Here is a 60,948-nt window from a genome sequence, read left to right on the forward strand (position 1 = left end):
AGGCTTCTTTATGGCCACCTATTTGCAAGCTGGACCTGTTGGAGAGGGGATACCAGTTCACACACGCCTACCCGTGTTTACAAGCTCAGGAACTCTACACACATCTCCCAAGGTTCTCGCCGTTTTCTTCTCATGGAGATCTGATTTTTCAGGTTTAATTCTGCCCGATCTGAAAGGGAGAGTGGCAGGGGCATGAGGCCCGATCCAGGCGAGACGACCCGCCACCTCAGACGGCGGGAGCCGCTTGCTTCTTGTTGCATCAGACCCGTCGCCGCCTCGTCCACTCCACTCGCAAGCTCTTCCCGCCGATCTCCCTGCTTCCTTCAAGCCTCTACCCGCCAGCCTCTCGCGCTTAAGCAGGAGCGGCCTGCTGGCTGGGTCCAGGCTGCCGGAAGCCCGAGAGAGTGTGGCCAGGGACGAGGGGGGGGGGGGAGGCAGCGGGAGAGGAAACCGAAGAAGGAACGGAAGTGAGACAGAGCCTGGGGCCTCCGGCGCTGCCTTTGTAGACATCAGGAACGTGGGCGCAGGAAGCATCGGATTAATCTCGCAGCTGTGATTAGGCTGTTTTACAGTATTGTTTAAGCGGTAACTGGGAACCTGTTATTGGCAAAGCATGGTGTGCTGTCTGTGTTAGTGAGTGAGTGAATACATGTCGCACAGACTGCTGTAGCAGCTCCTTGTGATGTAACGTCTATTTGAGTGACAGTTGTCATTGCACCCAACCCCCTCCCGCCCGCCAGAAACCCAACACCCGGCCCGCTCGAGTGCATTGCACACAAGCTCGACAAACACTTAATATTTAAAAACTGACTGGAGGTGATCTGTTTAATGAACAGGGGTCCGCGGTGGTAATCGACCATCAGAATAGGATAGGGGACATCGTCGCTGAGGAGCTGCAGCCTTTAATGAACTGCAGATGCATGCAAGGCCCGGCCGTGTCGCGTCAGGGGGTCCGATTATACCCTCTGGGGTCCTGTTGGGTCCTGCGTGAAAGACCTAACGGTCTTTATCCCTGAGAAAAGAGACTTACTAAACTTCAGCAGCCATTATAGGAAATCTTGAGTGATCTTTTCTTTTCTTTTAAGTTTCGGTCAGTATTGTTTCTCGGGTTTGGGTTTCGACAGGCTTAACAGTGTTATTGCTCAGCCATTCATAATGGAAGGTGTTTTCCAGTCCAGCTGCTCATACCCTTCGCGTAAAATTATTATTTTTTCTGTTTTGGTTGTTACAACAAAAACACACATGGATCCTCATCAAGTGATGTGCATGTGACAGGAATTGTGAGATATTTTGGGCTTTTAGGTAAAGATGGGGACTTTTTCTTAGCGCGGGCGTCGACCCAGACTTCCCTAAAACACGAAGCGGAAATGAAAAGTGAGGAAGTGCATTGGTGACTCCCGCTTGCTGCTGGATGACAGGATGTCTGCTCGTTTTCACCGCTCCGCTCCGCACAGCTCAGCTTAGCCCATCGCCGGGGTAAACGCTCACTCCACCTGCACTGGAAAACCGGCCTCGCAGTTCCTTTCTCTTCCTCCCACTGCAAGCAAACATCTTATGCATCCTTTCGCCTTTCGCTCAGGCTAAAAATAGACCCTCCATACCATCCTCCACCGTATCAATCTTGGCTGCAGTCCTAGGACGTCTCATTCGCCAGCGGTGAGGATGGAGATCCGGAATCTCCTGTCTTCCGCAGTCTCCCTTTTGCCAGGGGTTCTGAGCGAGTGATTCGGATGCTAAATCAAGCATTTGCCGTGCCTACAGATGAGGTCTGCATAGCATAGACGCCCAGGGCGAGTCAACGTTCATTTAGCCAATTGTTTATGTCATAATTTCTGATATCTATGACCAGATCAGTTACTTTAGGCGAGAAAGATCCAATCACACTTTAGACAAACAAATCAATGGTCTTTTAGTCACCACAGAGGCAGATTTGTGTTGGGGATCGAGATTTTATAGAACCTTGGGCGGAAAATGTTCATGTTTACATCTCTGTCTGCAGGAAATGGTATTGGAGCCTCGTTCTCTAAGGTGCCCCCCAGGAGGATGGCTGATACGATGAGTGTGGGGGGGGGGGGGGGGGGGGGGGGCTTTAGGGAGGCTTCATCGCTGTTCGAAATTGTTCTCCTCAATAATTCATGATATTGACAAATAAGATGAGGAACAGCCCATAGAGATTGGGGGTGGGGGGGGGGGGGCATCACCAGGGGAGGAAGGTTCCTGCTGTGACGGGGGTGTCTGGACGTCGAGGCCGCACTGCACTTTCCGCCAGGCTGTTCGGCGGTGCCGGAACCACCGGGAACAGATGTAAGCTTGTCAGGCTGGGAGCAGGAAGCCAGCGGACCGCCTCTGTACCGTACGGGGAGGCTGTGGGCCGCGGGCCTTACCGGTGCCAGCATGGGCGGCCCTGGCGGATTGCCGGGGCGTCGTGCCCATTGTGTCTCCAGTCCGCTAACATCTGGGCTCCCCCCAGCGCGGTCGAAACCCGAGGACCACCACCCCCCCCCTTCCCACCCACCCGCCCGCTCACTTTCCTGCGAGCGAGTGCCAGTGCGGCCAAACAGAGGCACGGTCAGTTCGGGACGCTGCGGCAGAAAGGGCGCATTCTTCTTAGCCAGACGTGCGCCAAGTGGCCCCCACTCAATTATGTCAATGCATCGTAGTAAGACCCTCACCCACAAAGTGGATCATCAGGACAGGGTGTCCACACACTCTCCCCAGGGGGCTTTAGGCCCCCATTCTCCTCATTTGGGATGTCCGGGGTCCACTGAAGCCATCATTAGACTGTGGGCGTCTCATCCCAGTCTGTGTCTTCTGGTCTGTGGAGGTGACCCAAACCAGTAAAATGTGCCAGCAGAGTTAAACCCTCATCCTCCTGGTCTTTTTAAGCCTCTTTCAGCTGCAGGTTTTTCTTTTTTTGGGGGGAGGGGCGGCTAGACCCCCGAAACAGCTTTTGTTCTTTGGCACCTTATTCTTTGTGGGACACGACAGGCCTGTGTGGGAGCCCCACTGCAGGGCGGGGCTGGGGGTGTCTGCCTTCCTTGTGTTACCAGTGGAGACAGGAAAGGGGGTGACAGGGTGGGGGGGGGGCCCTATACTGACCAGCCCCTCCCAGTCGAGGCTGTGGGGGGACAATGACTTCTGCACAAATGGGATTCCAGGAGTTCCTTGTGGACATACTGGAAAACAAACACCCTGGACAGCAAACTCAAACTATTTACAGCTTAAGTACCAAGACAGGAGAAGATTTAAAAATTTTAACTATCAAATTAATATTTAATTGACTTTAAACTTGAACTATAAGCTTTGCTGTAGAGGCTGGGCACTGACTGACCTTTATGTTAACGTGCGAATCGAGCCAAATAAATGTTGACGAATACCTTGGTGTTTATTTGTGAGGTAAAGGATGTACAGGGGCAACTGTGGAGGGGGGGGGCATGCTCACTGGGTTTTTGTTCCCCGTTGCCGGGCGATGGGCACAGAAGGATCAGGAGCAGCTGTGGACAGCAGAAGCTCTCCATCCTTCGCTGCCGCTTGTCCCCAGGCGGAGGCGGGGGTGCAGGCGGCATGCAGCCGACTTCACAAAGCAAACTGTGTCACCGGGGGGGGCATTGGGGGACGGACGGGGAGGGGGGTAGCCGAGCCGTAAACTAAGCATTTTCAGTTCTGCAAGCTTTAATTTGAGCTTCCCTGCTCTGTGAGCCTCAGCTCCTTTGATGTTGGCCGGAGACGGTTAAACACCTATTGAGAGTCAAACGGGCCGAAGATGGCCAGCCGACTTAATGGGAGAGAGAGCTGAGTTTGTGCTTATGATGTTTAACTCCCCGTAAGCGTGGATGCATGCGGCGGGAGCATGGTGGAGGGTCTTATGGTTCAGTAGGAAATTGAAATTTGATGGCGGGGGGCCGGTCATACACACACTCCAGGCTGAAGTCCTCAATGTGCCACACACTGAATGGACGCCGTGGGGACCTTAAGCTACAGTGTCACGCAGCGTCTGGAGAAACGGTGGGCTTTCTGTGTCCAAAATGGAACCGGAGTGACATGGGCAAGGCTGGCTGCAGATGAAAGTAGGTCACTGGCTAGGCTAACGGAGAAACGGCTGCTCACCTGTGGCAATTAGCCTCTACATGCTAGCAGAGTAAGAGCTGATCACCTGTGGCGGCCAGCCGCTACACGTTAATGGCAAACGGACAGGGTAGGTTAACAGTACAAGGGCCCCGCACCTGAAGCTGTTAGCTGCTTCATGCTAACACAGCGAGACTTGATCACCTGTGGCAGCTAGCCGCTAGTACATGTTAACGAGCAGGTCACTGCTCCCCATTCGTGTCATTTTTCTCGTGCCATAAATCTTCCTTTTTGACACATCAGTTGGGCTAGGGGTCTCTCCTGCCCGCGCCATCATCATGAGGGCCGCGCAAACACAGGTGGAGGCTTCCTTGGTAGATACCTTTGCCGGCAACTCTGATGTGTCTAACGGGGTCAGCAGATTCCATCGCTGCCTCCTCCAGGCAACCATCCTCGTGAATCCCATCTGCGGGGACGTCACGGTCTCCCACGTGTGACATGTGGCTTACGCCTTAAAGGACGGTACTGCAGGGGGGGGGCTGTACATCCTGCTGCAGCACACTGGCGGAACGTCCCATACTACCAACACCCCAGCTGTCTCGCTCTCTTGCACCCACCCTCCCCAATTAAAATGACCCTTTTAAATAGAAGCCCCCGTCTTTTTAGCTTTTTTTTTTTAAGTTTCATCAACATCATTGTTGCTTTTTTCCCCTCCTTTTTTCCTTTAAAAATTCGGTCCCAATACAGACGAGCTTCTGTGCTTAAATTCCCACTGGAGCCAAAGCCAGAAGAAATTAAAGTGAAAAAGAAAACAGGATGATAGATGGACGGGTGTCTTATTAGGAGTCGACTCCGAAAACCGCAGGCATCCGTTTCTTGGTCGCCGTCCAGAGTTGGGTATTTTTTTTCCCTTGCTTTTAATCATGCTTGGGGTGGGTGGGGGTGACAACTAGGAGTAGTGGTGATACGTGAGAGAAGGGGGCTCTGTTTAATAACCATGACAACACAATAAAATAAAAATTATATCTCCTAGTCAGCTCACCTCTCCTCCAGTTCAGAACAGGCGCCAGAGAGTCTCCTTAGAAACCCCAAAGCTCTCCAACCACAGCCAGAGAAACCCAGCGGACTGAGCGCAGAGGCAGTGTCCGGTGGCAGGGACCAGCTCGGGTCCTCGGTGGGAGTGCCAGTGTTTCCTTTTCCGGACCTTCCCACCCCCTACGTCTGTCTACACTCTGGAGTCCCTTTGCTGCACTGTGGGTGTGTAGGAAGCGGAATACAGTGAATGAAACCCCCCCCCTACTGTCACCATCGCCATTCTCTTCCAGATTGCTCCCAGTTGCCATCGTGTTTGGGGTCTGTCTGGACTCTTCGCAACTCGAGCAGCTGCCTCTCTTGACTCTGATGGTGTGTCTTGTCCCCGTAGCCGAGCATCATGGCAGTAAATGGCATCGGGAATTTTTGTCCCCGCAGGTGTTTTAAAGGGCATGTTGAGGATAAGCCTGCACCTTTAATGGCACATCAGTGCCTCACATTAATGCTGCACGTTTTGTGGCATAGCGAACACCGTCCTTTAAATGTCACATCTCTTTGTGTTTTCATCTTTCTGAGTAGGCCAGAAAGCACAGACTAGTGACGTGCTCCAGTCCGTGCTGCGGTTTCTCGGTTACGGTGGCCCGCCTCCTACGTATTTCCCACAATCCTGCAGCGTCGTCCGCCAGCCTCAGGCTGTGTGTGCGGCGGGCACCCATGCATGGATCCCCTGCGAGCCTGGATTGTTGCGTAATACCCTCCCCCTCGGTCTGCTGTCAGCCCGCCAGTAGGTAGCCAGGAGACGCGCTGAGGGAGAACAGGAAGGGGGACGCACTAAGGGGAGCGGTAAGGAGGCTGCCAGGCCAGGAGGACGTGTGAGTGTGTGTGTGTGTCATGTTGTGTGTGTGTCTAAAAGGAGGCCACACTCCCCAGAGATCATGACATGTGCATTACACTTCCGGGGCTGATTTGCCTGTGTGTGCATCCATGTTCTTAAAAATGCTGCATTGTACTGTAATAGCCACGGGCCAGAGATTGTTCAGACTTGCCTGGAATTACGAAAAATGGATCAGGGCTCTGTTTGACCTGGAAAAGACAGTGGCGATCAAGCCCTCACTGAAATCCAGTATCTGTCCACACACACATGCAGACACACACATGAACACACACACCTAGCCGAAATTGAGGAACCTGAAGCTATAAAGCTTTACATTATATTCTCTTTTAGCAGCTCAACTGAGACAGCTTACAACTGTATCCCTCAGTGCATTTATAAAGCTTAATCAAAGCATTTCCGGTCGAGGTCTCTCTCAGGATTTAAGATCTCTAACCACTGCGCCCCCTGCTGCCTCTTTAGATTGCAACATTATCAGCACAATTTTTCTTCAGATATTTATAGAAAAATGACATAAGACGTGACTCGCAACAATAAACTGTCTGCCCTAAAATCATGGGCCAAATCTGGCAGCCACATCTGCCCCACATCTGGATGTCCTTTTTTGGTTACTGGGAACCTGTTTAAAGCTGTGCACATGGACTTTGGATTCTGCATATCACCCTCTGCAGGCTTGGCATCGCATAAAAATCGTGTTTTTAAAAACACGGACGTTAGTCGTGGATTTGGGGTGCTGCTGTCATTCCCTGTGGCTTCAGCCTATAGCTCCCTATGGTCATAAATAAGGGTGTTTATATGCTGTGATCAGCCTATTCTGAACCTGCTACAGACCACAACAGAGGAGACCCATCCAGATCTTTTGCAGCATCTTCAGATGGACCATTTAGTTGGGTTGCATGGTGCATCCAGCTGTGTGGAAGACGTCAGATGTTTTTACTCTGGTCCTGATTTGGATTACAGACAGTTAAAGGAGCCAGTTTGTTTTGGCATTAGACAGCTGTTGTAGGTTTGCGTCCCTGTTGTCTTAATGAAACAGCCAGTCATGTAAAATTATAAGGTAAATATGTTTTTACCTTGTTAAAGAGGGTCATTAAGTGGCACGACGTGGGTATATATCCAGAAGGTTCGGTAGCAGGGTGCTGATTTTGAAGTCGCCGCACCTGCGCAGTTTGTCTGCCCAGGTTAGAAAAGCACGAGCGGACCGCGAGGAGGGCGAGCAGCGTCCGCCAGATAGAAAGCAGGTTGTTTTACATTCAGCTGTTCTCCCAGCATGGCCGGAGACATGACCGTGCACACCCGCCAGCACCGTTATGAACCTTCTGCCGTGATGTGCGGGGGGGGTTGCTCGGCTGTGGCTTTCTTCTCCACATGAAAACTGTGCCGTGTAGTAAGAAAGGCGAGTGCAGATTTGCATGAAACCGCTCCCGATCGCACCGGTACGGGCAGCAAGTTGAAGAAACCCGAATGGAGGAAATTGATGGTGTCACCTAACCCGGAGCGCTTTTGTTGGCTCTAGGGACCGTATTAAATGTCTCTCTGCAAGCCTACCTCCTTTGCATGTTTGTTTGAGGCACTGCCGTCCCAGTGGGTCTGGCGCCTCGTTTTTCCCGGCTTGGACTTAAGCGGGGGTGGCCACCTACTGCCCACCCCCCAGTGCTACATCGCTATAACTTTTTACCGTCCGGTTTATGTTTGAATCATTATTATTGCGGGAGAGTCTAATCGTCGTCGTGAATTTCAAGTGAATGTACGTTGTTTCCGGAGTCGAGTGATTAAGCAGCTAATTTCATCGTTGTCCTCTATAATTAAACAAAAAGTTAGTTTCGCTTCAGCCAGATCGGTCTTAATAAGAGAGCTGAGAAGTTTTCGGTCCCGTCCTAAAAATTAAGTGCTCAACGAAAACCTGCCATTTTACTTGAAGGCCACTGCTTTAAAAAAAAACATGTTTTTGTTTATTCTGGTGTTTTATCAATAATTTGCTACTAACAACAAGAACACCACAAAATTTGCTTTTAATTCATAGTGGAAAAATGACTGACACCGCCAGTTTAATGCACTTTTTCTAACACAGAAGGAAAATGCATTTAACAATGCATGACTTTGGCATAACTGCGAGGTGAGCTCAAATGAACTTCTGCCATGGTGTTTGCAACTTGCATTACAACGTGTAACAGCGTTTATGCTCTTTTAACTGTCAAAAGCGATACAGTCGAACTTCTGTAAGTTAAATGCTACTATTTTGATAGATATAAGCAATGTATCACTATGTCTGACGGAAGTTCCCCAGAACGGTTTAATAATCTGTTCCTTATGTTAACCATGTTTTCGACATCTGACTATATCTGATTTTATGTCAATTTCAGCGAACGTGCCGCCGAAATCCACGCAAATCAATCTATTTCTTTTACCAGTGTGATGGCGAACGAGGGCTGAACACAGTAAGGGCTGCAGCATCCAGTCTTAACGTGGAAGTTTGCTGCGTCATACCGTCCGTGTATGTAGCGTGGTTCTCGGTGCACAGGTTGTACGCGGTGTGGCGATGAATAAGTTCAAGGAAATACTTACAGTGCGGTTTTCCATTATACGTATGTATTTAAACTATCCAAACGTAAAACGTATCCAAATTAAAAACGTAGAGGAGACAGGCTTCACATGCCAATTTTAAAGCCATGCCGTGAGACTATACGATAATGTCACAAATCAATTTTATGCATTTATTTATTCATGTTAACCTAAGGACGGTCAGCGGCCCGGGGTAGCACGTGGCGAGCGCTAGTGCGCGTGGACTTCGCATGACTTTCCATATTCACGCAGGTTTCCTGCCATGGTCTAAAGACTTGCGCTTTAGGTAAACTGGCATATCTAAAACTTCTCATAGCGTGTGATTGTGTGCCTTGTGGTAGACAGGCATCCCATCCGGGGTGTCCACTGCCTTGTACCCTGCACTTCCTCTCCAGGCTCGCTACAGTCCTTCACCGGATGGATTATGTAGTTACGTCAGACACCATAATACTGTAGTAAAGAGGGAAATTTACAACAATTCCATTAAAAGTCTTTCAAGCCTAGTCTGTCAGTTCTGGCGGAAGAAAGAAACCCTCTTCTGAGTTAAGCCTTGTAGCTGAGGATATGTACTGCCACATTTCACTGCTACCATACTTTTGATATAGCAATAGGTAAAAATAAATATCTTTTGCGCTAGGAAACTGGACTTCCCCGTTTGTGACGTAGATGTTAAACAACCAGGGGTGCTAACTTTGGTCAGCTGGCTGAAGTGAGATTTTTTAATGAGACAAGTTTGCACACACGGGCACGCGCATTTGCATGTATGTATCATTTTATTATCATGTAAATAGTCTGTAGGGTTTGCAAGCTACCCCAAAGCTTTTGATATATCTAATTTTAGGTTTCTAATGGAATAATATAGATTTGCCTTAAGATTTCTTGCGTGGGCGTGAGAGTCAGAAAGCGCGTGTCACGCCAGATGCACGAGAGTTGGCAACCCTGTAAACAACTTACACATCATGTAGTATTTAATGATATTATACTATATAATTGTGAAGGTGGGCAGGCTGTTGTGGAGTTTTGTTAATATTTAAGGGCAAAATGCAGAAGGTACGCACACAAGCGAGCGGCGTCACCTGTGGTATTAGTGATCACTATTTGAACGTCCCCCTCTTTTATTTTCACCATCTGTCCAATCCCTCTCTCATCCGCGTTGCCCCGGGTTAACGATCAACGCTGCCGAACAGATGTCTTTGAGTTTGGCTGAGTGACGTAAGAGAGCAGAACCCCCCACAATGCGCCCTGACAGCCAAGGCTCGGGTTTGGCCAGTGAGGCGAGAAGACGGGTATGCCTGGCTTGGTTCTGCCAGCTGCTTTTTACTCTTGGCACCGTGCAGAAGTCGTAGAAGCACAGAAGTGTATAAGTTACTCCCACATCTGTTATTTCTGTAAAGAATAATGGAAAAAAACGGCAAGGGTACATGAGGTGTAGAAACGGCAGCTGAAATGTCCCTGCCGAATGCGCAGGGAGAAACGTGTGAGAACAAAACCGATACACAATCCTTCAGCTAAGCAAACTTTGGCAAAATGCTCAGAACCTCTGCAGGGGTAGGAGGACCTGAATATGCAAGGAACAGAAGGTTCCAGCACATCAGCTGGCATCCGGCAGACTTCAGGCCACCGGCTGGATATCCAGAAGCGCTTCCGCTACCTCCAGACCGCCGATCCGAGTCCATAACCGAGGGCAGCTCATGGTTTACTCCGTGCGTGCGGTTTCTGTCTCGGATGCGCTCCGTGGCAGAGGCCGCTGCAGCGTTGTTTCTCCAACACCGTGCTGTTAAGGTACCGGTCGGACCGGTTTTTCCGCAGGGTGACAAATATGCGCGGATACTTATGAGGACGGGTTGGTTCGCGGGCCGGAGAAAGTCGGGAGTCCTGTTTCATATACGAAAAAGCAAAGAGCTGCGTTCATGCCAGACTGGTTTCACTGTGAAACTTTACCGGTGACGTTTCTCACTTCTGGTGTTTAAGAACCAACGCATGTGCAGAATTTTAGCCCAGTTGTGACTGTTGGGTCATATTGCTAACCTAGTTAACCTAATTTACCTCCCTGTATTTAATATGAAAGGTGCTAGATATGGATCCTTATTTAAGCTATAGTTATTACTTTATTTTAACTCAGAAGTATATTTCGCGTAGGATACAAAGACTCTGGTTTAAGTAGCTTGACTCATAGATTAAACATTCTTCTTTTGCTTTTTAATTGCATAATGTTGCCAAAAAATCTAAATCACCATAGATGTGTAACCATACCTTTTCTAAATGAAGTTTTTTTCAGTATACATTTATAGTCCTGCCTACATGAAGTCTTAGGTTTCCCGAGATATAGGCTACAACTGATTTAGTACATATAATTATTGGCCTATTTCATAATCGGCATTTGAATATCATTACTAGAAATGTCCGATTTAGTTGTAAGGGGGTATTTCTTTCAGCCCGACATGTGATCTGGCTCATTAGCATAATTCTGCGAAAATGTTGACTTTAAAGAAGCTGTCCCAGTTTTCTTCCCATTGCATTTATCTGACACCACGGCACAGATGTGCCGTCACAGTCCAGTCCTTCAAACTCCGTCCCTCGAGTCCAGCTGCTTGCAAGGATAGAAGACCACGACATGAATTAAAGAATTATCTCTCATTACACTGGACTACTGGTCAGCCATTTCCTGAAAGAGAAAGTTGATCCTTTTATTGATCACCCATTACAAGGTTACGGGCTAACAGGATATACTGAAGGAAGAGTGACAATATTAAATAGTTTAAAATGTATATATTTTTTCCATACTACATACGGGTGATTTTTATAAACAGATAAGGTTTTATGGTATAGAATAAGATACATATGAACTCTTGATTTCACTCACCAGGCAGCAGTGATATATTCTACGTTTATAAAGGCAGTTAGTCATTTTAATAGCAACGGCGGATGTCCTGTATCACAGAAATACCAGTATGAAGCGCTCCAGTTTAGTTTGAAACCAGTCATAACACTCGTTTACGTATCTGTACCCATATCACCCCCTCCCTTATTCTAAGTGCATGATTCCTGCAGTCACAGCATTTCATCCCCTGCTGGGAGTGGTATGTTCCAGGATGTCAATGCCCCCGGTTTGCAGGGAACGTTCTGTGAACTGTTCGAGCTGGGCAGTGCAGAGGGCTCGTCTGTCACGACCCTGCCTAGGCCGCCTGCGGAGGCACCTGCAGAGACCGTGTCTGCCCCCAGCAGAAGAGATGGTGCCACGCTTCGGTACAAAAGGGCCACACCTTGTTCAGCGCCCAGGACGCTACACCCTCACTTCTTATCCGAATTCGCCTTTATGGCCACCGTTTGTGCATTTTTTGTTCCTTTTAAAAAGCCACGTCTAATTTGTGATGCTTTAAGATTATTATTTTTAACCAGGGAAGGAAAATGTTGTACTCGAAATTGTTGAATAACTTGAACGACTCAGATATTTGCGGTTGCTGACACATACTGTGGTGCTGTTTCTCGGACGTGTGGGCAGCTAGGATATACCTCGTCACTAGAGCCTGCAATTTCACTCTGTATTTACATCAGACGCAGGGAGCCGTTTAAAAAGAGTTAAATTCCCTTCGTGTTTTTTTTTTTGCACCTTTTCATAAAGGCACATTCACAACCCATGAGAGACCAGAAACAAATCAAATATTATTGGCTACTTATCTGCAGTAGCAGCGTGTGTGTAGTTTGCTGGCTGCAACTAGCAACTGCTGGGTCCCAGCTGCCAAGTGTAGGTGGAGAGGGAGAGAGAGAGAGTGAGTGAGAGAGAGGTGAAGAGGAGTAGAGAGTGAATCAGAGAGTAAGTGAGTGAGTGAGTGAGTGAAAAGGTAGAGGGGGGAGAGTGTGAGTCAGTGGGAGGGGGAGTGAGTGGGTGAGAGGTGAAGAAGTCAAGAGAGTGAGAGATAGGTGGAGAGGGAAAGAAAGAAAGCTGTAAAGGGGGAGAGTGAACGAGTCAGAGTGAGAGGTGGACAGGGAGTGAGGGAAAGAAGGTAAGAGGTGGAGAAGGAGACAGAAAAAGACTGGGGGGAAAGTGAATGAGGCAGGGAGGGGAAGTGAGAGGGGAGACGGAGGTGGAGAGGGAGGAAGAGAAGAAAGACGGAGAAAGGGAGTGAGAGGTAGAGAAGGAGAAAGAGAAGAAAGACAGGGAGAGAGAGTGAGAGAGAGAGGTGGGGGAGGAGGGAGGAAGCAGGCAGGGTGAGTGTGCGATTGTGTTTCTGTGTGCCAGTGAGAGAGAGAGAGAGAGAGAGAGAGAGAGAGAGAGAGAGAGGGAGAGGGAGAGGGAGGCGCGGCGCAGCCAGACACAGCCGGCCGTCTCTCGGCGCAGCAGCGGCTCTGCTTTACGTCACCCTCGAGCGGCTGCTGGATCAGGGCAGCAGCAGCGGCGCCTCGCCTCTCAGCGGCCACACCAGCCGAGTCGGGATCTCATTGGGCGCCATTGCGGACTGCTATGCCTTTCAATCGAGCTAAAATGAAAGTGCGAGCGACCATTTGAGGAGTTTCGGTTCGATGCGTGCTCCTAGCGATGGACGTAGCTCTGTCAGCGGGACGGCGAGCCCCATGCTTGATTTAAAGAGCCGACTGGAGCTGAAACTGGTAAGTTACTAGTTACTAGTTTAAACGCCGGAATACGACGATACGTCGTATAATCGCTCTGTACAGATTAATGGAAGTTTGGCATCTGCCTCCACTGGCTCGTCTGGCAGTTCACTTTTTAAATCGGGAAAGTGATAGAAATTAATCCATTTGGGTATAGGATCTTATGTAAGTAGCCAGTTAAATGGGATGAGGATTTGTATGACGGAAATCATACTTTATGATTCTTTTTAATAAAAAGCAAACTGTTCTTCGGGTGATCGTGAGAGCGACGTGTTATTTTCACACTTTGTGGCCATGTATGTGAATTTGGGTGCATTTCCATCATACTGCTGACCTTCTCAATCCTCTGATCTCCCTCCGGCAACTCTGCCACCGCGCCGACAAAGTTACTGAGCTGCTTGGTTTGAGACCCTTTAGATGGATGAAGGCGCGCCGTCCTGACAGATGAAGTTTGGTGGTCCCTTCCCCGTGCCACGGGCGGGGGCGGCGCACTCCCACGCCTGGTGACATTTAACTCCGTGGAGGCAGGAGGATGTCTGTCTGTCATTAACCTTATTCACTAAGCGGGCTGTTGAAGCCGCTCAGATCAAGAGATACGGCTGGTCATGATTTTAAACGCAGCCACCTAAAAATCCCCCTTGTACGTCTACCCGAATTCCGATTAATTAATTACATGTGTGACATATAAGAAATGGCTTGTATGATATATGATACTATATATGTATGAAATATTACTGATCAGATCTGGCTGAATTGAATTAAACGGGCCCGTCTTACAGTGTCCGTACTCTTTAAATCAAGCAAAAGACACCAGCCAGTTTCTCAGGTCACAATCGCCGTAGCAGGTATGTCAAGGTCAATTTAGAAATGTGATTTAATATATATAGCGAAGTCAAATCGGAACCTTTTGCAAGGGGGCCATCAAACGACTGGCGTGCTTCTGGCTCAATGATTTGTCGATATCGTTTCGTTTAGCTCTCAGACCACATCGAGCCAGTTAAACCAGTGGGTCAGTACACCTTCCACAAGTCAGTTAGTAGTGATGTGCTTATTTTTTTAACCTTCCCCTTTTCCCTTGGATAGTTTCCTGCCGAAACCGCTTATGACGAATACATTTTTTTTTGCGCGAGAATAAATGCCGTTTGCGCTGAGCGTAAGGCAGAGCTTCATAAATATGTAATTCGTTATTTGAGACGGCTGATTTCTGTGTTATGAGTCTGTCAAAGGCCAGCACTGCGCGGCAGAACTTTATCACGTTGCCTGAGCGTAGTGAGATCGGATTTCGGGAGCGTGGTCCAGAAGCAGAAGGCGCAGCTGCAAACCGGCAGCACTCGCTGGCTGTTCTACTTTGGCGCTTGATTTCTAGCTGCTGAAGCAGTAACCTGGCAGTTACACACGGTAACCAGTAACCCCGCAGTACGAAGGACTTTCACCGGGCCGAGCTCTGGGGTCACTCAGGTTGGCTGCAGTGCCATGTTTTTTCGGAGCAGGTGTCTCTGCATCCACCACTACTACCATTTTTGGGACTGGAGTCAATTCAAACATTATTCTCTCTTGGCATCTAGAGCCATTTTGTTTTGAAACCTTGATTCTTCATTTGAATATCTGTATGTGGCTTTTACATTTGTTGGTACCTCCCTCAGTACTATGCCCAATCACAAGGTGCTTCACAGTGAACCTGGGCATAACTTGAACCAAGGATCTTTTGGGATGACCTGCTGGGCTTCTCAAGCCCTCTCCTGTCATTGGGACATTAAATTAAAAAAATACAATGAATAAAGACAGGACACAAGTCAAAGTAGCATCTGTGCCGAGTGTGAGGATGCCGTCACATGACCATATGGGCTGTATGAAATGCATAGAGGGAGTGATGTCACTTCCTGTTTATGTCCCTTTCTGTGGAAATACTGAACTGTAAAAAAAAAATCGCATTTATAGAAAATTAGTACAGGACCTAAAGGAGGCAGCCCGCTCATGGCTGGTATGAGTCAGGTGTCTCCCAGATCACCTGAATGGGGCGGGTGCTTCTGACTGATGCTGAGCCTGGGGGAATGGCGCGGCACGTGATGGATGACGTGCGACATGTCAGTACGTGTTCTGCCCTCGCCAGAACACACATGACGAGGAGACGCTTCGGACGCTGCCGTAAAACAAAACTGACTGCGTAAAGCAAAATCATTGTGCGTTTTGAGATTTGCCAGGGTAAAGATGGAATTTTACGTAGGTGTGAATTAAACTTGACTTCCTGTTTGCGTTACGAGATCTGTCTTATTGCCCTTTGTCTATATTCATCGATTTATCAGGCCTGTTTTTTGCTTCTGGTTCAATCTGATTGGGATTCACCTTCTTGTGGGGTAGGTGTGCTGTAACAGTAAAGCCAGCCCTTATCCGGGGGCTCTGATGTTTTCTGGAATATGCTGCCTTTTTGGGTAAAAGCTAAATGACATTCTGAGTGCGATGTACTTGGCCCACACTGCTAGTTAAGGCATCTGACTTAGTGAGTCTTGAGCCTTCGGATGGGTTATTTTGGCCTCATGCTTCTCTTCACCGGGCCGCCATCCTGACAGTCCGTCCACTAGGGGGAAGCGGCATCAATCTGGTGACCTGCTGTACACGTGTCGTCTGGGGTGCCCCGCATGCGGCTGTCACAAGAGTGACACACTCCTGAAAGGTTACACACCTTAGTGTGCTGCCATCTCAATGAGAATCCAGACCGTCGGTATGAATCAGACACCCTCTAATAACTTGAGAGTGGTGGACATATTTGCACCACCTTCAATGTTTCGTAAGGTGCAATATTTAATAGCAGGAAGAAGGTTGCTGTGTCACAGCCAATGACAGTGACACACCCTGCCTCCCAGTCACCTTAAAAGGACACTGGTTATATTCTGTTGTGTCTCGAAGTTCCAAATCTCATTGGGATATGCTTGTTGGCTCCATTTCCCCTTGCCCCCTTACTAGAATTTTCCAGCGCAATTCATCGATCCTTCGGCCTGTGCTGCTCCCAAACAAACACACGTGAGGTTTTCTCTTTAGAGGCAAATCCCTAATGGAAGAGCGTGATTGGTGGCGCTCTCTCATTTAACTGGGCTGGACACGCCCCTCCCATCCCCTGTCGTCCTGGCGCTCGTCCTCCCGCTCGTCCTGTCCGACCTGTTTTAAAGTCCCCCAGACATGCTCTCGCCGTAACGGGAGACTGACTCATGTGTGAGACGGTGCGGATTCAATCCACAGGAAGCGGATTTTGGTTACAGCACGTCGACCATCCTCATCACTTTTAGAGCTTGCATGCTGCTGGTCTCATGGTGGATCTTTATCCGGAAGCTTCTGCGGCATTGCCATGGAGCGTCACGGGTGGAGCTTCAAAAGTCACTGGTAGTTTTATTCCGTGGCTTGCTATGAGAGGCCCCAGTTGTGGATCTGGTCGTGAGCCTCCCTAAGTCACCCCCCCAGGTACTATTAAACATGGGAGAAGGCAAATAAGTACATTAATCATCTGCATGACTACTGCCCAGTACTTAGTGAGTAGCAGATGCAGACCTGTATCCACTGCCCTGGTCCCTGTGGTACCTGGGATAGGCTCCAGGTGCCCACAATGCTATACTGTAAACACAGTGATGGATGGATGGATGCATGCAGTCTCTTCATGTTGTGATAGTGAGAATTTGCTTAGATAATCACCAGAGACACGGGGTCACGGTCGTACAGCCCGTCACCTGAAGAACAGGCAGACGCCGGTTGGAGCCCCCTGCTGGTGGATTGCGGGTTTCGGTGGGGGTACGCTCGACCCTGCCGGATTCGGATGTTACGCCCGAGGTCCCCTTTCCCAAGAGTCTGCCTGGGTCCTTTCGGCACCGGCGCTCTGCGGGGCAGGAAGGGGGAGAAGCAGCACTGTTCCTCTCTGTCAAACCCCATCTGGCTTCCCATCATCCTGCTGGGTGGATTCTCAGCTGAGGTTCGCCATGGCAACAGGCAACCCGGTCCGCTGCGCTTCCGGAGAGGCTGCACTCCTCACCCATCTAACTAACAGTCTGCCTGTCTCTGTCTGTCTGCCTGTCCATCTGTCTGTGTACCTATCATCCATCCATACACTCTCACTCGCTCTGTCACACCAACACACACACACACACGTTTGTATTCATTATTGTGGGGACTGTCTATTCATTTCCATGGGAAAACTCTAATCCCAACAATGACGACCTTAACCCCTACCCAGCCCAAACTTTTACCACAGGTAACCAAACAAAATACAAGGCTTATGGCATTTTTCGTGTTTTGATTGCAGTTGCGGATTTTTATAAAATTGAGGTTATCCTTGTGGGGACCAAAGAATGTCCCCAAAAGGTAAAACGTTACAGGTTTTATCACATTGTGGAGAAATTTGGTCCCCACGATGTAATAATTACAGAAACGGTGTCTCTCTCTCTCTTTCTCTCTCACACACACACACACACACACACACATCCCACACGTCTGTGAGAGCGCCTCGTGAGTCCAGTTGTAGCCGCCGTTCCAGGAATGCCGGTCATGTGACGCGGGGCCACGCCGAAACCTGACTCACTTTGCCGTGTCTGCTCTGCCGGGCTCTGACGCGGTACCGCCGGCATTCCCGCTGCGACGGGACCGGGATCCGGTGCCCCACGTCACACTCGGAGCGGGCGGCTGGCGACGTTACACGCTGTGCGTTGCGCGCTGTGCGTTACGCGCTGTCCGTTATGCTCCATGTGTCACGCTTGTCTTCACCAGCGCGCTTTGAGTCACGGCGCTGAGAGGAATTGAGCTGGTTTCCAAGAAACGGCGCCGGGCGGCTTCTCTGCGCGCGTGACCCACGGAGGCGTCACTCTGCGTAAACCCTGTGACTCTGTCAGTCCAAGCTGCCTGACTGCTATGAAAATGAATGGTTTAAATAGCAAATATAAGCTTACTGTTCACTGACATGTGGCCGGGCCGTGGGCCATGCTGCTTTGTGTCTTTTTAAATACGTGTTACAGGTTTCAGGTTATCTGCTCTTAATCCTGCCAAATATCGTTTGAATTGCCTGCATGTGATGCGCTTCTATTGCTCTTATGTCGACCGGGGTTGGGAGGGGGGTCCTCTTTCTGGGGAATAACCCTCCTTAATTCCCATGAATCTTTTAAAGCATAATATTAAGCTGATCCAGATCTTGTGGAGTTCACTTTTATTTATTAATTACTATAGCTACAATATTATCTGTCCGCTGTTACTGATACTCCGATGACCAATCAGGCTGATTACAGTGGGATCAATCTGATTACCAGTCACTGATCACTGGTCACTAATATTGTTGTTTATTGATGATGGTCACTGACAATACTCACTCTGATTGCGGTCACTCTGACAACTCACCCAGTTTGCTGTCACTCCGATTACTATCACTCTGACAGTGGTCACTCTGATTGTGGTCACTCTGATTGTGGTCACTCTGATTGTGGTCACTCTGATTGTGGTCACTCTGATTGTGGTCCCTCTGATGACAATCACTCTGACAGTGGTCACTCTGATTGTGGTCCCTCTGATGACTATCACTCTGACAGTGGTCACTCTGATTGTGGTCCCTCTGATGACTATCACTCTGACAGTGGTCACTCTGATTGTGGTCCCTCTGATGACTCTCACTCTGACAGTGGTCACTCTGATTGTGGTCCCTCTGATGACAATCACTCTGCTGCCTCTGACTGCTCTCGTTCTGTTTGCTGTCACTCTCATGATGTTCACTCTCCTTTCGTCCCACAGATATATGTTGGGTAAAGGGGCAAAGCGGAAGCACGATAAGGACGATGACGGGCTGGAGGGCGACGCGGCGGTGGCAGCGGGGCGAGGGGGGGGCCCCTCTAAGGCATCTTACACACTGCAGCGACAGACCATCTTCAACATGTCGCTCATGAAGCTGTACCACCCGCGGGCGGCGGCCGAGCCCAGCCTGGAGCGCCGTGTGCTCATCAACAACATGTTGCGGCGTATCCAGGACGAGCTGCGGCGTGAGGGTGGGGCCCAGCCCCTGCCCCTCCCACTGTCCGCCTCCCCGCCCCCCGAGGACCCTGCCGACGAGGGGTTCCGCGAGCCGCCTCCTCCGCCACCCGGGCTGGCACCTCCAGACACCTGCCTCACCCCCGCCTCCCTGCTGGAGGCTGATGCCTCCCTTTTCTGCAGCTCCCCCTCCCCCTACACCTTGCTCCTCCACAGTGCCCCCTCCAGGCCAACCCTTTCCCTATCACCCTCCAAAGATGGCTTTTCCTCTGCCCTGGACGAAATTGAGGAGCTGTGTCCCGACGTCGCAACGACTACCTCCCCCCCTCCTGGGGCATCTCCTCAGGGGCTCTTGCTCTCCCCCATGCTCCCTGTAGGGGGCGACCTGAAAGACAGAAAGCCTGACGGCCGGGGGGTGGTAATGGCGACAGACCCACAACCTGGAAGCCTCGACGTGAGCCCATGCGCCCCGCTCTCTTCTTCCTCCTCATCCACCACCTCCTCTTCCTCCTCGGGCTTCCTCACGGACCTGGCGCTGGACGACATCCTGTTTGCCGACATCGACACCTCCATGTATGACTTTGATGCGTGCACCTCCGCCTCAGGAACCGGCGCCGCCAAAATTGCCCCTATGATGACGGCGGACGACCTGGTCAAGACTCTGTCGCCCTATGGCGGCTCTGGCACTAGTCCGGCCTCAGCCTCCTCAAGCCAGCCTTTCAAAATGGACCTGGCCGAGCTGGACCACATCATGGAAGTCCTGGTGGGTTCCTGACTTCAGCAGCGTTTCACAAAAAAATAATATATAAATATGTATTTCAGAAGAACAAAGAAAATATAGACAGTGCCCTTTTTTGTACAGTTTTCTACACAGTAAGAAAGTGATGGGCGGCACCCCTTAGGGGCTGCTTGACGACACTGTGCATGCCATTGGCCCACCCTTCCATGAGACCCTCAATGCAGCGACCATCAGGCGGCTTCTAGCAGATCCCAGTGCCTTCATCTGCCTCTGACCACCCCACGGCTTGTGGTCCGTCCCCCGGTTTCCACGGCAACCTGCGGGCAATCCCGCCAGTTTATGGCTGCAAAGGATACCCCCTTTTTTAAGCACAAATGGTGACGTGGAGATTCCCGTTGTCATGTTCCCCTCCTGTATATAGATCCCGTTTCCGGTCCATCAGCGCTGTCCACACCGGCTCAGTCTCACTGAGTTTTAAAATATTTTTACACAAACTGTATTTTTTTTTTTTGAAAGACCAGAAGTGCAGAATTTACTACTCATCCTGAAAGTATTTTAATAAGGCGTGTTCTCGGAACTTTCTGTTTCTCTTAAGTGCGTGAGTTTCTGCACGTGGGGTTCTCCAGGAAAGCCAGTGGTTTCAGTTGGGGCGTCGCCTCATCACTCACCCGCCGGCCGAAAGGGACTTTTCATTGGGTCGCATACATGTCGAATCGGCAATAAGTACTCGAACTAACCAATCACTGTGAGAGAAAAAAGAAACAATCTGATGGAAAGTAGGGCCCAAATCCACCTCACATCCCAATGGACATTTGGATTCAATTGTACGTGTTTCTAAAAGATTCAATTATTTTATAAAGGTAGTAGTTGACCAGTAAAGTATGAACTCAAAGGGAAAACATGTACAGTTTACAAAAAAACGCGGTTTACATTCACGGTGACTCCACTTCCGTTAGACAGGAGTTACCACAGGAAATGACATCAGCTGTAATATACGTTGCCGACACTGACTGAGAGAGTACTGTTCATCTCGCTACATTGTAATGGAACATGTTCGCGGGAGGATGCCTGTTGTCCTTACGGACTCGCCATGGTTGTCTCCCCCCCATGCATGCTCCATGAATAACACCCTTTACCATTGCACCAAATAACAGTTTATTTCTCTTTTAAAATCATTTTTAAAGTTGTGTTTTAGCGATCAATCCCCGAGCGTGTAGCTCTGCAGAGGCGTGTCGATGTATGCAGCCTTTTTGCCAAATGGTGTTTCCTGCATCTATAGCTTTGGATAATTTGGTGTGTTTGCTGCCTTGGACCCGTGGCCACCTAATATGGCTTTTGTATGTCTGATGTTCCTATTTAAGTTTCGTTGAAATGCTGTTGCTTTGTCCGTTTGAAGCATCGCCTGTTCTCTCCTTGTCACTAACCTTTAACCCTGTCTGGGGCGGCTTCTAGCTGAACAGGAGGTCAGGTGGTCAGCCGACCAGAAGGGGGCGCTGTCAGTGACCCAGTGGGCGCAGGCGCCCTGGAGCGCTATTGAGACCACGGCAGACGTGTAGGTCGAGCCTAAGACACGCCTGAGATGCGCTATCAGGCCGTTACTGGCTTGAAATAGTGTCCCCCCACTAGTCCCGAGAAAATTTACGACGTTTTGCGGGGGGGGGGGGGGGCACTGAGGTTCCTACGAGCAGCTGTCAGTCAGCACGACTGCAAGTGCAGAAGAGGCATGGAGAATCAAAGTAACTTTTTATTAAATATAGTATTTTTCTATGAAATTTTTAAACACGTTCACATCAACCTCATCCCTGATGGAAGCAAAGCCATTCATGTAGATTATGGAGGGAAAATAGTCATCTTTAAAACTAGCAACTTGTATTTTGGGGTAAATCGGAGTACCTGTTGCGTCTCTGAGAGATTGCTCAAGTGACCAGGAGAGAACCAGGTGGACAGATTGATTCCTGAATGTAAAATCAGTAACAATGTCTTTGGTTTGAGGTGATTTTTAAAAGTTATTTATTATTTGTTTCCTGTGTAAATATATTTATTTTAATGTGATGCTAACATATGGATTGTAATGCTTGCAGAATGTAAGGTAGGAATGTACTCGTCTAGGAATGTAACTTGTGGGGGCTTATGTTTATGAGAGCGCTTTTCCTGTGCATTTTTACCTTTTATTTTCATATGATTTTTACTGAGTTGTTGAGGGAGGTTGTGAGGTCTGTACCAGGTCACAGTAAAAACACTCAGTCCTAGACCCGTGGGGATGTGGGTGTGTGTGAGTGAGCAGTCCAGGACGTGTGCACGAGTGTCTCTATCAAGCGGACACGCCGTTTTTCCTTGGAGTTTAAGAGCTCCGAGTTCCAAAGCCAGAATGTCAGGATGCTTCCGTCAATGATGCCAAAAATTCCACGATTTTTGTACCATCCACATCAGATGGATTCAGTGTTTTTTCTTCCAGAGGCTTGGAGGCATGTAAACATACTCATCCTGGGCAGGCGGAGTGGGGGGGGGATGGGGAATGGAGAGCACTGGGACAGACCTCGCCCTGCTGGGTGTAAAGGGGCATTTTCTGCTGGGGGAAAAAGGAGGCTGTATTTTTTTTCCACAGACCTTTTGAGCTGCGGCTTTGTCTATGCAATATTACATACTCATCCAAAATGGAAAGTGAATAAAAAACGTCAAACTGATTACTGTATTCACACCAAGGTATGGACTGTAGTGTGTGTGTCTCATTTTATCATGAGGTGTGTGTATCTGAATGTCTGTGTGTGTGTGTGTGTGTGTGTGTGTGTGTGTGTGTGAGTGAGTGAGCCGGCTGCAGTCTTACTTTTGTAGTTTTATATTATACAATAAACTGAAAATAAAGTAAATGACTCTTATTGCAGTTATTTTCCAAAGTGAGAGTGTTAACAGTGGTTTGGTTCTTTATCAAAATGGCAGTCAAAACACACCGGTCAGTCCCATTCTCTATCTGCATTATTAAAATCCGCCCCTCCCCCATTTCATGCACAGCTACCAGTGTCAACAGTTGCTATTTTTTATTTTTTTTCTTACCCATGAGTCACTGCTCCCTGGAATCTATTTTGGGCGCCGTGTCCACACCAGCGGACATTTTTAGCTCACTGGCATACCATCAGAACGCGTGTGGGGGAGGGGGTGGTTTTATCAGAGCATGACCTCATGTTTGTATGTCCATTGTATTTTTTTTTTGCAGCTGTGTTCTCCCATTCCTCCTTCAGACAGCATGGGGGGGGCAAAACCCGCTTTTGAACACGCAAACACATTAAGGCGCAGCATTAATAACAGAACAGCGACCTGCTACTGTGGGTTTGCGAGCATCTGTGAAATGGTCATAAAAGTCACAAGTTGCTTGTATAATTATTTTGATGTCTGCTGTACATCTTTGACAAGACGCATAGCAATATTTTCTTACTCTAGCTGTGTTTAGTTGTATTTTCACAAATATAATTTTTTTTTGTCCCAGCAAACTCAATAACCAGCTGTATTCTGTTCACCCTCGTAATTCATTTGTACAAACGCCTCCTTTTTCTCATTGCTGTGGGTCTGTAATCGGTGAAACGTCTGAGGCTGATGCTTAGCGCGTCTTCAGCCGGAGACGCTCGAGTGAGCATGGGGGACGCAGCCGAGCCGTCACCTCTCATTACACTGACGTCCGCCTGCAGGACTCCGAGATGCTGTGTTCACATGGAAACCGAGTTGGGAGCGCGGTTACCGTAGCCACGCCTGACTGGAAAGGGAGGTGGGGGGGGGGGGGGGGGGGGGGGGGGAAGGCTCTGGAGGGAAGACGCCCAGAGTTCACTCCGGAATCAGGAGGACTCGACAGTGGTCAATCATAGGAGGCACAATTCCAACGGCCTGTTCATCAAATAGACGGTTTTAATTATATCATTGATGTGCGCCTTCACTGAACCTAACGACTGCTCGGTCTCAGTCGAGGGCGGCTCAGTACTCTCTGTGCTGGTGTGAGCCTGCCAATGTCGTAGGTAACTGGGACACCCCCTCTATGAAGCATGTACTGCGAGACAGATAAATACCAGGGAGTCTGGACCACCCCCCCCCCCATTCCCCCACAATGTCCTTTAAATATTAATGCAGGGAGAAAGAAAATGGAGAATCTCATGGCCTGGATGCTGCTGTTTGTGTTGCAAAGGCATAGTGTCTGCTTCGCTTGCAGGTCCTCTGGCGTTAGCAAGCGGCGTCAGCCATTGCTTGGAAAAAGGGGATTAATCAACAGACCTTTATTAAGGCCGAGAGGACGAAGCATGCGGCAACGAACACGCACTGAAAAAAACAGAGGAATGAGGTGTGTGTATTTACATGGAGGTCGAATGTGGGGGCTTTACTGTTAGGCTCTTAAGTGGCTGCAGGCTGGAGATGAAAGGTCCAAGGGAATTTCCATGGAGCTGGAATGGGGCTGGGCAGGGTTAATCCCATACTACTTCCTAACTCTGTTCGGGGAATAAAGTAGCACCATATTTATAAGGCGGGAATCCCTTTTTTTGTACCAAAATTGGTCGCCCAATCGACAGACATACAAAACACAGGCATGCTTTCGTGGGCAGAAGGAGTTTCCTGCAGCTGTTCCTATCAGGGAGCCCAAGTTGCCCTCCCCTTCCCTCCAGGTTTGTTTTGAGCCTTTGATCTCCAAACAGTCATGTTCTCCTCTAGCAGCACCGGGTGATATGAGCCACTCCCACCTTCTCCAGCCACTGGCTTCTGTCAGCACGCATTCGGGAGAAACAGGTTTACGTAATGCTACTTCGGGCTCTCTGCTGCCCCTGCAGGCTACTATGTGCACAGCCTCAAAAGAACAGAAATCTACTGGTCAAGTGATGCATCTTGCGTGTCACTGTGACACCGTTTTGCAGGAGTAATAAAAAGAAAATTAATTCATCTCTATATCACCAACAGGCACCTCTTCCCGTTCTACTCGCTAGAATGTAGTAGGTGGATTGGGTTGGAGGAAAACCGAAGGAGCCCAACCAGTTTAAATGGTGCTACTATTGTCCCAGTTTCCGCATCTTTCCACTTTTGCTGACACATTGTTTTTTTTCCCCCGTTTTGCATATAGCTCACAGCACAGAAATGGCAGAAACCACAGAAACCTTTCCGCTTAGGATCTCATTCACCTAAGAGATTCAGGTCCGTCGCAAAGATGCCCCCCCCCCCCCCGAGCCACTAGTTCGTCATGGTGCAAATATCCGACTCAAGGTTAGGCCTGTCTGGCTAACTGCCAAATGCCGCATACACCTCACACCTAATGGCTCAGATGGGACATAAATTACAGTTGAATGACACAGTCATTGTCTCCGTACAAAAAAAAACCCAACTACACGCAAACCACTGACTTCCTGTGTGGGTTAACAGAGAACACATCCCACATCTTTACCGAACTTTGGCTTCTCCAAATGCAGTATCAGTGTGGAGCCATGCCAAAGTTAGATTTAATCACTCAGAGGCGTGCAATCGGAGACCTCGTGCTACAGCAGCACCTGGACCCATCTCTCCTATTAAGCAGACCGTTAAATCCCAGAGCCGCGGTCTCATTCCGGAAATACGGGACTAAGGAATGTTGTCCCCAAGCCTCTCAAAGGTCACTCTCATTTACAGAGAACAAACTGACGGGGGGGGGGTCAGCAGGAACGGCAGCCATTCGGGCACGCCGTGGCATGGGAGCCAGCCAGTGGGCGTCGGATGCGGTCGATTCACATCGCGACGGCACTTCAACGGCGATATTGTTCAGCGCGGCCTCCGAGTGGGCGGCTCCCCATTAACAATCACAGAAAGCGCACAGAGACCATGTGTTTGTTGTCAGAGTGAAACGCGGCAAAGCAGCCTGGACCCACCTGCCTGCTGACGGGCTGCAGGTACTTCGCAGGGAGCATCTCGGCACGCGACCGATATTTGTGCCTTTACTTTCCCTCCTTTTTCACTACAGGATCGGCTACTTCTTGTCCCACACACCGAAAAGCCATCCTTCAACAGAGAGTATGAGCAATCACCCCTGCATTTTACATTACTCAGAAATTTGGAATGAATACGATCCATTCCCCATAAGGGGTTGGGCTCCAAACACTGTGGTTTGCATCTGGACTTAACAGCTGTAATTATTGGGATAATAAGTAACCTGGTCCTCAGCTGGGGTCTAATTAAACGGTTCTATAAATCATGTGCAACATGGTCCACCAACTCCACCTGAATTTCGCCCCCCCGCCTGCCCTGCCCTCACCGCAATCACCAAAGCTAAAGTGAAAATTAGGCATGCATTTAATTGCATCTGTACTGAAGTCAGCCCAGTTCCTTGCTGCCGGAATGCGAAACCTCAGAACCATGAATATCTAAGAGAATATCATCAGACAGGGAGGGACCTGATTGAAAGTTAAGACCAGTACTGGGCTGAACCGGATCCCCCTACCTATACCACGAATCCTCAAAATGGCTAAACAAAGGGTGGAGTGGAAAAAAAACAAAGGTCTCCAAACAGTGCAAAGCAGGAACAATGCGTTCTCTTAAATTATTTTAATTTCCTGTGTACACTAAAATTTACACACTTAAGTCAGTAAAGAAGCTGGGCATGCATATTAACCTTTTGACAGGCTCTTCAACTGTATTGACTTTTTCCATAGGAATTTTCCCATACATTTTACAGTCCATAGTTTTACTGTACACAGTCTAAAGCCACAGCGAACTATGATTACATCCACTTCATCTTTACAATGTGCAAAATCCTTCTAAAAACAGATTTACAGTAGTAGAACATAAACAAAATCAAACAAAAAGGCAGGGACGAAAACGAGACAGGCAAACAAGTACTTAACATTGTGGAAAAAGAGAAATGAGTGAGTACATATTGGTCCCTCATTCTTTGTCATTTTCAGCTGATTATCGCTTCAGTAACTCACGTTCCGGTTTGTCTCTTATCCAAAAATACCAGTGGTTCGATTGGAGATCGCCAACCCTACCTTCACACAGCAGAAACGACAGCGAGACGACGTCTGTGTCCAGCGAGCACAGGGGCATAATTTTCCGGAGATGCAGACGCAGATGACAACAAACGAAATCATCCGACAAACAAACAAACAAACAAAAAACAAAAAAAAAGCAAAATGACAGAAATCAAATGGAAAAAAATCTATTTCAGAATAAAATCTACATACAGTAAAAATAAAAACTAAGGCAATTAACACAACAGGAAACATTCAGCTGGATTTTGCAGGCAGTGTGGTTTCAAGTTATGTACATCATTTTATATTTTTATATATTTCGAATTCACTTTACTTGGCCTTCCAAGAAGGACCTCAGCCAGTGTTCTCACTACCACAGACAGACGCACTCCCAGCACGGAATGGGGGGAATAATCTTCCAAAAAATAACTGAAGTTCATATCCCTGATTATTTACAGATTGATTCTCATAATAAACAAGACTGCTTCCACAGAACTTAAGTTCATAAATAAATATATGCTTTTATTTCTGATTTCTCAATGATCATTGTCATCCGTATGGTGAGTTGAGCTTCTCTCGGGGTTTTGATTTCTGAAGCAAACTGGGCAGCAGCAAGATGTGAGCGAGAGAGAGAGAGAGAGAGAGAGAGGGAGGACAGAACAGGGGGTGACCAATAGCGGAGACGCGAGGGGGTTCAGTCGGGCGTGGCAGTGCCGCTGGACGTGCCCAAGGGGGTCAGCGTGGTGGGGAACATCAGCACCTTGGCCTGCATGAAGGACAGGTCTGGCAGGCTGCTGATCACCTTCGCCGCCTCCTCGCTCAGGTGCTCTTCCTTGCGAGGCTTCCTGTTGGCAGAGAAAAGGCAGAGACGTCAGCTCGGGCCGTGATGCCCCCCGCTGTCAGCCAGACACGAGCCAGCAGCGATTGGAGTGAGTTCCTCTGCGCCCCCACGCCCTCCCTGCCGCCACATGAATCCCGCCTCGCTCTGGTACTTTCAGTTCTCATCTGCCCAATCTCCCCTTCTCTCTCTCTCTCTCTCTCACACACACACGCGCATCTTGTTTCTCCCGGAAGCCCATATATGCCAGCCCCAAACAGAGAGCCGTTTGGCTCCATCTTGTGGTCACGGAGTGGTAACACCCTCTCAGTCTACACCACAGACCTCACTAGCTGCTCAATGGGAATCACGCTGTTCAAAAACGTCCAAACATTTGCATTTTTAAAACACAAACCCCCTGAATGCAGCTCTTTCTTAATTATAGGACGTGATTACAATGAAGGCAGGTTTCAGAACAGAAAGGGCGATGGAGATGACAAGACACGAAGCATTTTCCGGACAGCAGGGGAACGAGTACAAGCACCTGGTGGACGTGCTGGTCTTCTCCACAGTGGACATGAGGCGGGCGAAGGCGTCAGCCACACGGCTGCTGGAGGCGCTGGTGTCCAGCTTGGCGGTGGTGAGCTCGTACAGCTCGGGGTCCACACCTGTCACGGCGGCGAGGGGTGAGGCGACGTGTCACATGACCCCCAGGTCAAAGGTTAGCCACTTTTCCCCATACTGCTACAGGACAGCCACCACTTACAGCCTAAACTAACAAATCCGTCCGGCTGTCCAAACCCCCCACAAATAAATATCAAAACACTCTGAAGCCCATCAGAAATGTCAATGGGACTTTCCACTGGGGGAAGTCAATGTGAAAACCTGCATGTTTCCATCTACATACTTCGGCAGAGCGGGCAGGGCCATCAGAACGTCCAGAGGCACGGTAACAGGAGACACATATGACGAGGCCAAGGGGCCATACTTCCAAGTTTACATCTGTCACTGAATCGACCAGGTCCTCAGCAGAAGTTTCATTCACACAGAAGGTGGATATCTTTTTAGTGTACTTAACGCAGAAAGCATGCAGGTGCTGTGCTTATAGAGAGGTTAATAATCAGCTATTGTTACGTTAAATCTCTGGCTGGTGTCTGAACCTAAACGGACCCGAAATACTAGGGTGAGGCATTCACCGATTTTCCATATGAAAATCAAGAATCAAAGTCAGTTAGACCATTAAATAAATAATTGAACGTGGTGGTGACCTACGGCCACTGCCCCGTATGACAGAAACCAGCCAGCTGGAGATCAGAGCGAGTACAGAGGAGGGTTAGGGACACGGTCAGCGGCTCTCTGGTCTGTGGGCGACAGAAAATAAACACGCTTGCTGACCTGGAATAGACGTGGTGGTGATAGAGCTAGTGTCCTCCACGGGCCCAAAGAAATCGAGGTTGAGCAGAGAGGAGCCTCCACTAGCTTGAAACCGCCGCGAGGGTAAGGGTGGGGGGGGCGGGGGGCAGCCAGAGGAGGAGGGGTTACAGGTACAGGAATGGAAAGAGAGGCCGTTTACACACAGCTTGGTATTAGCACAGCACATACACAGTGAACCACACACAGACACGCAGACTGTGTTAATCTAGAAACCAGGCAGGGATCCTACACAAAAGGTTATTAGTTATTAGTACCAAGTAAAAAATGACAGCAAGAGGAAATTAAAAGTGACGAAAACAGACGTATGACACCTACAGCAAGAATATATAGATTTACCATGATAAAATGTGCACAATATCAACATAATGTATCTATGTTTGAAATACACATCAAACATTGTCCCTCAGATGGTCATAAGGGCAGCAACATTTTACAACATGCATCAGTCATATCACTTGTGTTATTCAGGTTACAATGCTACTGTTTTTCTTGAGGTGATCCTGAGGACTGTCTCACTTCATTAACATCCAGATAATCTTCCTGCCTTTTAAAAAGCAACACGCTGATCGACCGCACTGGCTCCTTTTTATCTCAGAAATTAAAGAGCGAAATCTGGGTTTAACTCGAGATTAAAGGCCTCTGTAGTGTAACCGCTTTAAACCATTTTAGCTTGGCAGCAGTTTTATGAATGGGGTTGTCTGGGAGGCTGCGGCATGTTAACGCTGCGCCACACTTTGGTGATCATTAGCACTTAGGCGACGCCAAACCGGGCGCCGTTCAGTGGAAACGTGTGAGGAACATGGAGGTGGACATACCATCCAGGGGGTTAGTAAGGCCACTGCTACTCCAGTCGAACTGAACAGGGGGGAGCGCCTCCTGCTGGTGGGAAGAAAAACAGCAAAAACAAACAAAAAAAAAAAAACACAGAAATGAGACCGGTGACATGCTCCTCAAGGTCCGAAGTGTGGTAGAGGGAGATTTGGGAATGGTCAGCAGAGGAGCCTGGTGTGGAAATCACCCAAACCGCTCGGACCCTGGGCAGCTGCGTAATCGTACCTGTCCTGGGTCCCGCGGGCAAGTGCCGATTTCCGGGGAGACCGGAGGTGTTTGTGCTATGGAAGCGATCTTCTCTGCGGCCGAAATGGGTTTCACGGGTTCTTTGGTGGGCTCCAGCATACCCTGCCAGGGCGAGGGGAGGCTTAACACGCGACAGCACAGCGGCATGGCGGCTCACGGATGGCGGGAAACGTGCCGGCTCTGCCGTGAACACTCACCAGACTGGCGGCATACATGGGCACGATCACAGGCTGCTTCTTCTGACCTGTGAACAGCTGTGTGGACAAACAGAGCCGCCTTTAACTCTCACTCTAACGAGGCCAGAGGACTGGCGCCGAGCCGGGTGAGGGTCATGTACCACGATGGCAAACTCACGATGTTCCTGGTATCGATGCCCAGGGAGCAGAGCAGGGTCTTGTTGCTGTGCGAGCCCCCCCACTGATGCCGTAGGCCAAAGGCGTTATGGATGTCCTGCAGTTGCTGCCACACGTTGCATGACCCCCTGTGGAGCAGCACAGTCATGTGACCCACACAGTCATGTGACCCACACAGTGCACAACCAACACTGCCTGTCTACTCCCCCATCCTATCTGGGTCATGGAAAGTGCAAATACCTCCCCGTTCTTTATTTTTGGTGTAGAACTTTGCCAATCAGGCCATGGGGGGAGAATGAGGAGACTTAAGGCTGCGGTGTGATCGTACAGGGATCTCGATATAAGCGGCAGCCAAACGGCAGTCGACGTAACGCAAGTGTGCAGCACTTTGTCGGGATGCACACCCTGGGGACGCCGTGGTGCTCCTCTCCTGCCGCTTCTCCGGGGGCTCCAGCAGCGCCTGCAACGAGATGACCTCCTCCGTGGCCTCGGGCTCCACGGCGTGTGCATCTGGGAAGCTGACCTGAAACAGCCGCTCCAGCCGGCTGGCCAGCGACACCTAGTGGGCACAATGGAGACAGTCCGTGTACAGGACAGGACTACAGATTAGCGGCCGCCGGGCGTCGGGACTGCCGCTAAACTCCCAAATCCGAGATGGAGGGGAGAGGCGAGGACTCTTTACTTCCAGTGCAGAACCATTTCACAAGCGGCACTGAATTTTGTAACGTTTGTATTTGCAGCAAATACCTGTTGATAATTATTGTGGGAGATAAAAATGGCTAGAAATTTTCAGAAGGTAGTACAGATGAGCATTGCTCATACAAGAGAATGGCCACAGGACTGTTGGAACCCGTTCATATTGAGCCCCCAGAACACTTGTGATTTCATGACGACGATTTGAGCATCACAAAGGCTCTGATGGTCGTCAGGGAAGCAGGGGATGCTGAATCACACTTGAGTCACACTTGCCAGCAACACGCTTCCTGCCTTACAAAAGCCTGGGGAACACTGGGAGAGAGAGGAGTTTGTCATTAAGGAGGAGCATTTAAAGCTAATAGGGGTTAATGGATCGGAAACAGGGAGTGTGTTTACCTCTTGTGGCAGTGCAGTAGCGCACTCTACAGGAGGGAGGCCTAACTTCACCTGGCATCTTACCACCCCGATACTAGTCACCTTTCCAAGGGATGCTTTCACGTCCCCTACTGTTAGACCAGATTAAATCTAATCTCCCTTTCAGAGGCTTGACTGAAAATCCAGCCAAAAAACATTGTTAATAAAACATACATAGGAGTGAATGGAAGTACAGTGGTGCTTGCAATTCATGGACACTGTGGTCCACGAACAATTTGGTTAGCGACCAAAAATTTTGTTTAAAAAATGCATTGATTCAAACTGGGCGACGAACAGATTTCTCGACCAGATTCCTTTTTTTATACTAGTGTAGCACCGGCGGGGCACATGTCCCAGCATGCACCGCGTGCAATTGTAAGTAGAAGGACCACGACAGGCACCCAACAAGCACCGAACCCAAATACACAGATGAGGAACACAAGGTTGTAAGACACCACACTGCAAGATATACATACGGTGGGAGATTCACACACGCGAAATACACGGGAGGATCGGAGCAGGTACACACAAAGGCAGTCGTGGCTTAATGGTTAGGGAAGTGCACTCATAATTGAAAGATTGCAGGTTCGAATCCCCGCCCAGCAAGGCACCACTGAGGTACCCTGAGCAAGGTACCGCCCCCAAGCACTGCTCGCTGGGCACGGAATTAACTGCCCCCTGCTATGTCAAATATGGCTTAAATGCAGAGAACACATTTTGTTCTCAACAATGACAATTAACCACTAAATTCTAATTCTAGAAATGCAACCATCAACAACAATACAAGGCTTAGGGACTGTTAATAAAGAGCATGATTTCCCCGGCAAGCAAGTCTCCATGTCTCCCTCTGCTCCCGCGATGCCTCGGTCAGCCCGTTGCCACACTATATTATTGTGTTTTTCTTTAAAGTTTTCACTATAAAAACCAGAAAATTAACAAAAATTATTATTTGGTAGGCTTGTGAACGAATCAATCTAATTTCAATGCTTTCTTATGGGAAAAACTGCCTTGGCTCGCGTACAAATTGGTTCACGACCACTTTCCTGGAACGGATTGTGTTCATGAAGCGCAGGCACCACTGTATACTGTGTACAAGATGAGCCAAATTGTTCTGCGCGTGTGAGGAAAATACTCTGACTGTAGCCTTGCAGATATGACATCATGCCATTTCATCGCGATAGGCCAGCGGCTGTGATGGACCGCGCTCAGTGGCCATCGGCGTGAACGGCCACCTGTGTGAGCTGGCTGGGCAGCCAGATGGGCAGCCATTAAGGGGAGAGCCCCACCTGACCTGGTAGCTAAACCCCCCCACCCCCCCCCCAAGGCGAGCCAGCCTCAGAGATATCAAGCATCACAGAAACCAAGCATAGCGCAGTATGCCGACTCACAAGAACATCCAAGGGCTCATGATCTTAACACACATCAGCAGCGACAGCACCAGAAAATAAGGTATGAAAGGCCGACAATGCATCCATCTTAAATCCATTTATCCACCACAGGGTCTCAGAGGAAGCCTGGACCCCATAGCATGATATAATTTAAAACAACACTTTGTGTTCTGTCGCATAAAGATACAGGCCCATTGCACAAGGGCTATATTGTCACATATGCAAATAAAACCACAAGACTGAAAATATGCAGAATGTGGCCTGTCGCTTACACAATCTTTTCCATTTTGAAGTGAGCCAGCAAGATGACCAAGACAGCATTACACATACTGCACGGCAGGGCGAATTTTAATCTTAAACTTGGAATGAAAGCCACTAAGGTTTATATGAACCAAAGCACAGAATTTATTAAATTGAACAAAAAAAAAATCTGAATGCAAAATGCAGTTTAGTGCCAACGAACAGCCGTCGTTATTCCCGTGTTGAAAAACTTATTTCAAAAATAATTTTTTAACTCGCCGAAAATAATCAAGTGTCTGTACGGTCTGGTCACACTGGGTCACCACAGTTGATCACAGTTTTGTTTTGGAGCAAGATGATCAAATTAGCTACTGGGGGGAGGGAGGAACAGCTGCTCCAACACCAATTACTGGTGCCATTCCTGGAGTTATTTTTTGCTTCAGGAGTGAGACTGTAAATAGAAAATAAGAGACACTTACTGAGTTTTACTTGTGCTGTCCCTTGTACAATGCAGAAACACATGCGAGGCAAAGGGACTTCCCACGGGCTACACAGCATCCTCAAAGAGCTGCTAAGCACCAGCACCGCAGGCTGCAGACTGCTGTACTGCAGGGCAGCATTCCTCCACCCAGTCCTCAGGAACTGCCAGACGGTCCGTGTTTTTGCTCCCTTCCAGACAGTCCACATTTCTGCCCCCTCCCAACTCACTATTTGGAGCGGGGAGGGAGCAAAAACGTGGACTATGTGGGGGTCCCCGAGAAAAATATATTAAAGCTTAAAAAATATATTGGACACCGGTACACTATGTCAGCTGAACTCCTAACAAACAATATTTGCGGAAAGCCATGTGAGGCGGCCAAGTGAGGTACAGACAGCAGGCTTTAAGTTCGACTTGTGTGGCACAGATTGTTCCCGGTGGTTATGAATAGGGAACAGAAAAGTGATAATGAGCTTAGGGAGACATAAGTGCTACTTAACACCACGAGTATGGGCTGCTGGGTGAATTTCCCATAATCCCTTCCTAACTGTCAGCTATTATCGTGAGTCTTTCTGACAACTCATTTAAGTATTTTACTTCTTACCACACTTAATTCATTAAAAAAAATACATCTAAGAGTCATCATCAGCACAGAATTATCATCCTAAAGTCAACGTTAATAACGAGATAGTGCCGCGCCTCACTGGCCCAGTTAAGGTCAATGGAGTCCAGGGTTGCATTTTCCCTGCAGGTAGAGCTCCTTTGTATCCAGTTCAGTCCATCAAATGAATATGGAAGGAAGAAAGGAGCTAAGGACCTGCTGACCGCAGGAGAGCTAGGTCACCTTCGAGCTAATATACAAGGGCTGCCACAAGTAGATACAGCAGAAGACAAGAACTGCTCTAGGAAAACCAGATTAATATGGAGGGAAAACTGCCGAAGCGAGAGAGCGGCATGACTGCGTGGAGGAGGATGCAGGAGCGTGCTGGAGGCCATCGGGAGTCAAGGGTTTGATCGCAGAGAGGAGGCTGTTGTGAGGAAAGAGCATTGTGCTTCAATGAGTCTCCCTATCATCAGAACAAAAGCAGCCAGTGATGAAAGCACAGGCCTTGCTTGCAGAGGTCATTTCCAGGCCACCGTGCAGACTGGACCGTCTCTGTACTTCACCACACTACTGCTGCAGCTTCTCTGCTACATGGGCAGTAACTGAGCACTTTGAGTGACTCTTCTAGCTAATGTTTATCCTGTACCTCCATTTCAGCCTAAACCGGTCCCTCCATTCTTACAGAGGGAACGTGCAGGAAACGCGACAGTCCTCCAGTAACACGGCTGCCCCGCCCAGCCACCCTTCCTGAAATACGATCCATCGCCCGGAAACTGAAACCTACTTAGGCTATCAAGAGTGAGACAAGGCTGTCATACATAAGGGATGACGGGAGGGAGTGCAGTCTGTGTCAGGTCTGGATCGACCAGTCGGGAAACATTCCTGAGATAGGATCGGGATGTGGGCACGTATCTTAGGGTGTGGTAGCGTGTGAAGGTCACTGAAGGTCAACCGGATCCTAAGGTATTACATCATCTCCTGAGTTTGACTTTAAAGCTGTGGTTTGCTAGGAAAAATACAGACATTTGCGAATGGGAACTTTACTGCTGCTCAAACTGAACAAAGAAAGGAACTAAGTAACACTTACTAGGCTGGCTCTCCTGCAGGTCTGTGGGCTGTCAGGAGGGGGCGCTGAGAGAGAAGGGCTGCCCTGCCACTGCCCTTCACTCTCCTCTGCATCAGAAGTGCTTTGCTCCGGTCCAAAGGCCGCCCAGGATTCATCTCCTCCCTGGTCCTGACCCTGCTCCTGTTCCCCAAAAGCATTCCACCCCGTGTCGAAATCTGGGTTGGCACCAACCGGGGCGGAGCTGAAGTCCGCAAAACTGTCACTGGCGGGGAAATCTGCAAACTGAGATTCCTCACCATCGCCATCCTTTACGCCCCCGTGGTCTTTTGGAGAGTTAAATTCCCCAAAGTCCTCCTCATCAGGACACTGCCCGGCGGGCTCAGAGTCACCTTCCGGCCCCCCAGCCGAGGCCGGGTCGCCATCACCCGCCCGGTCAAAGTTGGCAAAGCCCTGATGGCCACATGTGGTCGCGTCCCCAAAGTCCCCAAAGTCCTCATCATCTTCCTCAGGCTGTCCAGAGTCAGAAGGTGTCTGCCCTCTACAGGGTGTCGGTGAAGAAGCAGGACCAGTCCTGTTTTCTCCAGAGTCCTCCAGTCTGTCACTGGACACGGTGTCATCAACAGCACCGCGGAGCTCCGCCCCTTCCTGGGGTACCAGCCTATCCTCTGACAGCGAAGGCCAAGCCCCGCCTTTGGTTGTGTCCGGCCCCCCTGCCGCAGCCTCCTCGCAGCCATTCTCCAGTGTGGAGTCCTCTGAGCCCAGGCGTGCAGTACCTGGCTCCACGTCCCTTTGCTCAAAGTCACTGTCTGTGTGAGAGCCCCCCTCCCCGTTACTCAGGCCTTCCCTCGTCCCCAAGGTGGATTCGGCAGAGGCTGCTGCCCCAGTGTTCCCGACCCCCCCTGCCGAGTCGGCCCATGCTAGCCCCGCCCCGTCACCTAGTAACCTCCCTTCATCACAGCCGTCCCTGTGCTCTGCTGCATCTGTTCCCTGACTGGAGTCCACTGGCATGACAGTGCTGGAAAAGGCAGAGAAATCCGCAAACTCATCGGCGGGGCTCGAGGAGCGGCACTCGAGCGGGGTGACGGGGGCACTCCCTTTTTTGTGGGGGTGGACAGGGCTTTGGGCGGAGCCAGCTTCCTGCACGTCCAATGCCGTGAACCCATTTGTGAGGACCTCAGTAACAGGGATGCCCCCGTTACAGTCTGGGGCCTCGGCTGCGGTCCGACCGCTACGCGTCTCCCGGTTGGAGGAGCTCAAACATGTGCCGGGTTGGGTCAGAGTTGCTGGTTTTTTCCAGTCCTCGGCACCCGCTGTTTTCCCAGGGAGGGGGCCGTCCCAGCTGCTGGAGGAATCGGCGCCCTGGACATCCGTGTCAGACGACACAGAATCGTCCTCCATAGAGCCCCTGCCAAAAGGCCCCGGGCCCAGGTCCGTGAATGTGGCCCCGCCGTTGTTGAAGAGACTGGGGGGCGACGTGTCTGCTGCGGACTGTGATTGGCCGAAGGTGGCGGGAGTGTCAAACTCTGTGAAGCTGACACTAGACGGCACCCCGGAGAAGCCCCCAAAGTCGCCAAACTCGTCGTCGTCATCCTCTGCTCCTTCATCCAGCGGAGGCGGAGAGGAAGAGTACATGCGCACTGCCTCTGGCTCCATGGTCCCTCGGCAGTGTGTCAAGGCTTTGCGCTCACACCTGCAGAGGATAACAGTGTTCAGATTACACAGCCTTATGATTAAAGTTCTCCTTTAAATTTCAAACACCTCATCACTGATCTCATCCTTAAAAGATGGGAAACGCTGGTTCTTGTGAAGACCAGGTCAAGAAGAAAACAGCAAAGATTCAATGGTAATGATTTAAAAAAATGATAAACAAGGTGGGGCAGCATGGTGGTGCAGTGGTTAGCACTGTTGCCTCACACCTCTGGGACCCGGGTTCAAGTCTCCGCCTGGGTCAAATGTGTGTGAAGTTTGCATATTCTCCCCATGTCGTCGTGGGGTTTCCTCCGGGTACTCCGGTTTCCGGTGAATGGTGTGTGAGTGTGCCCATTGCTTCCGGGATAGGCTCAGGACCCCCCACGACCCAGTAGGATAAGCGGTTTGGAAAATGGATGGATGGATAAACAAGGTCAGTATAACCACAAATAACTGAATATAAAATGTTTTTTAAATAATCAGGATATTGCATACAACACACATAAATGTCTTTTTCCTCTAATGCAGACATTCCATTTTTAACTCCATTTCTACTTAAAATACTTAAAATTGAAATTGCTTTCAAATGAAAACTACCTCAATCTCCCACTAAAATCCAGAAGAGCCACAAAATTTTAGGGTTACTGTAAGGAAATGTTACGCAATAATCTAAGACATGGAATACGGCAGATTAGGATCATTACCACAGAAGAAAAATCTACCATCAGTGCTAATCAGTCAGATTCTAAATTACATTTGAACTGCGTTTCATCTCAGTATTTTATACCGATTTAGGAACAAAAGTATTCCGGGCAGCATCAGACTGGCTGAGACTGGTGACCTCGCGGAACCCTTTGGTTCCCATCCCAGGGAAATGCATTCAGACTATGCTAAAAAGCAGCAGAAAGCAGCAGCCCCCATACGTTTGTGCTGATCCATGGCAAATGTGTCGGGAAGCCTATTCGTTTTCCACCCCTGCCAGGGAAGAGTAATCAACCAAGGAAAGTGAGTGAGCCAACTACACGTGGACAACGACAGGCCTTGTGGGTAAAGTAAACAGAACAAACGGCTCCTCTGACTGACCTTGGCCCAGTAAAGAGTCTCAAGGGACGAGCCCAGAGACACTAGCAATGTGTGGACAGTATTGCCAAAACCGTGCAACCTCTCAAATTTCTCCAAGCTGGCGAGGTCAGGCGTTTCTGCAGATGGCTAGCCATGCTAGGTGGCCCGCTCAACATCATCAGCGAGTCTGGGAGGAGGGATGAGTCCTCATTGTGCTCACCAAAGTGGATCTGTGCTTACGATCAGCAAAAAAAAAAAAAAGAACACTATACCTAGATAAAGCCCACGGTTCCCATGATCAAGAGATTTGACGGAGGACCCCAATTCAAACAAGCCCAAGGGAGGGGTGCCCTGAACTGTGCTCCCCTCCCAGCCCAGCCGAGCATGCGGTCAAGAGAAATTGAACAGCCGCCAGAGCGTGGGACAGCAGAAGAATAGTGTTCTTTTAGACTGCAATTAAGCGAAAATGAAACCACGAGCTGGAATGGACAAACCTGGAGATGCTGAGACTCACCAGATGCAAACAAGGGGCGAGTATCAGTATAACGAGAGCCCCCTCAGCGACGGACTATCATAAACCAAGACATGGAATGAAGTCAGGTTTGACACATTTTTAAAGTTAATTTCGTTTTACTCAAAGCATGCTGCGGACACTAGCTTGAGAGCAAGTTAATATTTAACTGATAATTAATGACAACCAGGTTAAAACAAATTAAATTAAGTATTGTTAAAACAATACTATCAACACAAGTAGTACAAAAATATGACAAATTCCACATCTTAACACATCTATAGCGTTACCACAGTAAAAGAAATCATCCTCAGAACAGTTACCTGAACATAAGAAGATCAACAATGGTCAGGAAGGCTACAATAAAGTGACACAGGTCATACAGAACATGTTTTCATGTGTCTCTTTGGTGGCCAAAGAAAGACACCAATGTAACAGCAGCAATAAAGTTTCAAGTACCTCAAAAAATCACAATAAACGGTGACACTGCTTCAAGCATACCAGTATCGGCCAAAGTCTCCTGTCTGCTAGTGAGGAGTCCCCAGGTCAGACAGGAAGCACCTAATCAGAACCCTGATGGAACACTTTACATGATGCTATGGTGAATACTATGGCACCGGATAAGGAATTTTCATGCAAAAAAAAAAGTTCCCATCTCAAGCGACAGGTAGAGTATCCAACAATACAGTGGGAGTTTTTAGACATTTTAACATGTTGCTTATTTTTAACTATTGACAGGAAGACGACTGAATCGAAAGGAGACTTCTAGAAAGCAAAACTAGATGGTTAAAAATCAGAAAAACCACTACATAAATACAAAGATTTATTTAAAGTAATAAAGAACTAAAGATATATTCCTTTCCTGTCACAAACAAACCATCTCTTTTAAGAAGATTTTAAGAGCAAGTTTCATATCACCTCAAATTATACCAGTACTTGATCAAAACTTTAAATTGAAAACTTAGCTGTTGAAAATATTTGGTAAAACAATTCTTGCTGGGACAGATATATTTTCATCCTAAAACTGAGCTCTATAAGATTTTTTTTTGCCATTCTGAAAGGCTAAATGTTCAGAAAGATTGCATGGTGCAATGGAGAGCAACATCCAAGAATTCTCTATACCGACTGCTTTTATTGCTGATACCACTATTCACAAGAAGGGTCCCAACCCAAGAGAGTGAGCATCAGGTCAGTCAATGTTTGCTAATTATTTCACGAAACATCTGCCTTTTCCACAATGACTTATTTTCAACTCTACATTTGCCTAGTGTTAAGCAAAAACTTTTTCAAGAATACCCCCAAATTAATGTATGTTTACTCCAATGCCACAAAATTATTTGTTTGGGATGCTCATTTTGGGAGAATTCTGTTTTACTTCTGGAAAAATTTTCAAAAATAAAATCAGAATATTCCATACACCATAATATGGAGATGTGGCAAACTGGTTTACCTACTTATGCCATAAACAGTTACGCAGATCTTCCATAAACAATTAAGGATCATGAAATATGTGACATTGTGTTTATGTTTCGGTGTCATTTGCTGATGTGTAACGTGTCCATGGGAAGGCTCTCATTCTATTCATTATAATGCAGCAGCTAGGTTACAGCAAATATTTATTTCCATTTTGCGTTTCATTTTTGTTTGACACCACTCTTACGTAAAAACTCTCCGCTCGTCTCAGACTATACACAACTGTTTCGTAATTGTACAAGTTCACTTGTAAATATAACAGAAAATGAAATACTTCACTCGTCCGGTACTACACGAAGCTCCACTATCATAATACAAGACTTCTGTAAGAAAAGCTTTATTCGATTCAAGATACCGCAATCGTGTAGCTTTTTCTTAAATACAACTAAAACTAAAACAATACCTATACAGAATTAAACTACAGGGAACTTAAATTGTTATCGTATGAAGGCATTTTATGATTTTGGCCACTAGGATATAAGCAGTTACGCTGAAGTCAAAGGTAACAGGCAAACACAAAGCGTTATTACACCACAGCGGCAATTAATGTCACTGGTTCACTTCCCCACAAGCAGTATTTCACAAAAAATAGAAAACTTCCCCAATAAGGCGTGTACTTGCGTTGACTTAAAACTGTTCAAGTTATAAATCTCTCATCACTTAATGCATAGTTGAAACAGTCAACGGGAATCCGTAGGATAGCATCCGTCGACATGTGCCAAAAAAGAAAATTAGGCCGCTGTCAAACTTTAACAAAGATGTCCAGCGAATGCTTCCGATAACCAATCGTGACAGCTTACACTGCCTACCTGGTGACAGCTGTCAGGTACGTTTTTTGATTCAGCACTTCGCTGCCAAACACAATCAGACACCATACTACCCTCGAATAAAGTTACACGCTTGGCGCATTTGTCGTGTCCAGTAAAACGGTTAAAACACGGACACAGAGGCTTGTCTAGCTACCCCACCTAACGACCCGTGCAGGCGCCCGGCGCCCCTGCCCGTCGGACCGGGATAGGCCCTGAACCTACTCCCATGTCGGCCGACGTCGTAGAAAGCGAGACCGGCTCCTATGTCACCCGGAACATTTCCAGGGCCGAAACCCGAACGCGATGACAGAGAAGCAGGCCTTCCATTTTTTATGAGGCCCTGGCTCGGGTTTCCGCGAGTGACGACTCCCTTTCCCGTTCCCGGCTAGCCGCGGCTTAGCTAGCTGGGAGACTGCTCGGGCTCTCAGGCACAGAGAGGGAGAGTACACAAAGAAATCACCCGGCGTACCTTTAAGTCTTTTTGTGGTTCACTCTCATGGTTCGGATGCAGCGCAGAGTCCTCACACCCCGACGGCATCGATAGAAAGCGGGGCTATTAAAACTCCTGCACTTGTGCTCATGTAAATGAAGGTTAAAGCAACCGGCTCCACTCGCAAAGCCCTCTCCTCTTCCCCGTAGGAGTCTCGGTTCACTTTTACCCAGTATGCAACTGCGCCTTCGTCACTTCCGGTCGGCTCGGACTGTTGTTTACTTCTCCAGGGCGACGGTGTCAACGGGGCGCTTCCGGGATCCGTTTTCCTGAGACGTTACTCAAGTGAGGCGTTCAACTTTGTCGCCTTCTTTCCAGTTGCAGTCCTTTAGTGTGGTGTATTTTTTATAATACATATACAACGACGTCGACTTCTTGCTAACCACATCCTGTGCTATATATTTGTGGAGCTTCACGGTTGCTAATTAAGACTGTTCTTTTCACACTGTAACTTAAAGCTGAGAAGGGTTCTGTGCTGCTTATGTGATGCCTATTTACGTATCAGTCTTTTGGGGGGGGGGCTCATTTAGTATTTTTTGATGTCGGATGATGATACCGACATTTCGTCAATTTACTAAACATCTCTGCAGACCCCCTTGTGTTTTGTGTTGCCTGGGATAGAATTCAGGTCCCCGTAATCAAGATTAGCTTTTAGACGACAGATATTGATGGATTTGAACCGAAATATTAGATTATTGAGATATTATGTAATATTAGATTTGTGGAAAAGGTGCAATAATCCGTTAGAAGTATTAGCTTCTGACGGGAGTGAATCATAGGCCTGAAGTAAATTAAGAACAGGATCATTAGTTCTGGCTAGTGATGTGGGAGGTAATTGCTATAGTAGCAGTAAAGTCACAGACGACGTGATACATTACTGTTAACATATCCCTTCCACTTGTACTGTCATTAATACGCAAAAAAGTGAGTTGTTCTGTTTCAGATATAATGACCTCTTTGGTTACTTGGGAACTGTAGTCCTCTTTTGAAATAAAATGTTGAAGGTGCAGTTTATTTACAGGGCTGTTATAAACAAGTTTAATAACGATGGAAAATTCTGATGTATATTTATACTCCATCCATGCATCCATCCCATTTTCTGCCGCTGATCAAGGTCTAGGTCTCGGGGGCAGCAGTCTAAGCAGGGATGCCCAGACCTCCCTCTCACCAGCCACCTCCTCCAGCACCACTGGCGAAATATCAAGGCGTTCTCAGACCAGCTGAGAGATATAATCTCTCCAGTGTATCCTGTGTCTGCTCCAAGGCCTCCTCCTGGTTGAACATCCCTGAAACAGTTCGCCGGGGAGGCATCCTAGCCTGAACCACCTCAGCTGGCTCCTTGCGATGCGGAGAAGCAGCAGATCTACTTTGAGCCCCTCCTGAATGTCAGCTCCTCACCTGATCTCCAAGGCTGAGCCCAGGCACTCTGTGAAGGAAACTCACTTACATCATTATATTCTAGATGAGTGGAAAATTACAGATGTTTCTATACATTTTCTATGCATTTTGTGTTACATGTCAGTCTTAGTATTTTCCCTGATTGTTGAGTTTTTGCTTCTTGAATCTAAGCTGTTTTTTTCAGGTCTCCTTGTTTAATTTGTCTGTATCCAACTTCCTCACCTTGTACCTCAGAATTACATTATGATCCATCCCAAGTACAATAAATTTATTTCCTGCAATGACAGTTATACATCCATTTGTAACTTTGCTTCTTCTAGCAGTCCATTGTATCCTTTTGTTAATTATCATACTCGAAATGTGTTGTGATCTGTTTGCAGTGCAGGGGCGCTGCTTGAGATTTTGGGCCCCATGCAAACCAATCCAATTATGTTCCAAATTTTTAGGGCCCCTTTATGACACACCTGTACTGTTTGACCTCGTTTTAGGTTGATGATAGTCTTCATTTGGCTTCTTCAGTTAGTTCTTAGACTGTTCATCGTACTCCAACTGCTGGGTTGCCAGTAGATATTTTTCTTCTATGTATATAAGTGTATTTTTAAAAGGTTTTCCTATTTTCTTATATGACGTATGGTACCAGTCAGAAGTCTGAGTACATTTTTGTAATGTTTTTATCAGCACTTGAAAAAGAAAAATATACATTGCAAGAAATAAACCATAGAGAGTACCAAAGCATTCTTCAAAAAAGTGAAAAATTCCCATGAAATGGCCACCATTTGTCTTGATAACAGCTTCACAAACACAAGGCATTCAGCTCACCAGAGCAGACATGTTTCCCTAGCTCTTCTGCAGAGAGGTAAGGTGCATGTGAGTTGCTCCTTTGTTTCATTCATCCAATAAAAGTTCTATGGGATTGAAATGTGGAGACCAGGCAGGCCAGGTCATTAGCTCAAGCTGTCCTTGATCTCACAGTTTTTGTGTGCTGTATCCAGTTGTTCCTGGATACTCCGGTTAGCCTAAATTTCCAGCAAACACTGCACCTCTGCCTTACACCAAAGTGACCCCACCATGTTTGTTAAATGTTTGTCATTACGTGATCTGTACAGCCTATCCGATCCGTGCCCTCCTGGTCCACTTTATGTATAAGTACATGTGCACTTGGGTGTGCCAGTTGCAGCATTGACGTCACGTCTGTGTTCGGGCAACGTTAGCGATCACAGCGATCCATGCCGAAGCCCAAATCTTCAAGCAGGTCCAGGCACGATTCAGCGTACCGTGGGTCAAACATGCTTGGGCACAGTACGGATGACCGAGTGTGAGTACACCCTATGATGTACCTGTAGAAATCGGTGAGGATATGAAGGGGCATGTCATACTTAATTAGGTTTGCACAAGAAGGGGAGCTGCTTGAGTGCAGACTTGGCTACTGTGCTGGAGTGGAAGTACCAGAAAAGATCATCAACGCGAACTGAGGAACCTACAACTTCTAATTCTTTCCCCTTCAACTTACACCATCAGTGTATATGAGGGCCTGCAAATCCCCGTGCAACTTTCTAAAGCCCGCAATCATCTCCCTCATTTTGATGTTGTTGAGGCAAAGATTATCGAGGCACCACTGTGATAAGGCACCACTCTCCTCTCTGCAGCCTTTCTCGTTGCCATTGGTGATGAGGCCCCGGATGGTTGTATCATCAGAAAAATTAACAGCAACATTACAGCTATATTTGGCAGTACCGTCATGTGTGGCCAGGGAGTATAAGTACACACACTGCGGTGTGCCAGTGCTCGGGAATCTTGCAGAGGAGGTATGCCAGCCAGTTTTAACTACTTGAGGTCTATTGGTCAAAATGTTCAAGACACAGTTACAGAGACCATTGCTCAACTCTAGGTGATCTTGGTAGAAATGATTGAGATCCAGAGCTGTGATCTATAAAGAACATCCTCTCGTAGGTATCGCTACTGCTGCAATACAGCAGTGTGGATGCTCATAGTAATGGCATCATCTCTGGATCAGTTAAGCGGAAAGCGAATTGGAAGAGGTCCAAGGTAGAAAAAAAGAGAAGAAGAGATGTGTGAATTGACTAATCGTTCAAGGAACATCATGACCACAGACGTCAGTGCCACAGGTCAGTAATCATTCAGTTCTCTTGGAGACGCAGCTTTCTTGAAAAAAGGGTTGATCACTGACTAACTCAGGGAGAGATTGGAAGTGTCAGTGCAGGAGCCTGCTAGCTGGACAGTGGTCCTGTCTGAGGACGCAACCTTCTGTCCCACCAGAGCCTGGTGCCTAATTCTGACTCTTTTAAAGGGTCCGGCTCTGTTAGGATGAGTGAGGAACTGTCTTGTATTACTGTATTATTATTTTATGATTTTGGGATCTGGGATAGTTGTGTTGGAAGAAAATTAAGCATTTTGACAGGGGCACATTGCAACTCAATTAATGATTTAAGACTGCATTGATGAGGGAACGTAGCACTTTTGTCAAGACCCATATCATGAAGAGATTTATTTCATTCTAGTTGTGTGAGCCCTTCCTACCTCCCAACAAACTGTCCTTTGCTGCAATGCAGATCATATTTGTGGTATTTTATTTTACTCCTAACTGCAGGAAACATAGACCAGCAGTACAATACTTCGCACCCTAAGATAAGATGAGGGAAAAAAAAATCCCAAGGCTTCAAGATGACAAACTGCGTGACTTCAAAACCAGAAACTCCTCCTCAACTGAGAGCTTTCCACTAGTGTTTTATACTTTCAGTTATATTAGTGTTAATTGTTATTCAGAAAATGGAAAAAAACAGAGAATAGAACAGCAGAGATCAATGTCTTCCAACTTATTTCATAGATACATCACAGACTCCAGCCAAAATGCTACTCTGTGCAGCATTTTATGGGACGGGATGTTATGGCAGTCTGACTGATAGGTCCTAACTCTTTGGGTTTACCTTTATTTTTTAAGCATCAGTATATAAGCAGTATATAATAACTTACCTATTAAAAAACATTCCACGGCACAGAAAGAAATTTAGGTACTCAGAACGGCAAATATCTACAGGCTGTATTTAGCAGCAAAATACAGTTTTTAAGTATCTGACAAAACCTGAATGGGCGACTCATATTGCTTGTTAAGCCATTTAAACTGGCTTAGCCATTTTGTACATTGTTCTGTGTTTACCCTTGACGTATAACAGAGCTCAGTTTACAGCCAACACAGGAAATGTACTTGTTAATCGGCTTCACCCTTCTGGATACCAGAAGATGTCACTGGAAAAGTACAGAAATTGAAATAATAATATGAACGGCGTCATCGCCGATGCTTAAATGCACACTGACAAATTGGATATATCTGCACTTTATTAAGCTGATATGTTAAATTAAAAGGAAAGCAAAAACAGCAGGGAAATAGCACCTTTAGAAACATAATTACAGAATACAGGAGGGGAAAGTGTCCATTACAAACAGCCTTTCGCCTAACACTGCCATATGATGTCATTAAATAAAATGGCTGGCTGATGCAGAAACAGATTGCTAGAATTACAATAAACAATAAAATAGGGGACAACTTTGGTTAAATACGTAAAAGTATCCCGTGACTTTCTTTTATTTAATACCTCTATCTGATTGAACGCCTTATACAAAAGATATAGTATATATTTTTTACCTATAATCTTTAAAATATTATTATTATCTCAATGAATACTAAATAGTTCAGACATTCTCATTTAAAAGAGTGGTAAAGAATCCCATTGTCGGTAACCGATTTGCAGGTGGTGCTTAATCTCTCCACATTATATGTACTACAGAATTTAGAATAGTAATTATCAGCTCATATTCACATAGCAACAGGCCTCGAAAATATATAGCGAAAAACGTGATTGTGCATACAAATACTGCTGTACAAATGCAACGCAGTGAGAAGTATACAAAAGGTAATAATATACCATTAAGGGTTTGACTATACCCTTTTTGTGCTAAACATCAAGTCACATTAGAAGAAGCTGGTTTTGAGCATGTCTCAAATACATTATACTAAAAAAAATCCTTGTTAACAATCTAAAGTACAGTGCATATCTATAGGTCAAAATAATTATGTTCAGACAACAGAAAGCATTGTTCTAAATTTAACCTCGAAAAGCACTGATGTTACATTCACAATATTCAGACCAGGGGGGATGCCCCACAAAGCGGGATTTCTGGCTTAGCTGGATAACTTGTTGGATTTAAGGTAGGCTGAGCTAGATGGACTTCATCTTTGTTTATTTACATTTAACCCAAACTACCTTAAATCCTAAGCAAGAAATCCTGCTCCGTGAAACAGGCCTGAGGAGTCCACACTTGTTTACAATCAAAAGAAGGGGTGACATTCATATTCAACCAAACAGTCATTGTCACATCACTGCAGTATTTCACTTGGGTAGAAGAAAGTAAAACACATATTTGCTTTTTTCACTTGAAATATTCAAGGAAATAATGATTAGATTACTGGAGTGAGTGATACTGCATAAATATCATACCATAACAATTTTGTTAGTTACACTGAGACTTAAGAATTTCCCACCAAATTCAACTTTAACGCAGACCTGCATGTCAGGTACCATAAAAGAAACAAATCTAAAATTTCCTGACTGATATTTGCCAACCCTAAACCTTAAAATCAATCCTTCATTTTGCATTTTTCAAGTCACAGTATTGTTGAAAATGATCATTGTTGATATTCATTGCCACCTCACCCACTCCAAAGTGATATTTATATAAGATCACACAACACTGTCGGGTAAAATAAAAAATGACCTACGATCACATTTAGCTCTTCTTGATTTAGCAAATAAAAAAAAAAAAACATAATGTTTAACGAAGCTGTGGAAGACTATAGTATATTTTGGTCACTAACTTGGCAGCTCGAGAGAAATTAAATAAATTAAATAATGACCTAACATCAACCTGGTTAGCATATAATGTAGCCGGCTAGCCAGACAGATATAAAACTAAACCGCTGCCATGCTATATTCTTTGCGCAAACACACAATTCAGACTTCTAGCTTTATTCGACTGTTGCATCTTTAAAATACCCCAGCAGATAAAAGTTACAATTTAACCTGAAATTAATACAGTGTAGCTAACAGACAGTGATGAATTACACATAGTACAAAATACACCAGTGATGAGAGAAAACCGCCCATAGACAAAGACTGATAATAATGCCAAATATCATTTACGTGCTATTTGGTATATTCGGTCAGAATTAAAAAAGTACCAAAAAGGCTTGTAGTTCTCTGAAATGCAGTTGTGCTATTGGCTGATTCGCTGTGGACATTTTTTTTTGCATTGGGATCAGCCAGACTGACGGCCAGCATAAAGACGTTATTCACATTCCACTTAATGTCTACAGGCAAATGTTTCCCGATCCGGCCGACGTTTTTGCTCCCTCCTAGCTCCCTGTCGGACAGTCCACGTTCTTTACCCGACTGCTGGGAGGGAGCAAAAATGTGGACTGTCTGTGGGTGCCCCAGGATCGGATTGGGAAACACTGCTACAAGTGGAAAAAGATGCTCCCCCCAACTGTGTCTGTGAGATTAGGCCGACCCCATACCCATTACAGGACTGGTGAACTAGTGTGTCTAAATTGCCCATAGTGTCTGATTGTGTGTGACTATGTATGTGCCACACGGTGGACTCACTAACTGTTCAGGATGTTCCCCTGCCTTATGTGCTGTGCCCCCCCCCTCGAATAAGCAGTTAGAAGATTGGTGGATAGATTTTTACTTCCCCCCCAACTCCAAACCATTCTCTGAGCTCCAATCCACTACAGAAATCAACACTTCCCATTCTCATCCTCTTTCCCTGAGCCTAAACCAGAATGACAAACTGCTAAGATACCCTTAAGCAGTCCAGTTTTCCCATAATGCCATGCTTGCAGATCTGCAGGGCTATCTGCTCCACTGATGATAAAGCATCCGGTTCGGAAAAACAAAAGGGTCAGCAAGTTACCACCGGCACAAACATCAGTGCTCCGTTTCATCAGGGGGCCCTTAGCTCCATATGCTGAACAGAAACAGGAGACCCCTTTAAAACAGGACTTATTGCTTATAGTTACTTCCATGAAGGGAGAGATTCCCAAATCTGCCTTTCTAGATGAATGCATGCAGAGAGAATGAGATATTATTGACTCCTTACCTCTATAAGTAAAACAATTATGCTTTTATGTATATCAACACAAACTGAATATTGTAAAAAGTGTACAAAATGATCCAAGTGGAAAAATACACTGGACCCCTCTCTGCATCAAAAGGGTGACCTTCAATTTAATTAAATTCAATGCAATTCAATTCGGCACCTTTCACAACCCAAGGTGCTTGACATTATTATGTCATTTATACAGAATAATACACATAAAGCGAAAAATGGAAGAAAGAAAGAAAAAGAAAGAATAAAAGGCCAAAAGACAACGGAGGAGAGGAACCAAAAACTCCCAAGTATGGAGAAAAAAAAAAAATCACTGGGGGTCCGAGGTCACCTGGCTGCCCAACCCCCCTGGCAGACTAACATTATAAAAACAGAAAAAATGGGCCTGTTTAACCTGCTTAAGCTGAACACGAACGTGACTGTGTGTAGCAGGAGACTCAAAAAAGAGGAAAACTCACTGCAGCCTTCCTGGCCCCTCATGTGAAACTGCACAGTCATGTCAAACTGCACAGTCATGTCAAACTGCACAGTCATGTCAAACTGCACATGCAGAGACACACAGGCCAAACAGAGGAAACAAAACCAAATAAATGTGAGGAACATGGCAATGGGAGGAAGGGCTTCTATAGATCGTCACCTTATTTGAACACGTCAAAAACTGGCAAGGCCACATTTCACACTGAGCATCTGACATCGGGGTGGGGGGGTTCTGAGGAACTGGTACGTCACGGAAGGTGTCGGAATGTGCCACACCTGGGACACCAGCGATCACGAAACATTAACCTGTCTGGGGCATTTCGCTCGAATGTGCACATGCATGCTGATGCAGCTCTCCTGACAAGGCCTGCTTCCTGTCGTTTAAGCTACATTGGTTCACTTCCTGGTACAAAGGGAGCGTCAAAACATGTTACATCATGGCAGGGAACCCACACAAGGCCTGCTCATGAGGGACATGACCTTTGTCCCGCGTCCTGTGACATCAGTATATGCAGATTCTCCAAAAACGGGTAAACACAGAAGACTAAAACGACGGTCCCTTGTGAGATCTGCAGCCTTGGCCAGAACACTGCGAAGATTAGAGACAGAGAGAGGCTAGGGACATAAAAAAAAACATACTCTGCACCCTTCCGCTTGTACAAAATAATGGCAAAGGGATGAGAGAATCCTCAAAGCACAAAAAAGGCAGAAATGAGACATGCTACACCCTCGCAACAGCAAAGCGTCTCACCACAGGCGCTCAAAGACACCCAAGGAGGAGTTCAAAGGAAGGCGGGCGCTGACTTGTTAGCCACAACGCCTACGGGGAGATGGAGGTATGTAAAGTCTGGAGGCATCTCAGTACCTTCAGGTGACTTCAATACTGATACAGAGCAAGCAGCTGGAATATTCTAGTAACTTCCTCAAACGTATCTATGCTTGTCTGTTCTGTACGGAGAGCGCACTGCAGTCAATGCTGACTGTCTTTAAGGTGTATCTGTCGAGCTATTGGACAGCTAAGCTGCTATAGGTGCACCCTCAGATCTCCTGGCTTTCTGACAGGCGGGTCCCCTTGGGAGAAGCTTGTGGGTGGCATGGATGCCAACATGTGGGAGAGCAGAGTGGGCAAGCAGGAATCAGGGAAAATGGACCAAAATGAAGGGTAGGGTTAGCAATGAGGCACACTGCCATTAGCGCATCGTAAGTCGCCTTAATTTAGGACATACATCACCATTATACGCAAGAGCCATTTGGTGAGACCTCACTAAAGAGTCAGAAACCCACTGCTACTCTGCAAACCGGGCGACTCAACACCTTCTGTAAGTGAAGCATTCTGTAATGGTGTATTGATAAGTCACCAATGGGGGAAAAAATATCTAAACATACCAGCGTTACATTCAGAATAATTAATTAGCGAGGAAACAAGAATAGATATAGTATAAAACAAACCACCAAGTCAAAACAGATGCACTAGGTTCTGTGTGTAGTACGGACATAGTACAGTCCTACCAAAGGTATTCCACTCACCAACTTGTATATGTGATGTTATGAGTAGTGCAGGTAATTATCTACAAAAAATCATGACGGAAGTAAACAAACAAAGCAAACAAAAGCTTAAGAGACTCCTCACCTGCAACATTCGCCTTAAGATTTCACAATATAATTGCAATGTTAACCTACAGCTGGGTTCCCCATTTCTGGTTTGGGGGCGTGCCAGTTTGCAAAACAGTTTGCAGATTTCCGTGCTCAGGCACACCGACTAAATATGGTAATTATCTGATTAAGATGTGGAGCAGGAATATCTGCAAAATGCGATGGACTCTGGCTCTCCAAGGCCAGAATTGGGCATCCCTGACCAACAGTTTTCTTTCCCGCGATTTTATGCAAAGGTTCTGATATCGTTCATGGGAAAACACCAATCAGCCTTTAAAACGTCATGGAAAATGTTTGACCCGAACCACAAATTCAGAATTACGATCGTCAGATCTCCTGCTAATCCGCAAATAGATCTGTGATAAATATGTAACTACAGACATTCATTCCTGAGATTTAATGTGTGTTTATTTTCATTCAGCTACTTGACCCCCCCCGGAGTTCCTGGGGTGTGCCGCACCAACATTTAATGTTATATTGTGACATCCTTGACCAAGAAATCAACAGCAAATTAAAAAGAAAACCAAAAAACAGGTTTGCCTCTCAACCAACACACACACCCTCACCCCCCCACACACAGTGACATGCACACCCTCACCCCCCCCACACACAGTGACACGCACACTGTGCAGTGCGACCCGGTGAGTGGGGACCCACATGCAAACTGGAAGACGGCTTGTCAGGGTGTGTGTGCTGATTTCAGACTAGACATGGGGGGGTTCGTATCTAGGATCGCGTGCGTAGAAACGCCTGTGCTCCCCAAATCATTCGGACGGACGGGGGCCGCAGGTACGGTGGTGTCACACGCCGTGAGCGACGTGGCTTCGTGCGGTTACCTCGGCGAGGCGTTTCCACAGCATGCGGGGGCGCGGCCAAGGTGGGGCTACCCCAGCTTGGTGATCTGAAGGCTCCCGGTGATCCGAATGGTGTCGATAGCCCGCAGCGACGCCACCCGATGGTAAAAGTCAAAGAGCTGGTGGCCGTCGACAAATATCCGGAATCGCTGGTGCTCACAATGGATCTCGATCTGTGTGTATTGAAATACGGGGTGGTGAGAGGTGGTGGTGGTGAGGGGTGACTGTTTACTAATCAAACCGGTGGGTAGTTAAAGGCAAAGGGAGGGAGGAAGAACAAGACTGCAGGCCACCTTCAAACTATGGATAGGTAACCTGAAGGTCATTGGTTCTAATCCCAGATGGGGGCGGGGCTACAGCACAATAATTCACCTGCATTTTTTTCAGTCCTTAGATGAAATTATATGATAAACAAGACCCCTCCACTTCCTCCCACAATCCCTGCCTTTTGATGATAGATGAAATATGCCCCCCTCCCCCAGGTACCCGAAAGGGCTGGTCCTCGATGAAGGGGAAGTACGGGATGGGCTTCTCAGGCTCCTCCCACTCCCCAGACACACAGGCCTTGCGCAGGAACTGCCGGTCCACGAAGCGGGCGCAGAGCTCCAGGGCCACGTCAGTGGGTGGCTCCTCCGCCGAGCCGCGACCACACGTCAGGCTGATGTCGAAGCTGCAAGGACGGATGGCGCTATCTTTAGGGCCAGCAGGCCGGGCTGGGGATGGGCTCACGAGTCGGACAGCATTGACTAAGTCATCCAAAGAGGAAACTCCACTAGTGCCGATAAGAGTACATACGCCCGCACAGCAAATATACCACACAATAAAGGGCTATTTATGCGCCTGTCTGTTTCACTTCCACATATCAGAAGTGTGTTTTGCAGTTACTTGATTGCCACTGGGAAAACCACCTAAAGTAACTTTTATGTAAAGAGCTACAGCAAATCGAATTTAAATCACTGGATGACGCAGCTTAACAGCAAATCGTTTGGCAAGTATCTGAGAACCTTTAGTCCACTATAATACCCGGTAATATGAAAGGCCCTCAATACCGAAGCACTTTTTAAGCAAGGCGGTGAACTGCTAAGGCAAAGAGAGTGGAGTTTTGTTCAGAACCATGCAATTACGGTGGATAATGGCGTCTGACTGCCCCCCCCCCCACGCATGTTCAGTGAAAGTGGCTGCAGACGGTTCGGCATGCCAGCTTGTTTCTCGGGAATTAATGCGAGTAAACCGCCTGTCAGCTGAAGCAGTGGCTGAGACCATCAGCCTCTGACCATCAACGCCGAATGCTGTCAGTAGATCTGTTTTACTTTTACAGAGTCTTCAGTAACCAAAAAGACACACTTGTCGAGTGCATTCTACCAGACAATGCTATATATTAGTCCCCCCTCAATAATGCACACAGAAATAACTAACATTATATAGAAACATGTATTTTAATGATGGAAAATTCCACCAGGTAAATAAATAAACAACCAAGTAAAATGTCTTCTACCTGCATTTAAACTATTGACATGAGTTCTATAGTACATCAAATATTTATAAGGACTTTTGAATGAAAACGTTTTCTACTTTACATTGGGTAAATGCTGAGTTGGAGCTCAGTGGAATTACCTTTTAGGCTCTGGATCCACTATGCCCATGACAATGATCTTCTTTCCTGGTCTCATCCCACCTTTGATGCGGCCGCTGAAAGGAACTGCCTGGTTCAGAGAGTAGGATAACATTCTTGAAGAGGTGTCCATAACACGACACTGAGATATAGCCTACAGCCTGTCCCAGACAGGAGGGGTACACCTCGGCCACTTCATGACAGGGCACACCCCATAGGCAATTTAGAGATAACAATTAGCCTAACTGCATGACTATGGACTCGGGTCGGAAATCTGAGACGGCAGAGAAAACCCACATGAAGAGGGAGCACATCCAAACTCAGAGCAGAAGCAGGATTTGAACCCACAACCCTCAGTGCCACCTTCACATACATCATATGTCAACAATTACTACACATAAGGGTGACAAAAATACAAATAAAATGCATTACCAGTAATCGTATATCTTCTTTCTCAGGTGAGATCAGTGCAGGCTTTTCTAAGGAATTGCTCAAAGGCCCATCTTCGATTTTCTTCAATTAAACAAGAAAAGAAAGGAGTTTCTTCAACATCACCCCACAAACGCTTAACTATTTAAGGAATATAACACCCACATTCAGCTAATGTCTATTAATCGCTCGGTAACTGCTGGCGCATTGAATGCTATGCATTTTTAATGAGACCGGTACACCTTTAAGGCAATAAAGCAAGTGTCTAAACGTCCCTCATATTTAGGACTGCAGACAGATTGCGATCTTGCGCTTTGGTCCTAAAAGTAATCGTAACAATCTTATATTCGCGTAAAAAGCCGCATTATCCGAGCAAAAAGAGCCGTCTTTTTCCAGAGCACCTATTTATAGGTACGTACTTTCAGTCCGCCCAAGGTGGACATGCAGCACGTATTCAAACGCAGGTATTTACACATAGATCTCACTGTCGCTTTCATTACCGATCTTTGCCCAGTCACCGAAACGATACAGGTATAGGGGCAGCATAAGGAGCGTCACATGGGGGGCATCCATGTAGGGAAAAAAATCCTATAAATTGATTTACGTAAGAATAAACATAAGACTTTAAGTGTAATTAAATATACTTACAGTAGCGTCATTTTCCGTCCCTGACACCGCCATCTTGCACGCGAAATGGCATAGGACAAACAAATTGATCGGCTGGGTGAGTGATAGCCTCGAGCAAAGGAGCGTGTGAGGGGCGGTGATCGAGGCTCCGAGCGACGGACGGTGCGAGTGCTTTAGGAGGCGGCCGCAGGCGATAGAAGCCGGCGCCCACTGCCTATCTTCACCCTGACATATCGGGATGAACGCTGACGTCGGCTGAACGGAGGCTTAATCCCAGACAAGACTTAAACCGCAATTATCTACTTTTTTCTTTACGCCCTCCTTCCTGAAGGACCAGATACGATAAAAAAAAGGAAAAAGAGATCCACTACAGCTGCATTGCAACAGTGTCGTGAAACGAGAATTAATTGATTAATATTGCAAAATATTCCATATTTGTAAAGAAAGAAACCTCCGTATTTCCAAGTTATATTTTGCTGGTTATCAATGTGCTTATGATCAAACCGGTTTGTATAAATTCAATACCGGTCTACCGCATTTGCAGTAAATTGATTGATGTATTTTAAGGGAATACCCCCGAAATCCATCTATAAGGCGCCGTTCTGTGGTTATCTGGGACATTGCAGGAAATAGCTATAATGTACAAGGACCGCAAGGAATTCCTTTGTAAAAAAATTACAGTTTCCGCATTTATGTTCCCGAAAAAAAAAATCGGTAGGAAAAAAATGCAATACTGATTTGTTTTGCGCAATTCCCCGACTTCTATGCATCTTCTCCGCAAGCATTCACGCTGTCTTCCCCCCACCTGCTCTCTGTGGCCGTGCTCAGTGCTGACTTCATGTGGTAAGAGAGCAAACTCACATTTTGTAGGACTGAGAAGGACTTAAACGCGCTCATCCTCATGTATAATAAAAGGTATTTTCACGTACGCCAGCATAATTTAAAGTTGTTAGAATATATTTCAATCATTTATTCAACTGTAACAAATGCGCCTATTGTTATGTGGAAGACAAGCATTAGTATGACAGAGTTTATATAACAAGAACAAGAATAACAAGAAAGTCACTTTACATAGTTATAATCGATGCATAGTTGATAGTAATGATAGATACTTTTACGCAAAGAAAACTGCAGTGTTGCATGGCTTCTTATTAAATCTTCTGTCATTAGTAATATTCATAAAATATCCGCTTGTATGCTTATTTCACTGATGTGTAACAGGAGTGAAGGCGTCTCCGAGGCTCACGGAAGCTGACGGTCTTAGCCGGTTTGAAGAACTAGAGTGTGCTCGTCAAATAGTCCCAGTCAGTCATCACCTGCAGAAGAAAGCTGGCCAGTCAATAAACCATTAGTTTTTTTCCCCTCCCAAATATATCCAAGACCATTCAATAAATCCAGAGACGAGATGAAAGCTTGTGGTAGGAATGACCTAAATACTACATTAGCTGAAGCCTGCCAAGATTGTGATGCCACGCTGAGAAGGATGCCGAGCTGTTGCTAGGATACCAGCGTTTTGGGGTCACATGAGAAATTCCCCCCATTGCCTTTGTTCCCCAGAATTGCGGCTTCATCCAGACATAGCTCAACACACCATATCTACACAAAAAAACTGTATGTGTATGATTTGTACTTTGTTCATTAGTTTGATTAGATTTAAATAATATAGTTATATTGCAAAGCATAGATCATGTATAACATAGTCCTACTGTGCGTTGAACTGGATTTTACAATAATAGAGCCGTTCACCTGACCACTGTTCCCAATTTCAATAGAGCCCTACCTTGCTACAATATGTTTATTTATAATTCTATAAAACACATATAATAAATTGAATTCAGATCCTGTCCAGGTCTGAAAAATCATAGTTCTGACCATTATACTCACAGTAGCGCAAGGGAGCTGGGCTTCAATGTTTCACTGATACATGTATAATATGGTTGTTTATATTTAAACGCTATCTTCCGTAAGAGGATGATTCGGTTCAGGAGTAACTGTTCTTGGTAGAATGGCTACTGTGATGCATTACGCTATAAGCAGAGGCTGCTGGTAGTGCCGAACGGTTGGGGGTTGAGCTGGAGGGAGCAGGATGCCGTCGTGTCAATGCACCCAATCAATATTTAAAGTTCCATAGCATGTTGGGAAGCCAGACCCTTAACGGATGACACAGAATGTTGTAGAAGGAGGGTGGGGGATATCTAAGGAGCTCTGTTTCTGTGGAGCGCGCTGGAGGAAGCTTTGTGCTGAACACTACACTTTCCGGGCTGGATTCAAGCCTGGCTTGGAGAGAAGGTGCCCAACACGCTCACAATTAACGAAAAGACGTTCACATCTGATACAGCAAGGATAACGGCAGCTCTATATATACAAATTCTACATATTACCAAGTTACTGGAGGATGTGTCCTATTCCATAGGATCGATAATATCAAGCAGCTGCCAAGTGGTTCATCCCATAGCTTCAGCTCTGCTATGATTTGGGGTTTTAACATACTCACATGTGGCTAGCTAGACTTAGCTTGGCTAGCTAGACTTAGCTTGTCGCCATTGTGAGCAATGCATGATTCAGATAATAGTTAGTGCCTTTAGCTATAGTGTGTAAAAACAGCAACATGATTGATTCACCTACTGTGGGTATAATCACCTGGCAGCGAACGTACTAATTAATTACATTTTGTACAATGTTTATCACAGATGCAGAAATGATTTACAAGAAACACATTAAAGGTGGAACATTAATTGGTTCAAATGTAGCCTCCATACACAAAGAGCGAGGGACAAGAATCATGCTGACAGCCAACGGCAACAGTGTTATTCGTTGAACCACCTTGTCGCCCTGTTTTCTGGATATGTTTTAATTAAAATGTGAAAGTATATTTAAATAGATTAAAGTGTTATACATAACCACAAGGTGGCGCTGTTTATAATTTGTCACGTGGTGTTACATGGTGTTCTGCAGCGTTCCAATTTCATATTCAATTATTCTTGGTGTGTTATACGTTCTAAATATTAATGTAGATTTCTAATTCATGAATTAATTTGCAGATCATTCATGGACAGTATTATTTAAAATACTGTGTCTGTAGACATCATTCAAAACGATGTTGTCACGTTTCATACACAGAATAACCGTTTTCTGAATGTCATTTCGACAAAATTCAACTGATTTTGGAATTTTATTATTTGTTTTTGTTCGGGACCTTTAGGAATGATTGATCGTTGTGTAATTACGTTCTTAGTTTAAATGAAAATAGAGCATTGCATTTGCGAAGTAATATATAAGTAATAACATAAAGTCACTAGAAAATATGTTATTAAAACTATTTTGAGTTTGGCTGGTGCTGAAACAGGTTCTCGGTTGCACGTTTCTTTTCCCGTCTCTCCCAGATGCTTGCAGCGCTCAAACTTCTACATGGTACTGGCGTTAATGTCACTTGGGGAAGTGACTTCCTGTGTAACCGTGATTCTACAGCAGGCAAATAATAACATTACAAAATGTAAGCTCGAGTTGAGTCCACATGCTCGTTTAGTATTTTCCCGTCATTTCCAACATGGCTTTGAACTACAAAAGGATTTTAATGTAAGTCAAAAGGTTTTTGAATTGCTTTTGAAGCGTCCTTTCAGTGAACGTCTCCTTTTGAGAAATACGACTCTTGGCCACCAAGGGGCGCCTGTAGTACATACCTTAATTGCTCAGTGCAGTTAAGGTAACCAGAGAACGTCAGAATTATCTTACATTATTTATTTGCTTGTCCAGTGTTACACTGACTGCATTTTATACAGCGTTATACAGTTGGATATATTCTGACGTTTTTTCGCATGCGTGCTTTGTAGAATACAGCTAAACTCCATGAGTTATATCAAGCACTGCTGATCCACTAATCTTTAATCTGAGTCGTCATAGATATTAATTAGAGCTTTTAAATAGCTTATCTAAGTCGTACCTAACTAGAATATGCAGTCAAACGTATAACAAATGTATCATAAAGAATAAAGGTTGTCTTAATCATTACGTACTAGGGCTTCATGTACGTAAATGAATTAACGCAAGTTCCTGTATCGGATGTCCAGTGGTAAAGCCCATTCTTTTTTAATAAGAGTTGGGCGTCAGAGGGAATACAGGTGTACTATTGTTTTTGCGTTATTGTTTTGAGTAAACAGGAAAACCTCCATCTGATTACGTCATCACCCTGCTAAGACGTAAACGCGATTATACGTACTTAACGAAATGACGGTGACCGCACAAGTTTAAACTAGACTTTAAGTATCACGTGAAAAGCGTATTTCTAAGAATGTATTGCATGTGTGTTTTTATAGCTGGAACAGTCTAATCCAGTGGTTCTCAATCTCGGTCCTCAGGTCCCACTGCCCTGCTTCTTTTCCAGCTATCCCTGCCCTACACACTGCTGATTACCTGGATCAGGTGTGTTCAGTCAATCAGAAGCTGAAAGACAGCTGGGACTTGTGTGTAGGGCAGGGATAGCAGGAAAACAAGCAGGGCAGTGGGGCCTGAGGACCGAGATTGAGAACCATTGGTCTAATCTCACATTTTCTACAACCTCAATTACTGAGAAAGGAACTTTGATATCTGCAGTAGTGTTACCTGCTGCTGGGAATATTCTGGGCCATGTTAATCACTACTGTGCATCAGGGATGGTCCTGTGGCCGCCCAAGGCCGCCCATTCAGGGATGGTCCCTCCCATTCAGGGATGGTCCCTCCCATTCAGTGCTGCCACTGAGTGACACAGCACCTCTGACAGCTATGTGTGTACGTGGTTAGATATCAGACGGAATGTACCGTTGAGAGGCAAAATGAGCCTGTAGAGTGATTTTGTGGCCAAGTCAATTGATTTTCTGCTGGCCCATTCACACTATGATTTCTGACTCCACTATTGCTTAATCACATTGCTGATTTACCCAGAAGTCAAAAAATGTCACTATTATTACAAATGAAAGGCTATGTGATTTACTTAGCCACTGCAGAGCTTATACTGTATATCTGGAGAGCCGGACTCCAATCCATCCGGACAGCAGTGGTACCTCCTACTCCGCCTGTTACTAGGAAACCAAACGTCTGCCCTGATGATGCTGTAAGCCCCGCCCTCAAACAGGGTGATGCAGCTAAGGGTGTTTGCTGTGACACCCCCCACCCACCCAAGGGCATTTATTTGAGTATGGACTGTGGGGATAAGCTCCTACCAATATTCTGGGATTATGATATGCATTTTGGGGGGGCTGATTTGGTCCCTACCAATGTTGAAACCAAACCTACACCCTCGGATATTCTACACACACAAACACACACACATGTTTGCTTACATATCCTTATGGGGGCTCTATTCATTCCTATGGGGAAAATTCTAATTCCAACACGGCGACCTTAACCCCCACCCAGCCCTAACATTAATTATAAGTAACCTAAGAAAACATGAGACTTTTTTTTCAGTTTTTAGTTTTTTGATTGCATTTACAGATCTTTGTGGGGACCTGAAAAATGGTCAAAACCATGTCAAAAAATGTTTTTTATCACATTGTGGGGAATGCTATATAAATACAATCCACACACACACACACAGCATTAGTAGCAGTCCTCACATCCTATAACCTAACAACCTTGATCTTACCCAGTGTCCTCTTACACCCCTGGCTGGCAGACGAGGTTTATGAAGACACAAACAAACAAAATGGCTCCCATCCTTAAGGTGACATGACCCATTCTTTAATAACAGTAACAACAATGAAACTCATATTTACTCTGTTTTCTCTGGTATCCAGGGAATATCTGTCAGATTCCTATCATGGGTTTTTTGGTTTTTTAAAAAATAAGCTGCTGACTTTGCGGGAAAGACTGCCCTTTGCCGGTCGGTCCTCGTCACATTCAGTCACATCTTGGTCATGCTTGCACCCCGATCTATGAGAAGCTAAGGTGACCCAGAACGTGGCAGTAGGGTCAAACCATGAATTGGACAGCAGTCTGTGAAGTGGACCTGCCGGTGGGTGGATTTGGTTGAACCAAAGCACTCGCCAAGGACCAAATCAGCGACGCCTCTCACTTTCTGAGGGAATTATTCAGTACCCAGTGTAGAAGAACTGTCAGCTGGAGCGTGATGCTTGGGTTTCCATTACTCATCCATTATTTACCTTCCTACTTGCGGCTACAAAGATCCACGAACTACACAGCATTTCCACATGAATTAGATTAGGCTTTTTTTTTTGGGGGGGGGGGGGGGGGGATGTCACCACAGCAGAGACCTTTTGTTCCTTATG

At 46.8% G+C, this 60,948-nt stretch overlaps 3 protein-coding genes and 1 long non-coding RNA gene across 8 annotated transcripts; 2 read left to right on the forward strand and 2 right to left on the reverse strand.

Annotated features, from left to right (window-relative positions):
• Positions 1–12,440: 12,440 nt before the first annotated feature.
• LOC125725457 (SERTA domain-containing protein 2-like) lies at positions 12,441–22,756 on the forward strand. The gene is made up of 2 exons (XM_049002385.1): positions 12,441–13,159; positions 18,917–22,756. Exon 2 carries the CDS (start codon positions 18,921–18,923, stop codon positions 19,923–19,925), a length of 1,005 nt encoding a protein of 334 aa, XP_048858342.1. The 5' UTR covers positions 12,441–13,159; positions 18,917–18,920; the 3' UTR covers positions 19,926–22,756.
• Positions 22,757–26,411: 3,655 nt separating this feature from the next.
• Positions 26,412–41,618, reverse strand: aftpha (aftiphilin a). 4 transcript variants are annotated; one of them, XM_049002379.1, is made up of 10 exons: positions 41,432–41,618; positions 35,440–37,108; positions 30,937–31,091; positions 30,534–30,660; positions 30,377–30,433; positions 30,159–30,281; positions 29,918–29,978; positions 29,064–29,147; positions 28,213–28,336; positions 26,412–27,696 (listed from the first exon to the last, which is right to left on the reverse strand). In XM_049002379.1, exons 2-10 carry the CDS (start codon positions 37,069–37,071, stop codon positions 27,546–27,548), a joined length of 2,514 nt encoding a protein of 837 aa, XP_048858336.1. In that variant the 5' UTR covers positions 37,072–37,108; positions 41,432–41,618; the 3' UTR covers positions 26,412–27,545. The 4 variants fall into 4 exon arrangements, with proteins under 4 accessions (XP_048858336.1, XP_048858335.1, XP_048858338.1 ...); XM_049002378.1 differs by having other exon boundaries at positions 29,918–29,981; XM_049002381.1 differs by lacking the exon at positions 29,064–29,147 and having other exon boundaries at positions 41,432–41,617.
• A 22-nt stretch (positions 41,619–41,640) lies between these two features.
• LOC125725454 (uncharacterized) lies at positions 41,641–43,136 on the forward strand. Its single transcript, XR_007387491.1, has 2 exons — positions 41,641–41,737; positions 42,567–43,136. It is a non-coding gene; the product is annotated as an uncharacterized LOC125725454 (long non-coding RNA).
• A 3,050-nt stretch (positions 43,137–46,186) lies between these two features.
• On the reverse strand, positions 46,187–55,064 carry LOC125725466 (galectin-related protein-like). Of its 2 annotated transcripts, XM_049002400.1 has the most exons (6): positions 54,707–55,064; positions 54,062–54,142; positions 53,632–53,720; positions 52,504–52,687; positions 52,000–52,190; positions 46,187–51,078 (listed from the first exon to the last, which is right to left on the reverse strand). In XM_049002400.1, exons 1-5 carry the CDS (start codon positions 54,737–54,739, stop codon positions 52,047–52,049), a joined length of 531 nt encoding a protein of 176 aa, XP_048858357.1. In that variant the 5' UTR covers positions 54,740–55,064; the 3' UTR covers positions 46,187–51,078; positions 52,000–52,046. The 2 variants fall into 2 exon arrangements, with proteins under 2 accessions (XP_048858357.1, XP_048858356.1); XM_049002399.1 differs by having other exon boundaries at positions 46,187–52,190; positions 54,707–55,063.
• Positions 55,065–60,948: the final 5,884 nt, after the last annotated feature.

The sequence above is a fragment of the Brienomyrus brachyistius genome, unplaced genomic scaffold (assembly GCF_023856365.1).
Source record: "Brienomyrus brachyistius isolate T26 unplaced genomic scaffold, BBRACH_0.4 scaffold67, whole genome shotgun sequence".
Lineage (NCBI taxonomy): Eukaryota > Metazoa > Chordata > Actinopteri > Osteoglossiformes > Mormyridae > Brienomyrus > Brienomyrus brachyistius.

Bases quoted from the DNA above. Each gene is read 5' to 3' on its own strand.
- aftpha (XM_049002378.1), bottom strand. From the start codon at position 37,071: ATGGAGCCAGAGGCAGTGCGCATGTACTCTTCCTCTCCGCCTCCGCTG. The intron at 30,282-30,376 runs GTGAGTGTTCAC...TCGCCCTGGCAG, and splicing joins CCATGTATGCCGCCAGTCTG to GGTATGCTGGAGCCCACCAA. The intron at 28,337-29,063 runs GTCAGCAAGCGT...CCGCCGTGACAG, and splicing joins CACCACCACGTCTATTCCAG to GTGTGGACCCCGAGCTGTAC.
- LOC125725457 (XM_049002385.1), top strand. From the start codon at position 18,921: ATGTTGGGTAAAGGGGCAAAGCGGAAGCACGATAAGGACGATGACGGG.
- LOC125725466 (XM_049002400.1), bottom strand. From the start codon at position 54,739: ATGGCGGTGTCAGGGACGGAAAATGACGCTACT. The intron at 54,143-54,706 runs GTAAGTATATTT...GTTTAATTGAAG, and splicing joins GGACGGAAAATGACGCTACT to AAAATCGAAGATGGGCCTTT. The intron at 52,688-53,631 runs GTAATTCCACTG...CCGTCCTTGCAG, and splicing joins GTGGATCCAGAGCCTAAAAG to CTTCGACATCAGCCTGACGT.